The sequence below is a fragment of the Zalophus californianus genome, chromosome 3 (genome assembly GCF_009762305.2).
Source record: "Zalophus californianus isolate mZalCal1 chromosome 3, mZalCal1.pri.v2, whole genome shotgun sequence".
Classification (NCBI taxonomy): Eukaryota; Metazoa; Chordata; class Mammalia; order Carnivora; family Otariidae; genus Zalophus; species Zalophus californianus.
The window spans coordinates 176,443,535-176,506,580 of NC_045597.1; the positions used below are offsets into that span (position 1 = coordinate 176,443,535).

Consider the following 63,046-nt stretch of genomic DNA (forward strand, 5'->3'; position numbering starts at 1 on the left):
AATGTAACAGGCTGGTGTTCTTCCTGGTTCTAATTTTTAATTTGAGTTTCTCTACCATGGAGACGACCTTTCAGAAATATTTTCTCTTGAGGGACAGTGTCTCCTCTTGCCAGGAGATGGCGCTGTGACTCTGTGCTAGGCTCCCTGAGACGGTACCGTCGTGTTAGTGGTGGGCCGTGGGGTGGGCTGTGGGTTTGCACCAAGAGAGGAGATGTTAAGAAATCCTCTGGTCTCCCCTGGGGCCTCAGTTTCCCACCTGAGTTCAGAAAATCTGGTTTTGGTGAGGAGGTGACACCACATGTTGGCGGGGGGCGCAGGATGGGGGGGAGCGGCGGGGAATGGTCTGCCTTGCCCGGCCCTGTTGTGTATCTTTCATGCTTTCAAAGTTCCTAAGAACCCAAGTTTATGAAGTGTCCACTGCAAGCCAGACATAGTTCTTGCCCTGCAAAAAAACCACAAAAACCAAAAACAAACACAAACCAAAAAACTCATAAGCAAGTGGAGGGAAAATATACAGACAAAATCAACTCTAAATGCCGCACTTCCTATAAAAAAAGGTTCAAAGTGCTACAAGTTAATGAGAATTGGAGAGATTGCCTCCCACGATGGGTGTGTGGGATCCTGGAGAAAAGGGCAGAGCTGGGCCTCCTGGGGCCGGGAGGCAGATGAGCAGAGTGTAGCGGGGAGGCCAGGGTTTGGGGCCTGACTGAGCACCACAGTGAGCCACAGTGAGCCTGGAGCTCTCGTGTAGACAGAAAGGAAGGTGAGGTTGGGAGCGGACAAACAGACAAACCATGGTGGGCCCTAATGCCAAGCTAAGGAGTATGCACCTGATTTTGTAAGCAAAGCTGAGCAAGTTTGACAGCAAGAAAACGGTGGGTCATATTTGTAGTTTGGCCAAATCAGCCTGAGGTTTAACTGATTCAGTGGTTTTCCTCCTGTGTTATATAGACACATTTTCCTCCCCATCTGACCGACCTCTCACAAATGGTTGATACGATTGCCTACTTCCCTCATCTCCAAGTGCTCTCTTTGCTTGGCTTCCGTGAAACCACAATGCTTTTTCCTCTTACACTCCTGGAGGCGCTTCTCATTCTCCTCTGCAGCCTCTTCCCCTTCCTCTGGCCATTAAATGCTCATGGAGCCTCCATTCCCTCTGCACTCTCTCCTGAGCAATCCTGGCCCTGAGCTTGGCTTAATTATACCCTACACCACGATGACTCAGCCCTGGCCTCCCCTCTGAGCTCCAGAGCCATATATCCAACTGCTAGTCGACAGTGAATGTTTCGGAAGCATCTTTAATTCATGTCCCAAACGCCCCACCCAGCCCTGCCTAATGCTGGTCTTCCACCGGTGTTCCTTAGCTGCGTGGACACACCACCATTCATCCTGCTAGGCCAGTTAAACATCCCAGAGGTGTCCTTGACAACTCCCTCTTCCTTGCCTCCTTTTCCAGCCACCCCCCAGGTCCACCTGACTCTCCTTCCTCAACAGCGACCAGAACTGTCCACTCTATCCATCATGGCTGCCATTCGCCCAGCTCAAGGCTGCAGTGGCTTTTCACCTGGGCCCCCAGGGAGCCTGAGCTGGCCTTCTGCTTCTGCTCGGGCTCCCCTGCAATCTCCCCTTCACACCGTGGCCAGAGCTATCTTCTCCAAATGTACAGCTGACCATGTCACTCACTCCCCAGGGAAACCGCTACAGTGGCTTCCCGCTCAGGCCCAAAGGGAGTGTTCTTTTCCTTAACCCTTTTATCGTTAGGAAAATGAATACAAAAAAGAGCATAGAACAAATGTACAATTGAACACCCTTGAAGCCAACTGCCATGAAAGGAGAAAGAACCTTGTCAGCCATCCCATTCTGGTTGCTCCTCAAAATAGAACTGCCTCCTTCCCCCACCCCGGAGGAACTACCTATCCTGACTTTCCTGGGAAGCATCTACTTATTTTTGTCATCCAACCACATGTCTCTAACTGTTATGGTTCAACTTGGCCTGTTTTGGGTTTTTTTATATGTCTGTTAGTTCTCCTTTAATCCAGAGGTCCCCCCCACCCCCGCCATCTCCTTTTCTTCCCTCTTGCGGTGTATTTGTCTTGTAGAGTTCCCATTGCTTTTAAAATAAGAAAAACATTCCCTTCCATGCCTGTAAGGCTTGACTTGGTTTGATCCCCCTAAATCTCTCTAGCCTCATCTCCCACCAGGCTGCTTTTCACTCTCTTTCAACCCATGCCAACCTTGATGCAGTGCCCCCCATGCCTTCTCCTTACCCCTGTGGGCCTTTTGCAAAGGCTGTTCCCTCAGCTTGAAATGCTCTTCCTTCTCTTGTGTCTCCCAGTTAACTCCAGCTTATTTTTGTATCTCCGAGGGAGTATGCTCTCCTCAGAGAAGCCTGCTCCTCCTTCCCTGACTGGCCAGTCCCCTGCAGCCAGAGCCTCACGGCCCCTCCCTTCTCCTGGACAACACAGGTCAAGGTTGTGGTTTTCCATTTGTTTGTAAGATGATATGATTAATGACCATGAGTTCCACGAGGGTAGGGATTAGGTCTGCTTTTGCTCACCATTGTTTCCCACTATGTAGCTGGGTGCCTGGCACATAGTAGGTGTTCAAGTAAAAGCGTGCTGCCCTCTGCCCAGGGAGCAGTAGCCCCAGACACCAACACAATTAGGAGACACAAACCGAGACTGAAAGCCCTGATTCCCTCAGAGGTGGGAGCTGAAGCAGTGTGGATGGGGGTGTCTCCTGGAGAAGGATGGAGAAGAGGGTGGAGGCTCCTCCCAGAACACCTGAGGCCATGCCAGCGTCCTTCTGCCCACCCCCAGCCCCTAGTGCAGGAGCCAGGCCTGGAATGGATGGCTGGAGAGGCTCCTGGGGCCAATCGCTCCCACCCGGGCCGGGCCGCTGGGGCTGAGCTAAGTGGAAACAAATGTTCTCTGGCTGTTCCCAGCCCAGTCCTGGTGAGCAGCCCCTCCCTCTCAGCTCTTGCTCCCCTTCCCCTCCTTGGAGCTCCTCCCCAGCCCCCCTCCAGTTCTTTCTCCCTTTGACTTATGGGGTGATTGGAAGTTTGGGGTGTAGGTAGGGTTGAGAGATATGGAAAATGTGGGGCAGGTGGACTCTGTGGGGAACTGGAATATGGGGTGGGGGGCTCCCTTGGACAAAGGCCCAGAGGGGGGTCTCAGAGGAAACTTGGCTTGTAAGGCAGGGATCCAACGGGCTAAAGTGGGAACCAGGCATTTGAGCTCCCACCCCTGGCTGGAAAGGCACACTCTCCTGACTTCAGGTGGGCCGGGGAAACCTGGAGTGGAGCAATGCCGGGTACAGGAGAGGAAAATGACCCTTTTTCTTTCTCCTTCCCTTCATCTCTCTAGAGGACTAGGCTTTCCTCTCCCTGTTCTCCTGGAGAACCTAGACACCCAGGGCCCTTAGCAATTCTCAAGTCCCAGTCACCACCCTGAAAGAATGGCAGTCAGGTCCCCTTGCTGGGGAAGGGGGAGGGAAGGCGGTGCAGAGGGAGGGAGAGGGGGAGGTTACTGGGAGGGGAAGGGTCACAGGCCCAAATTCCTAGGCTCCTGCAGCTTCAGTCGTTCTGAGAAACAAAGAAGCAGAGAAAGTGATTTAGAGACAGACACAAATAGAAACCAAATTCTGGAGATGGAAGAGACGTGAAAAGACACGGAAAGACAGAGAGGATCCAACAGACAGACGGCTCTGCTTTCCCCTGCAGCGACTCCGATGTTATCTCTCTCCAGCTGCCTCCCCCCCCCCCCAGTCCCCACCTCTGCTCCTCCTCCCTCTCCCAACCCACAGCCAGACATCCCTGGGCTCCTTCCCCCTCTTTCTTTTGCACCAGGGCCTAAAAGTGGAGTTAAAATTGTCCTCAGAACTAAAGGCAGAGCAACAGAGGAAGAGGTGGAGGGGGCCCAGTGCCCAGAGGACTGACAGAGGGGGAATCAGAGTGGCAACACTCCACTCCATGCTGCCCCCTTCTGGGCTGCGGTGTTCCAATCTTCCCAGAAAGTTCCTCCACTTGGCATGTCTGTGCAGGGGGGGGGGGGGGGGGGGGGCAGGGGGTGGTGCATGTAATCTCCCAGGAGGCAGGCACTGTCTCAGCCTGAGCCAGCCTGTCTGTGTGTCCATCTGTACCTGTGGGTAAAAGTTACTCAGCATTGTCTAGGGGAGGCAAGGGTGTCCTGGTGTTTCTGTGGGGTTATATCTGGATGCCCGTTGCCCAGGTGTGGGTGTGTCCAAGTGTGCATGGGTGTGCACTCATCTTGATCTTTGTGTACCTCTGTCTGTCCCCCCAGCCGTGCTCCATGAAAAGTCTTCTAGGGTAATAGTGGAGGACCGAAGCCTTGGGAACACCTCAACTCATCTCTCTAAAGGTTTGGAACGCGTAAGGGTATAGAAGTCATTGCTCTGGTTTCTGCCCAGATGCCAGCCAACCCCTAGGTGGGGGTGCAGAGAAGGCAAAAGAGAGTAAGCAGAGGCACAGTTGCCCTCGGAGCCGAAGCCTGCCCATCGCAGACTCCAGTGGACCCTTCCCCTGCCCCCGTGCTTCTGCAGGCACTTCTGGGCCGATGGATTCTGCAATGGGACTCTGGGCGGGGTGGGGGGGGGGGGGGATGAGGGCTTAGGGAATCCAGGGATGGCCAAATATTCTGTAAGATCTGGCCAGAGAGAGTGCTGCAGGAGGGGTGGGGCGATCTGTGTGTGTTTGTAGGAAAGGTGGGGGGTGGGGGCAGAAAGGCCGCCTGCGGGGGAGAAGGCTTCTTGGCAAACGCCCCAGTTTCCTGCGCTTATCCCTGCTCCCTGCCACTGCTCCCAATTCTGTTGTTTCAATAACATCATTTTTATCCACCCCACAGAGAGACTGTGTCTTAGGAGAGGGAGGCGAGGGGCAGGGCCAGGGCATGAGGGGGTGGTAATGGAAAGAGGCTGGGGTCTGGAGACAGCAGGGACTAGATTTGGGGCGCTCCCTCCTCAGGCAGAGGCAGGGCGGTCCCAGAGCCCCGGTCCCCTGATGACAAAGACAAATACATTAAAATTCTTGCCTCAGAGAAGAATGCAGGATAGGGAGAGCATTTCATAATCTGTAATAACAGTAGCAGGGTGGGGGCAGGGGTGCGTAGGGGACTCAGAACCCAGGCAGTTGTTCCCAGGGGTCTGGCCACTGGCCACCTGCAGCCTTTAGGAACCCCTAAAGCTCTCCAGATGCCTGTTTAGTACCATCTGGCTTGAGTGTGTGCCCAACCTGGGTCTGTCTTTGAGTGTGCCGTGTCCAGAGTTGGCATTGCCCTGCAGAAACAGTAACTGTGTACAAAACTAAGAGGTGCAGAAGCCATGGGTGGTAGCTGGCTGCTATGAAAGGCAAAAATGGGAGGGAGCAACACTTGGGCCCCGTGCCCCTTATTAGCTCCCTCAGCCACTAGGCGACCTACCCAGGGTCCCTTCCCCTTCTCGCGAGTGCTTCAGCTCCCTCACCAAAATTCTCTGTCCCCAGTACAGGGCATTAGACTGACACAGCTGGGACACCACTGGCCCTGGGGTTGGGCTCACAGCAAACCTAGGAGCTTCCCCATGTGCCTAGGGCAATGTTTCTCCGTTTCTGTTTTCCACTTGCTCATCCGTCCTTCCCCAGATCTGCCTCGTCCCCTGGGTTAGGCATCAGTGGTCTTCTGTGGCATCCCCTTTGTCCCCCAGCTTCAGAATCTCTATTCACTTGTCCCCACTCTCTGAGGGACTCAATCTTGCCTTCTCTCTGCTCACCGAGGATGTTTATGTTTCTTGGCAGCGGCCTCACTCCCAGAGTTCAGGTGGTATCTCCACCCCAAAAGACCAGGAGCTTTCCTCTGGGTACCCGAAGCTTCTACCACTTGGGAGATGCACTCATCCCCTTAAAGGTTGATGCCACTCTAGATGGCGGTGATAGGGAAACTGGCGCTTGCTGTGGAATGTCCTGCACCACCTGTCTCTCGGCACCCTTGGGGCAAGCAGGCGGAGGGGAGGAGCGGGGACTGCAGCCACTGCCAGTAGCTTGGTGTGATGAATGGAGCTGTCCCCCCTCCCCACGGGGCCTTTGATCTCCCCCCCGTGGGGGGGGGGGAGACAGGGGCATCAAAGACATTTTTGTGGCATTAGAGAATCAGATAAACACCATCTCACCTGCAGCTGGCTCTTCCACCCCTTCTGGCCCCGGCCAAGTTGGGGAAGGAACGTGAGGCAGGCTACACGCGGACACGCGAGGCCCGGCTGCAGAGAGATCTGCCCTCCTAATCTCTTGCGAGTCTGCAACCTCAGCTCTATCGCTCGCTTACACGTGCGAGCGCTTGAGCGCAGGCCATCCAAGAGGTTCCTCTTGCTGTCTAATCTCCCCTTCGCAGACCTCCCCCGAACGCGGGCTTGAAGAGGCGGGGTGGCTGGGGAGCGAGAGAGGAGGCCTAGGGCTTCCTCTTTTCCTTGAGGAAAGGCTGAGAAAGGGGCGTGCAGTGCGGAGGCGGGGCCGGTAAGGGGTGACCCCCTCCTGAGTCCGCCCGTCCGACGGTCGAGTTCGGCACCCCTCCCCGGAGCACCCATCGCCCCAGGCGGACTTCCTCCCCAGCCCCGGCTCCAGCATCTCCCTCCGAACCGCCCCCCCCAACTCCCTCATTCCTGGGAAGTTTTCTCTCTTTACAGTCAACAAACCTGTCAAACGTCTCCCTTCCAGCCCGTCCCCCATTCCCCAGCTCCTCTTCCACCCCCCCTCCCCGCCCTTACTCCTCTCCACCCTGCTCCCCCGCCCCTCCTTGCCCCTGTCTCTGGGCGGCGGCGGGGGGCTCCCAGTCCGCGAGAGGCGAAGGGAAGGGGCGAGGCAGGCGGGTCCCGCAGCCACCGGCGCTCTTGCGCCCCGCCCCGGGACCTCGCACCCGCCCTCCGCTGAGCTCCGCGCCTGCAGCCCCGGGGCGCACGGCTCCCTCCCGAGAGTCCCGCCGCCTGACTGTCGCAACTGCCACCCCACGGCCCCCCTGCCCCCGCCCCCGCCCGGGCCCCGCTCCCCTCCCACCCCCGCCCCCGGCTCTGATTTCTTCTCCCGAGCGAACTCGGCGGGAGACACAGGCGCTGGCTGCCCCGTCCGCTCTCCGCCTCGGGCCGCGCCCTCCTCGCCCGCGATGGGCCCCCCCCGCCGCCGCCGCCGGAGCCCTCGCCTGCCGGCCGCCGCCGCCGCCGCGCTCGCCGCGCTCGCCCTGAAGCCCGCGCTCGCCCTGAAGCCCGCGCCCCGGCGCGCCCCGGCTAGCCCGGCAGCCTCGCCCGGTACCGCACCGGCCGGCGGCAGAGCGCTCGCGATGCTGCCGCCCGCGCCCTCCGTCCTGCTGCTGCTGCTGCTGTGTCCCGCGCACGTCGGTGGGCTGTGGTGGTGAGTGCTGTGCCTGCGCGGCTCGGGCAGCTCAAGGGTGGGGGCTTCGGAACTGACGGCGCCGGGGGCGGGGGTTGCTCCCAAACGCGCTCCCGCTGCCTCCGGGCTCTACCTGCGAGCCGAGCCCAGCCCCCCGGGCCGCTGGAGAGGTGCCGGGGAGGTGCGTGCAGCTCTCCTGCCGGGCCCCGCCTGGGCCACTTCTAAACTGCCACTCAGACGTTCCGAAACCTCCACTCGGCACATTCGGTTGTATTTCCTCCTATCTTGTGCTACACACCCCCCGTCCTCCCCTTTCCCCCTCCGCTTCTGCGCTCAATCCAGGTCCTCAAGGAACTGGCACGTGGGTAAGAAAGAGCCACCGGGTAGACAGCGGGGGTGGGGGCGAAGATCTGTAGTCAGAGATCTGAAGAAAAGAATGTGTGAGGAGGGCCCTGGATTTAGGGGAGGAGGACTGGATTTGTGGAAAAGAGAGGAACAAGGTGGGAAGGCACAAGGCAAGGAGGGTCAAACAGCTGTCTCTTCCCCGCCTTACGCTGCTCAACAACCCACCGGCTTCTCTCCGAGGGCTACTTCAAAGTGGACAGTAGTGGCGGGGGAGAAAACGTAAAGGGAAACTGAGTCAGGACCCCGGCTTTTTCTACATCCTCCTTCTGGAGCAAAGAGGAAGAAAGACAGGAAAGGGACCCAGGGTCCCGGTCCTTCCAGATGTGGGGGTCAGAAATGAAAAAAAACACAGCTTCGGAGGTACTGGGAATCGTGGCGGGTCCCGGTGGAAGGGAGGGAGGCCTGGCCAACCAAGGAGACGTGGCCTCCAGACCTGGCCCTAACCTAGAGCAGACAACTACGGAGCTAAGGTCGCGGGAACTTTGAGTCTTGGGGATGGACAGCAACTAGGAAGGTGGGTGCCAGGTCGGGACCTCTCAGCGATCTCGATCCCGTAGACTTTTTTTTTTTTTTTTTTTTCTTTTTTTCCTTCCCGGTCTCTCCAGAGCTGCAAAGACCCGCCCGGAATAGCTGGGTGTTTAAAGAGGAGGGACTTGGACAATATCACTGATGCATCAGCCAATCCTAAGAAAGCAGGGTCTTGTCTATTTGCATAGCGCCATAGCATTGGCTGGATTCTCTACCCTCCACTCCGCCCCCACCCCCCGGTTTGGAAGGAGGGGTGGGGCCGGCAGATCCCTCTCTTCCAGGGAGATAGGGAGCTGGATGCCCACACAGGGAGCAGCTGGCTGCAAGCCCTCTTTCGTGATGTGGGAGAGATGTCCCTGGGGGTGTCAGCGAGGGAGCAAATCGAGGATGACCCAGGTCCCGGCTAGGGGACTTGCGTCCTTCGATCCTGGCTTAGCATAACTTAGTATAATAATAGTATCAGTTTTGAAATAGACCTGAGATCCAATCTCGGCCATTTGTTAAGTCTGTGACCTTGGATAAGTCACTTTTCCCTGCTCCTCAACGTCTCAACTACAAAATTGGGAAACAGTGCCCCTATCTGGTAGGCCGGACAGGAGGATTACCTACAAAATGATCTGGCGTTGGGAGGTGCTCTGTAAATGTTAAGTCCCCCTCCTCCACGCTGCGGGTTCTCCTGGCCAGATTCTGTAGGCGTGAAAAGGAGGATTAATTTAAATTTAAAATCCAGAGTCCCAAGCAAAACTTTGTAAAGGGATCTCTGTCTTGTTTCCCAGACTCACATTTTCTCATTTTGCCCTTTCTCAAGGCATTGGAGACAGGGGTCTCTCCCTGATGGTGGTTGCCCTCCCTCTACTCCTTTTCCATTTCTCCAAATCATTCTCATCCTTCCAGGTAGAATACCGCATCCTCCATAACATTGTCTCTTTGTCTTCCTTTGCCTTCTGTGTGCTCCCACTGCACCCCACGCATTGGGCAACTATGCCAGTTACGGGGACAGCCATCCCCTCTGTGGTCCTTCTTCCCTGCTCCTGGAAGGCAGAGGCTTTGTCTTTGTGCCCTGGAGGCTAAAGGTGCTGGGGAAGTTTTGTGGAGTGTTGCTGAATTGGTTGATTCGCCTTTCTGAGACTTGTGTCTATGGGAGTTCCTTTGTTCAGGAGGGGCTGCTGGGTGGGTGACAAGCCAGAGGAAGAGAGGCCTGGTCCCTTGGAGACTGACCCTGAAGCTGGGAAGCAGGGAGTGGGGGAGGAGGTGAGGAGAGCAGGTGTAGGAGAACACAGGGGCCTTCATGGCTGCAGCTGCAGGGTGAGCTGGGTGAAGAGTGAGGGGCTGGGGTGATAAGGTGTCCAGCAACTGCCTCTCTCAGCTGCCTCTCAGAGAGAACCTGCCTCTCCCACCTGCACTGGCCCCCTCACTCTCCTCTGTTTCTGACACTTCATTCCTTTGGTCTGATCCCAGATTCCTTTCTCAGGATCTTTGACTCTACTTGCTTACTCTCTTGTCCCCACCCCGCCCCACCATCGATCTCCAAGATCTGGCTTGGGCTGGAGGGCTGGACCCAGCATCCCCAGTAGGCTAAGGCTCCTGCCACTCCTTGCCTGCCCCTCAGTCCCCACACTGCCCCCCTACACCAGCTTTACTTTGGCTAGGAACTTTATCAGGCCCAGAGCGTCCAGGCTGTTCTCTGATGTCTAGGACCTGCTTGCTGGCCCCCTTTTCCCTGCTTCTCAGAGAATGCTAACCAGGCCAGAGCTCTAGCAGTAGACAGGAAGGCAGCAGCCCCTGCAGTCGACTCTGACATTACTAGAATGTAATGTCAGAGTCGACTGCAGCCAGGCTGGGAACAGAGAGGACCCCAGGAACTCTGAGTGACTGGACTGTCTGGATTAGGAAAGGAGGGTCCTGTAGGGGAGTGATCCAGGTCCTGGAATAGGCTCAGGTACCTAGCTCCAGGTTCCAGAAAAGTTTCCCTTCCACCTTTTTTCCCCCCTCCTCCTTCCCCCTCCATGCAATGCATGCTTTCTAAACTCTGCCTCCGGCCTCTCTGTCTGTCTCTCTCCCATCTGTAACCATATCTTTGTAAATCGCAGAATCCCAGATTCCAGGACATTGGCCAGGCTCTCTTGAGGTCATCTTGTCCAGCCCACTGCCTGCAGGCCATCCAGCCTGTGCTCTGGCCCTGACAGAGTGTGAGGAAGAGTGAGAATTTTGAGAGTGAGGAAGAGAGGGAAAGTCTGTGGCTTCCCGGTCACCAGCTCCCAGCCCTTCCAGCCTGCTCTCTGCACCCCTCCCACCGTCCCCCAGGAAGTTCTTCTCACTGTCTGACCCATCTTTATTTATGCTTTCAATCAGTGGATGTGGAAAATAGCTCACTCTCACAGAATGGCCAAATCAATCTCCCTTCTCCCTTCCTCTTTGTTTTATATTTTCTATGAAAGAAACCAACCCCCCCTCCTTGTTCCACAAGCAAAACAGCACCCAGTCTCACTCCCTTCCCCCAGCTCATCTTGCCTTTCTCCCCCCCCCACCCCACACTTACGGAAAGGAAATCGGAACCAGAGGCTTAGGACAGCCTCATCTCTGGCCCCACAGGGAGTCAGGGAAAAGACCCAGGCTTCTTCCTGACACCCAGGTTGTCCAGCTTAGTACGCCCCCCCCCCCCCAGGCTGAGCTTGGCTACCCTCTTCCATTGCATCTTTATCTGACCCTTTGTGGGCAGTCTGGTGGCTGGCCCCCATCAAGCTCAGGGTGGGGTGGAGAATAGGGGTGGGGTGGCCATCCAGTACCCCCCCCTCCAGGCCTCCCAGCTTGGCAGCTTCCACTGGAGGGAGACAATGGGGCTGTGAGCAGAAAAGGGCAGGGGCGAAAGGAGGCTGGCTCGATCCAGCCCAGAGCATGCCCCGAGCCCACCAGAGTCCTGGCACTGTGACATCTCCTGGTGGGGGGGGGCAGCCCCCTCCTGCCCCGTTCTCAACGGAAACCAGGAGTTGGTTGGGGGGGGAGGTCAGTGGGAGGTTTGATCACCAGGGCCCAGTGAGGGGGATTCCAGAATGTGTACTTTGATGGAGAAATGCAGCTGTGGAGGGGATGAGACGAGGGCGGGGCGGGCAGCCAGGCCGCGGTCAGGCTGGTAGCAGGGCGCCCAGCCAGCCAGAGCAGGAGGCGCTGGGGAACACAGCAGCCTGTCCCCGGGGACTGGGCAGAGCGCCCTCTAGCCTGTGTCCTCCTTCCTGCCCCGGGGCAGAGTGGGGTGAGACCTTGAGTGCTTCCCCTAATCCGCCTGAGGAGGAGCTGAGGGAGGGAAAGGTCGCTGGGAGGGATCTTCTGTTTTCCACCTGGCCTCCAAAGCTGGTTCCTCCAGCTCCAAGCCCTTCATCTAAGCCAGAAATTAGATCTAGGAAGGACTTGGAGATCATCTAAGCCAATCTTCTCACTTCTTGGTTAGAAGTCCAGCAGAAGTTAGAAATCCAGGGACAGGAGGGGACTTGCCTAAGGCCTAAGTGGCCTGGTGCCTAAGGCCACCCAGGATACAGGCAGTGAGGACGAGGGCTGGGAGTCCACCTCTTGCTGAGTACCTCATCTTTGTGTGCAGTCAGGAAAGGGGTACAGGGCCTTCCACAGGCCCCTTCTGCTCCCCAGCCCCCCTTCACCTGGGTATTCCCCACCACAGCATGGGGGAGCAGAGGCACAGGACAGATTCTCCTCAGAGAATCCCGTGGAGGGTCAGTGTGTGCACTCCTTTGCCTTCCACAGCCCTGCCTGATAGGAAGCCCTCTCGACTGGTGAAGGCCATCAGGGAAGGGAGAGCCCCTGCCTCTCCCAAGAGCTACGAGAAGGAGAGGGGAAGGGCAGTGTTCAGGACGAGGCAGAGGGAACCCAATTGGGCCAGTGTGGGAGAGGGGGGGAATGGGGTGTCTGGTGGGCGGTGGGGAGGCAGGGGTTAATGGAGCTGGGGCATCACTGGCTTTGATGTGGTGCTTGGGGTGGGGGTAGGGGCTGGGGGAGGGGGAGCAGTAATTACCGAGTTAGACAGAGCAGGACAGGACAGGCGGGCGGGCACAGGCCCGGGCCCAGCCGCCTCAGCAGCCGTCAGGCAACATTTTTCTGCCCCTTCTCCACCACCCACCTCCCCCACCCCCGTGCAGCCCCCACCCACAGCCCCGGGGCTCAGGGCTCCCTCTGCTGGCTCCTAGGAGGTGGGGGTCAGACTAGGGACCCTGGGGGTGAGTGTGAAGAAATAGAGGGGGGCTGGCCATGAGGCCCTTCAGAAGAGGCTGGACATCAAAAGGGTCTGTGATCTCCTCAGTAATCCACCTAGGAGTGCTCTCTGGGGAAGGGGAGGGGTCCTGGAGGGTGCTTCTGGTCCAGGGGCAGGGCCAGGAGGAGGAAACACAGGGATCCTAGCTGAGGAGTAAGGGCAGAGAGTTGGTGAGAAGGGTGTTCTCACAAACCCACAAACGCTGCCTGCCCCGCAGTGGGCAGGCCCAAGAGATGAATCCGGGTGATACCCGGAAGACAAAACCCACTTGCTGGAGCTCACTGTCCAGACAGACCCTTTTCCTGTTACCAGAGAAGCAGTCAGGTATCATTTATTTCCATTTTACAGTTGTGGAAACTGAGGTTCAGAAGGTTAGGTCTCATTCATCCAACAAATATTAAGTGCCAACTTCACGGGCAAGGGACTTGCTAACATCTTAGAATAAGCAAATGGCAGAGCCCAGATCCAAACCCCAGTCACAGTCTCCCCAAACTCTGAAGGTGTGCTATTGATGATGTTATGCTTCCTCGTGAAATCTTTGTCTTTAGTGTGTCTTCAAGCTAAGTGGAAAGATAAGACGAGAAAACAAGACAAAATAGTCATGCGCTAGCAGGATCACAAGCACCCCCATATGAGCGACACCTGAGGTGTTGCGTTGCAGAAGGGGTGGGGTCAGTGAGGGCTGGGGCTCAGGGGTGGCTTCTTGGGGCAAGTGGGATCTGAGGTGAGCTTGGAGACATGCTGGGTATGATTTCAATGACTTAGGGGGTGTGAGGGGGTGGCTTTGAGTCCAGAAAGTTAGAGGTGTAATCTCAGATGAATGCAGAGTTAGCCAGCCCAGCTAAGAGTAAGGAAGGGCTGTGTGGAGGAGGGCGTGTGACTCCATCTGAGGTCTCCTGATACCTTGATACCTCATGCGGTCATTTCCCTCCAGCCCCTTTGGTTTCAAAAATATTCACCTAGGGGCGCCTGGGTGGCTCACTCCGTTTAGCACTTGCCTTCAGCTCAGGTCATGATCCTGGGGTCCTGAGATGGAGCCCCGGCATGTTGGGCTCTCTGCTCAGCATGCTCCTCCCCCTGCTCATGCTTTCTCTCTCTTTCTCTCAACTAACTAACTAAATAAATATTTTTAAAATTTTTAAAAAATATTCACCTAAATTCCTTGCAGTAAGGATCCCTCTGCTGAGTGGCCTGCGTCAGTCACCTCCCTCCTTAGATGTTCATCTGTATAATGGGGGGGGGGGGTGTGTGTGAGGTGGGTGAGATAGGACTGGGTGATTTCTGGCATTCCCTTTGGCCCTCTGAATCTAGGCATGGAAAGGTGGGTTAGGCCAGAACCTGGGGCCCCCAGGGCTTAGATCTACAGATGCTGCTAGTAGCAACTGGCTGGCCCTTAATGCCACCTCACTTGGCTATTGACTCTACCAATCAAGGTCCCTGGGAGGGAGATCTTGGCGCAGGCCAAGCCAGTTAGAATGGCCAACCCTAGGCTTGTCCCTTCTTGTCTGCATACTGATTTCTTTTAGGACTAGCCTCCTTTTTTCTATTCCCCGGGAATGGCTATTTGATTAGGATCTCAGGTCCTACATACTACATATTATATATTTCGTACCACCACTGTGCTCCAGCCCCCACAACATGCAGATGCTCCCAAACGGGCACATCTTCCCTGGGCTGACCCCAGGCCAATGCTGACTCAAGGGCCAAAAAAGAGGAGTTGATTCCCTAAGGAAGCAGAAGGGAAGAAAGGAGGGTAAAGGAAGAGGGGAGATGGGGGTGTTATTTCTTGATGTGGAGTCAAGTTGTAACGTTAGAGGGGATAAGGGAGCTTCTCATGCTAACTCCTCAGGTTTCTGAAGCCCAGAGAGAGAATGACTTGCCCACAGTGGCACAGCTCACCCGGAGTTGACAGAGACCAGGGTACAGAAGTGAGGCTTGATGTTTTGCCCAATGCCCCCCTGCCACTCCTCTTCTGGAGTTTTCTTTCCTGTGACTTGGGGATGGGAGCGAGGACAGCAGGGCAGGGAGCAAGCTGGTCCCTTGGGATTCTAGCTGCTACTACTGCCCATCCCTCCTCCTGACCAGCTCGTAAACAAGCCTCGTTCCCAGGCAGCCAGCCAGGCTGGGGAGCCAGACCCAGACCAGGAACCGACTCTGGGGCAGCCCCTCAACCCTGCAAAGGACTGGCCCCACCTCCTGGAGGGCCCTACCCTTCCTGCTCCTCCCGATTTCTCTCCTATCTCTAGCCCCTGGCAAGCAGACAAGGTCGGGAGGTTTGTAGGTTTTTGCTTTTTTCCCTGCATACCCCCACCCTCTCCTGCTTCCCTAGGGTAGGAGGAGCAAGAGGAGAGGGATGGGGTCAGAGTGACCTTGAGAGGATAAGGCCAGTCAACCTTGGGAAAGTAGGGAGTTAGCAGAGGGCAGCGTTGGGGCGGGAGACTGGGGAGCTTAGTGGCGTGGGGGTGGGGTGGGGAAGATGAATTTTCAGAGCCCGACTCCGAGGTGGCGGGAAAGGAGCTGGACAGCCATGGGGAGGCCTGCTTCCCTGCCTCTGCATCCAGTGTGGGGGGAGGGGATGGAGAGAGAGGAAGCTAGTAAGGAGTCCTGGAATCACGGGTGGACAGGAGCCTGGCCTCAAGGGAGGACGTTCTCCGCAGATGGCTCATTCATTCATTCAGAAACATGTATTAAATGGTGTTCATTGTAGTATTACAGTAATCATAACATGCAAATTTTCATAATAAAAATTGGGGGAAATACAAATGAAGCACCTAGAAATCTGCCATGGGAAACAAAGGAAAATATACTTTTAACTCCCAAGGTGCTCATAGTCTTTATCTACTGACCCTATACAACCGTGCTGGAAGCTGCCTCAAATCCTTGTTGTAATGAGGTGGATAAGTGGGTGGAGGGGGGATAGAGAGAGAGAGAGAGAGAGAGAGAGAGCCAAGAGACTGATGCACACTTGAAGGTCATTGGGCCACAGGGAACCAGCTTGGGTTGCCCCTACCCTACCCGTGGCCCACTCCCCACTGCTCCATCCACCACTTTTCTAGGGTTGGGAAGGGGTTGGAGCTGGACCTTTCCAGGCTGCGGTTGGAATGCAGTGATGAGCAGGTCTTAAGCATGGAGGAAGGAAGGTCTGGACTGTAAGTCTCTTCACCGAGAAAAGAATCTTGGCTCCAGGACTACTTGGGTGGAGAGGCTGACAATGATCTGATAGGGTGGGGTCTGATTGGGGGCAGGGAAGAGTAGGAGACCTTAAAGGACTGAGCTTATACATCTTCCTGCAAGTCTCTCTTCAAGCATCTCACACCCCAGAGTTGAGAAGTTCTACCTTAAGACCTAAATTCTGCTCGCTGCTGTTCAAGCCCATTACATCTCATTGTTGTGGGGCCAGAACATGCCTGGGCAGCCTGCACTTGTGGAACAAATGGGGATGGGACTGGGGTGGGGGCGGCGGATGGGCATGAAAGCTAAACTGAAAAGTAGGCCACCTTGACCTTTGGCACCTAGCTCCCACTCTCCTCTGCATTTTCTATCTCCTGGTGCCACTTCTCCCCACCGGGGAGTCATTTTCTGCCCTCTGCTGAAGGGTTTTTGTGTGATCTCAAATGACTCTCAGGTCCAAGTGCTCCACCCACTCATTCCTACAGCAAGCACAGGGATCCCAGCTAAGGGTTCAAGTCAGAGCAATCTGATTAAAGCAGTTCCACTCAGGTGTGAATAACCTTAACCTTCAGGGGTCTGCTATATGGAAACCAAATAACAGCTCTCTCCTTAGGTGGAATGAAGGCCGGGCATGGAGGGATTTCTGAAAGCATGTAGAACTTCTCGTGAGGTCTTTACCCACCGAGCCAAACAGCAATTCCCTCTCCCCAAACCAGTCACAACCAGTGACAGTCAGGGCTTGGCTTGCTGACCTGCTGCTCTGAAAAGGTCACAGAACCTGGAGCAGAAGGGTCGCATCACTTACTTCACAATCATGCTTCAGAGACTTGGTCCCCAGCTACTTCCTCCTGCTCTCCAGTTCAGGGGAACAGGATATCATGGTTGAGGGTCCACCTTAGAGATCAAAGTCCAACCTTCCCATTTTACAGAAGGACAAACTGAGATAGAGAGGGGGTGTGACTGCCTTCAGAGCTTCCCTTCCCTAGCCATTCTAAAATCCTGTGGCCTTCTATATCCCTGGGATTGCGCCTGCCTTTCTAGCATCAGGGTTATTCAGCTGCCAAAACCAGCTTGTTGTCCACTAAGACCAGATCCTTCTGTGATACTGCCCACTTTTCTTTGTATCGCTTTGTGATTCATACTGTTTTCTACTCTGACAGTTTTCTTGATCTTTCTCCTGTTCATTTCTTCCTTGTCTCCCTTTTGGCTCACCTGGTGCCCCGTGCCTGGACCTTGAGTCACTTTCCTATAAGGACTTATTAATGAAGATGTGCACAGAAGGATAAGAGCGAATCCTTGCCCTATAGCAGTTTCAGTCTAAAATCTAGTTAAGAAGGGACCTGGAATGGTAAGGAGAACCAGACAGGACAATCTCAAACTCAGTTGGGGTGGGGTGAGACAAGAGGCACATGCCAGCTCTTAGCCCTGGGCTGAGCAGGGCTGGTCTCCCTCCCCCTTCCGACCTCCCCACGAAGCCCTGTGAGTCATACCCTGGAACTTGGCTCTTTGCTTTCCAGGGCGGTGGGCAGCCCCCTGGTCATGGACCCCACCAGCATCTGCAGGAAAGCACGGAGGCTGGCAGGGCGGCAGGCTGAGCTGTGTCAGGCCGAGCCAGAAGTGGTGGCGGAGCTGGCCCGGGGCGCCCGGCTTGGGGTGCGAGAGTGCCAGTTCCAGTTCCGTTTCCGCCGCTGGAACTGCTCCAGCCACAGCAAGGCCTTCGGGCGCATCCTGCAGCAGGGTCAGTGAGGGCAGAGCACTCGGGTGGGGGGTGGGGCTGCTTTTTGGTCTCTAGGGGATCAGGGGGGTTGGGGGAGGCTGCTGGAGCCCCGCCTGTCCCATGGGTCTGTGGGCATCCTGCCCTGGCCCTGTCTCCCAGCCACACCTCCTCGCCCCTCCCCTGCCCCGGTGCCCCTGGACCCAGCATCGGTCCTGCCCGCTGACCGCCCATCCCCGCGCCCGCAGACATCCGGGAGACGGCCTTCGTGTTTGCGATTACGGCTGCGGGCGCCAGCCACGCGGTCACGCAGGCCTGCTCCATGGGCGAGCTGCTGCAGTGCGGCTGCCAGGCGCCCCGCGGGCGGGCCCCTCCCCGCCCCCCTGGTCTGCCCGGCACCCCCGGGCCCCCGGGCCCGGCCGGCTCCCCCGACGGCAGCGCTGCCTGGGAGTGGGGAGGCTGCGGCGACGACGTGGACTTTGGGGATGAGAAGTCGAGGCTCTTTATGGATGCGCGGCACAAGCGGGGACGCGGAGACATCCGTGCGTTGGTGCAACTTCACAACAACGAGGCCGGCCGGCTGGTGAGTGGGGGCAGGGGTGTGTAAGAGTGTGTGTGGGTGTGAATGTGCGAGCATGGGTGGGTGTGAGTGGGCGTGGGTGAGGGTGGGGTCTGTGGGCCCGTGTTTGTTTAAGGGTGAGGAAGTGGGGGTGCGTGGGAGGGCCTATGGGTGCAGGAGTATGTTATGTGTGTGGGAGCCACCTGGCAGAGAGGGACCACTTGGAAGATGGGCTGCGGGGAGGGATATGTGGGAGGTAAGGTGGCTAGCCTAGAAGAAGGAGTCCCTTGGGAGGCCTGGGAGGGCCTGGAGCTGGTGGTCTAATGGGGAGGGTGGGGAGGGAACACGCAAAGAGGACTCGGGGCCTTAAGGGACCTCAGGTAGGGCAGAAGAACCTCTGAAACCAGACAGATGGGACAAAGCTTGGGGCAGGTAGAGACCTAGCTGCCAGGGCAGGGGCAGAGGAGGGTGACAAAAGCTGGGGACGAAAGAAAAGACAGAAGTTGGGGCAAAGGTGTGGGGTCTGGAGGTAGGGGAGTCAGGCAAGGCCTGGGAGGGGCTAGAACAGGCCCAAGAGGGATGGGGCTTGGAAAGGTGTGAGAGACAAAGAGTGGATGTTGGTGAAGGTGGGAGGGAGTCAGGCAGAGGCCAGGAAAGCTGTGACCGAATCTGGGGACTTGCCAACTGGCTGCCCACCAACCCCAGAGTGGGGGCCCTGCTCGGGATCCTGGCAGCCTCTCTCTTTCCCTCTGCAAGGAGGGGGGCCCCAGGAGCTCCTGTTTAGGGACGAGAAAGCTGTCTGGGTCAGATGTTTCCAGGAGGGGGTGTGAGGAAGGAGAGAGGCCTGGGAAGAGGGGGGCACACAAGTCCGTAGATCAGGTTGGCCTCTGGATTCTGAGCTTCCAGAGATGATCTTCCCGGGTCCTCTGACATCATAAATTTCTAGTGGGGTTGTGACTCTTAGACCCCAGCTTCAGACACAAAATAGCAAAGAAGGGGCAGGAGTTCTGGATTCCAGTTCTCAGTAATGCATTCACGGTGGGCCCTTCGGCACCCTAGGCCTCAGTTCCAGTGTGCTCTAGGGACGCCCCCACACACACCCTGTGTCCTCCAGGGTTCAGGCCTGAGGCATCAGGCAGGGGCTAAGAGGGGGCCCGGAGAGGAAAGTCCAGACAGGCCCACATACCTGTCAGAGAGGAGTGGGGAGGGGTGGCAGAGACAGACGCCCAGGAGGCCGGCTCTGCGACTCTGCTCAGCCCTGCCTGGGGCCGTGAGGGGCAGCAACGAGAGGGGGCCGGGTTGGTAGGTTGGTAGGAGGAATAGAGCACGACAGCTGCAACCCCTGCCCGTCTCCCTCCAGGGAGAATCTCACCCCTGCCGTCCGTTCTGCTTTCTCTCCCGCTCCCTGACTTTGGACCCTGCGGTCTCTGTGCTACGTACAGTACAGCGCCCCACTCCCCCCACTTCTCTTACTCTTCCATCTTTATCATTTTTCTTTCTCTCGGAGCTCTTGCTCCCTGCATTTCCTCCTCTCCACCTTGGGCTCTCCTTTTTGTTTTTGGTCTGCTCTTTTCTCTTCCGTCCACCCCCCACCCTCCCCATCTTATTCTAGGTCGGTCCTTTGGGCCTTGCCAAACCACGCACCCGCAATCTGTCCCCATCCGCCCGCTCATTCGCTCTCCGCCGCAGGCCGTGCGGAGCCATACGCGCACCGAGTGCAAGTGCCACGGGCTGTCGGGCTCGTGCGCTCTGCGGACCTGCTGGCAGAAGCTGCCCCCGTTCCGCGAGGTGGGCGCGCGGCTGCTCGAGCGCTTCCACGGCGCCTCGCGTGTCATGGGAACCAACGACGGGAAGGCCCTGCTGCCCGCCGTCCGCACTCTCAAGCCGCCCGGCCGCGCCGACCTCCTCTACGCCGCCGACTCGCCCGACTTCTGCGCTCCCAACCGGCGCACCGGCTCGCCCGGCACGCGCGGCCGCGCCTGCAACAGCAGCGCCCCGGACCTCAGCGGCTGCGACCTGCTGTGCTGCGGCCGCGGGCACCGCCAGGAGAGCGTGCAGCTCGAGGAGAACTGCCTGTGTCGCTTCCACTGGTGCTGCGTCGTGCAGTGTCACCGCTGCCGCGTGCGCAAGGAGCTCAGCCTCTGTCTCTGACGCGCCGCCTGGCGGCTGCGGGACCTCTACACCCCAGCGGGGGCGCTGCCCAGCTTCTCCCGGCGACAGCCCATCTCCCAGGCCTCCGGAAACGGAGAGGCGGCGGGGCTGGGGATAGACGCCCGCCCAGGAAGGCCCCAGGGCGCTGGAGAACCGCACCCCCCACCTCAGCCCGCCAGGGAGCGCTTTGGAGGGCTCCTGGGGGGAGGCAATGCAGTCCCTCTCGCTCTTTGGCCCCCATATGGAAACCAAAGAGCCAGTCTCTAGGCCTCTGGATGCAGGTCTCCTTAGAACTGCTGGCTATGGGGTGGGTGGGTGAGTTTAGTATCAATAAAAGTATTTAAACCAATAGGACTGGGCCCACAGTTTGGGAGGGGAGCTGGCCTCCAGGGGGCTGACATGGGGCCAGGCTTCCCAAGGAGTGTGTAAAGGAAGATGGTTTTGACAGAACTAGCATCTCAGGGGTCAGCCTTAGGTCCCTATCTTCTCACCTATTGGATTAAGCTCTCCTGGCAACGTGATGGAGAGTCACCCTTGCCACATTTCTCCGGCCTGCATCTTAGGAAGACCTAAGCCGTCCCTTTTTAAAGGAACAGACTGAACAGGTCTAGGAAAAGAAGACCAGACACCTCTGGTAGTGTACTCAGCTCTCAGATCAGCCCTCATCTTAATTCTAGGGGACTGTGACACCTTCAACTGTCCTTCTGTTTCTGTGACCCCCAGGGGAATTCGAGGGTAGACCTTTAGGGCCACCCAAGCCCATAGGATTAAAGCACTTTATAAACTGTAGAATGTGATGAAACAATGTTATTAGTAACATCCGACTTTGTTACCATCAAAACTAACTTCACCCCCGTTACTGTCCAAAAGACTGCCCAGAACGGCATTTCTAATCACACTCAGAAGGCGATGAAGCTAAGCTGTCCCAAGGTTTCTCTTGGCTCCCAACCACATTTCCTTCCTTCTGGTTCTTTCTCAGGAAGCCCCCAATTTTCCCACAGTCCAAATACTATAGTGGACAATGACTGCCCCACCTAGGTATGTAGGCAAAGCATGAGCTTCGGATTCAGGCACTCTGGGTTGGAACCCGCTGCTGCTGCTTAGAAGGTTGCAATATAAGCATGTTAGCCTCAGTCTCTTTAGCTATACAATGGGAACACCATCGTGTCTCAGTTATCTATTGCTGCATAACAAAGAACCCCAAAATAATTACTTATGATCCTGTAGATTACGAATTTGCCAGAATTCAGCTTGGTGGTTCTGCTCCTTATGGCAGAACTATTGTCTGTGGTCCTTCACTCGGTCCTTCACTCCTGCGATGGCTGGGCTGGGCTGGACAGTTGAAGAGGCTTTCCTCATATGTGTCTAGTGCCCTGAGGCTCCTCCATGCTCCTCTCCGTGTGGCTAGCTTGGGCTTCCTCACAGCATGGTGGCTTTAGTGTCATCAGACTTCAGGCTGGCTTTCAAAATAGATTGCGTTGAATGTCAAGGCAGAAACTCCTGAAGGTCCAGCTTTGAAAGTTACACAGCACTGCTGTCACTCGCTATTGGTTGACACAAGTCACAGAACCAGTCAAAATTCAAGGGAAGGGCAAATAGATTCTGTCTCTCAATGGGAAAGTGGCAACACTTTCATAACCCATTCACATCATCACAGAATCGTGGGGAGGAATTTTTTTGAGATATGAAAAGCACTTAGCACAACACTTGGCACAATAATTATGTCAAGCTTATATGTAATAAATGGCAGTTACTGTGGGAGTGGGGATAGAGAGCTGATACTCTCAGAGCAGACCCTGGTTGCAAATGAAGGTACCCAACTCAAACTAGCTTAGGCCAAAGGAATGAATTATTGGAAAAATAATTAAAAAGAGAATTAATTACCTGGAAAGTCCAGAGGTAAGACTGAATTCAAGCACAACTGAACCCAGTGGCCCAAACAATGTCCTAGGTCTTTCTCCCCTGCCTTCTTCCCTCATCACCATCCTCACATCTATAGTTTCTAGCTTATCTCTGCTCTTCTTTTCATACTGTCCTCATTACCTCCTGCTGCAGGTAGACTTTATATGTCAGCCCGATGCCCACATTCTTAGAGCTGGTCTAAAAAGGAATGGCTTTCCCAGCAAAAGTCTTAAGGAAGACCCTGATTTGGTCAGTGTGGGTCACTTGCCCATCCCCAAACCAATAACCATCCAGGAAGATGTATTACTGTGACTGGGACTGGTGCTCTCCCCACCCACCCACCCAAGACCACAGGTATTGGGGGCACAGGGAGGAGAGGAGAGTTTTTCAAATGAAACAAGGAAGGGGAACTCATCCTGGATGTAACAGACCTTAACCATGCCTTCTAGTGCATCTGTCCTCCCTCCCCACAAAGGCTCCACATCCACCTCTTGACCTAGCCTGGTTCAGCCTTCGAGAATCACGTCGGGACCCCAGAGTGAGGCATGTATGGAGAGGGGGTATCAGGCGGCAGTGGGAAGGAAAGGGCGTCTGACTTTTCCTTCCTGCCTCCTCCTGGCCCTCTTAGATCAAAAATCTGGGCTTCAGGGAAGTGTCATGGAGAATCTGGACTCAGAACCTCTCTACTCAAGGGGGTTTGGATAACTTACCAAGGGGGAGAGTGGAATTGGCATCGTGGCATCACATGGAGGAGAAAGGAAGCTCCCTAAGGGTGGGGTTTATATATATTCACAGCTCAGCCTTCCCCGGAGCTGGGTTCAATACGCTAAATAAATAAATAAATAAATAAATAAATAAATAAATAAATCCTGCACTTCTCTCAGAGGCCACAAGAGGGTGCACAGAGCCCAGCGTCCCTATTAACTGGGCCTAACAGACAGGACCTGCAAGACATCTGGGGAGCTCAGAGAGCCGTGGGCAGGAGAAGGTAGGATGAAAGGAAACAAGGAGACCCATGGACAGCTTGGGTCAAGCTGCTAGGGTTCCAGACTGTCTGGGACCTCTGGGGCTGACCCGGACCTAGGGCTGGGACACTTGCCTCCCGGTCTCTATTGCCAGGTCCTGGTGAGTGGGGTAGAGTGGGTGATGCTGGACTCTTCCATGATGCCACAGAAGGAAACTGAGGCAGTGGCATGAACTGACACCACCCCAGTCAGGTTAAAAGGAATTCAGAGGAAGTAGCATGATACAGTGAAAAAAAAGGCTTACTTTGCTAGCTGGACCTTGATCACGTCAGTTAATCTCTCTGAGCCTCAGTTTCCCATCAAAAATGGCGGTGCCCGATAGCTTTTTATTTCTTTTATTTTTTAAAGATTTTATTTATTTATTTGACAGAGAGAGACATAGTGAGGGCAGGAACACAAGCAGGAGGAGTGGGAGAGGGAGAAGCAGGCTTCCCGCGGAACAGAGAGCCCAATGTGGGACTCGATCCCAGGACCCTGGGATCATGACCTGAGCCAAAGGCAGATGCTTAATGACTGAACCACCCAGGCGCCCCTGATAGCTTTTTAGGACATCGTAAGAGGGCGTTGCGATCTTCAAACTGCTAGTTGTATGCTAGTGGTCCATCTTCTGTGACCAAGCTCAGCAGACGTCTGGGAAATGCCCTCTGTGAAGGGTCAGAGCCTTGTCCTGAGAGGCACCATTTTGACCATTATCTTGGTCATCTCTAAGCTCAGAGATAGCTCTACGCTCTTGCACCATTGCCTTGGGAGAAGGCTAGGCCCAGAGCTCAGAAATGCCCCCTTACCACCACCCCCTTGCTCACCCAGCAGCTCAGCCCAGGGCACAGTCTGAGCCATGAAGGTTCTCTGCTGACTGAGTGGTGGGGGACATGTGGTACCGGGGAGTTGGGGGAAGAGCACAGAGGCGCCCCAGATGTGTGCATGACCACATCAGGAACAGCCAGAATGCAGGCAGATGGTGGGGAAGCTACTGGAAAGCCCATGATCAGCCTAAGGCCAAGGGCTCATTTCCCCCTCCTTCCAATGACCCACAAGGAGTTTGGGTGACTAAAGCAGCAAGTTAATCCCCTTACCTTACAGAGGGGCTCTGGTCCCTGAGGCCTGAGGATAAGACAAAGAGCTCCCTTTTTGGTCTGGGGCTCCTTCCCTCTCCTCTTCACCGAGATAGACTTCTCTTGCAGAACCTCGGGACTGAGCCTGGCCTGGTCTGGGTTGGGGCCGTGAGGGTCCCACCTGTTCTCACCCTGGTGCCTCCCCTCGCCCTCCCTTCCCTGCAACCTCCTCCAGAGTTGCCACAGCTGGAACCATTCTCTGCGCTGCCTTTCATCCTTGGTGCTCCCCCCACCCCCAGTGGCCCCTATAATTGTGGTCTCAGCTGGTGGCTGCGGGGGCTGGGGCTGGGCTGAGGGCCAGGGCCCAGGGCAGGGCCAGGGTGGGGTCTGGGGGCTGCTGATAGGGGCTTGCCCATGGCAGGGGTCATTTGGGACTGGGGTGCCAGTTGCAGACACTCTTTCTGGGCCTCCTCTCCCCACATGCCAAGCTCCTGTGCCTACATATGCCCTCTCCTCCCTGCACTGAGAAGTGCCCCAGGCTTGGGCACTTTTAGACCCTCATGACATCAGGCCAGAACTATGTCCCAGTGCAAACAAGACTTGAAAATCATTATTTGCCTCCTGGGGTTTTCAAAGAAAGGGACTTCTCCTTCTCTTTTACACCTCTATATTTCATGAGCAGTAGAGTGGGGGGGGTGGGGATGAAGAAACCTTCCCTCGGCGGGTGAAAGGAAAAAAAAATTGACCTCTCAAGCAGCTCAGCAGATGTGGTCCTCATGAAAATCACTTGAGATACCAACTAGAAATGCAGACCCCTAGGCCTTGCCCCTGGATGGGCTGATTCAGCTGCATGGGACCCAGAATCGGTATTCCCCACAATGGCCTACCCCAGGGAATACATATGATGCCTCAAGCATGGAAAGGCTAGTGTGAGCTCTACCCAGGGAGTAAGGAAGTCATGAACGAATTCCCTGTCCCACCTTGGGCCTCTTCCTAATCCCTTCTGTGCCTCAGTTTCCCCAACAGCCAATGGGCACCTGACTCCCCAGCCTGGCTTGTCCCTGTGGTGGTGCCCTCTCTCAGCCCAGGCTCATTGCCTCCTTCCCGTGCTAAGTCTGGTCCTGCCCTAGCCTTCACCATACTCTTCCCGAACTCTAATCCCAAGCTGTCCTTGCCCTTGCAGCATGGCAAAGGAGAGTGGGGAGGGCAGGGGGCGGCCAGGGTCAAACAAGGCTCTGGCTGACGCAGACTGCTTCCTGCCCCCGGCTGTTTTCCTGCTGTCCAGCCAGACTGCTCCCCCCATTGCCCCACCCCCACCCCCAGCAGCCTCAAGCCCTTAATTCCTGACAGCTGCAGTGGCTGCCGGCAGAGATGGGGGAAAGGAGGGGGGGAGGATGCCGTCAGCCTGCTGTTGCTCAGGCTGCCCCCACCACCTGACAGTCTGGGGACAGGGAAGGCCCCACCCCTCTCCAATTCCCCAGGGATGGGCAATTCCAGGAATGGGCCCCTTTTGTCTCAGAGCCCAGAGTTTGTCCTTAAACCAGGAGAGGACACTGAGGTTGGGAAGGAGGTGTGTGTATAGAGTGGAAGACTTGCGCCCATTTTACAGAGTAGGATGCTAAGGCCACAGTGGGGGCAGGATTCACTATTAGGGCCCAGGTTGGAACCAGAAACAGAGCCTCTCTCCCCAGCCCTCTGGTTTCTCAGGCCCTTGCCCGGGTCTAGTACACTAACCCCATACTGAGATGAGCTCAGTGTTCAGCGGGGCGGGAGGACAAGAGGAAAATCCCGGAGAGGAGTGGGCCTGAGCTCGGAGCCTGGTTTGGGGTGGCTCCCAGGGGACCAAGTACAGGTAGCAGGACCAGGGCAAGATCTGGAGCATCTGCAGGAAGGCCCAGGCAAGTAACCCTCAGTGTGGGGGCCACTGCTATTATGCTCAGGGTCAAGAGAACTGGGCTCAGTTCTAGCTCTTGGACTAATTTGCTGTGTGACCTTGAGTAAGTCATGGCCCTCTCTGAGCCTCATTATTTTCTTGTGAAATAAAAAGGGACAAAATAAGATGACCCCCAAAGCATACTTTTGGAATTAAAGGACTCACTAATCCCTCTCCCAGGGTGTGTCACCCCAAGGAGCTCTGCTCCCAAACAAGCATTTACTGGAGTCCCAGCGTTTTTACCTTCATTGGCTCACTGACTAGATGAGGTGGGCCTCAGTAACCTCATTTCACAAAGGGGCAGAGGGTGGTTCAGTGTGCATGAGGCACCTGTTTAGGGTCACACCGGGAAGAAGAGCAAAATCCAGAGGCTGCCAAACCCCTTTACAGGACCCCCCAACACCTGCCACACCAGCCAAGCCTGGGAAGTCCCTCCTGAGGTGGGAGAGGCAAGCAGGGGGGGGACAGCCCCTCCCCTCCAGCCCCTGCAGGTGTGTGTATTGGGGAGGACTGCTCCCCGGCAGCTGTGTCCCGGCCAGACACACACACTTCCCAGTAACACACAGCTTCTTACACAAACCAGCGCGCCCTGGCACTGGCACCTCCACGTGCACACGCGTACAGACCCCCCAACACCTCTCCTTCCCCCGCCCTCCCACCGCCGCTCCCACCCGGAGTCCTGAGCGGACGCAGTGGCCTCAGGACCCATACACGCCTCCACCCCCCCGTCGTGACGTCACCTGGGGTAGAGCCCTGAGACACTCGGGCGGGGGCTGGGGGGAGGAAAGGGGAGGCGGCAGAGCTCCCCGAGCCGGGACAGTCACTCACTCTCTGGGCGGTGGGGCCGGGCACAGACAGCGCCGCCCCCCCACAACCCCCCCCCCCGCCCGCCTCGCACGCCCTCGGAAGTGCAGGCTCGCGGCGCTGCTCTGGGGGGCTCCCCGGCACCCCAGCCTCTCGCCCCCAGCCCGCAGCACCTCCGGGCCCCCCCCACCCTCGAGAGGTACCAGGAGTTGTCGCAGGGGGGCCTCGGGAAATTCCCTGGACCCCTGTGCCAGGAGGTGCCCGGTGCGCCCGCCCGCCCCCCCACCCCGAGGGCGGTGCCCGGGGGCGCTGCCCCATGGAGCGGGGAGGCGGGCGCCGTCTGCTCCCGGAGCCGTGACCCGAGTTGGAGCTGTGTGTCGCAGCCGCCCCGACCCCCGCGGATCATGCGCCGTCGCCCCTGGCCCGCCGGTCCCGCCGGGCTGTGAGCCCCCCACTGCTGGCCCGTGACGGCCCGCGCGCCATGGGCAGCACCCACCCTTGCCCCTGGCTGCGGCTCCGACCTCGGCCCCAGCCGCGGCCCGCGCTCTGCGCGCTCCTGTTCTTCCTACTGCTGCTGGCTGCCGCCGTGCCCAGGTGAGCCCTCACCGTATGCCCCGCCCTCCTGGAGACCTGGGACCCCCAGCCACGGGGGGCCTCTGGTGCTCCCGTCGGGGCAGGGGACCCTGGAAGGAGGGAGGGACAGTGTCGTAGGAAAGTGCTGGTACCCAATGAAAGACACTGCCCTCACAGGAGGGGGCTGAACTGGTGACAGAATCTGGGCAGTCTAGGGAGACAAGGCAGTGAGTGCCCAGGAAAGTGAAGGCCTACTAGAAGAGGAGGTGTGTGTATGTGTGTGTGGGGGGGAAACAAGTGCCAACCTGGAGTCCATGCCAGGCTGGGGGCATGCACCCTCACCCCAGGAGAAAGCTCAAACTGCCTTGCTCCATCTTGGAGATCACTCCCAGGCAGGGGCATGGGTGGGGGGCTGGAAGGGAGTAGTTCAGGTGGGGTCACTGAGACACTGAAGCTGGAAGGGTTCTCAGTGTGTGTGTGCGTGTGTGTGTGTGTGTGTGTGTGTGTGTAATTTTGTGAACCCTGGTAGTTATGTTGTAAACAGCAGTCTGTGTGTGCACATGTATGTGACTGAGAGCTTACAGATTGATATATGTTAAGATGCGCACATGTACATGCTTGTGAGTGTCTGTGTGTATACCTCTGTCTGAAGTGTGCATGCGTATAAGTGTTCCTGGGTCTGTGTGGCCCCCTCAATGTGTGCAGAAGTATGTCTGTGTGAATGGGACTGTCTGAAACATGCGTTGGGAGTGGTCTCCTGGGGAACGCTACTTATGTGAGCATCTCTGCCTCAGGATGTACTTATGAAATACTGTGTGCACAGGTATTTTGGATGTGTGTGCATTTACACGTTAACTTGTGTGGGTGTGCAGCTGGGCAGGTGGTGGTGGAGGAAATGATGATGAGAGGACCCAGAACAGGAGAATGCTTTAGGAACCTACCTATAGGCCTAACCTTTAGAAGAAGAGGTTGGAACAGAGGGACTATGGCCTTTGGGACAGAGTGTAAATTGCTAAGTGGGGCCCTCCTAGCTCCCCAAAACACTCACCCACACCCACACCCCACCGCCTGCAGGTCTGCACCCAACGACATTCTGGGCCTCCGCCTCCCCCCGGAGCCCGTGCTCAATGCCAACACAGTGTGCCTGACATTGCCGGGCCTGAGCAGGAGGCAGATGGAAGTGTGTGTGCGCCACCCTGACGTGGCTGCCTCCGCCATCCAGGGCATCCAGATCGCCATCCATGAGTGCCAGCACCAGTTCCGGGACCAGCGCTGGAACTGCTCCAGTCTGGAGACTCGCAACAAGATCCCCTACGAGAGTCCCATCTTCAGCAGAGGTAGCTGCCCCCCTCACCCTTGCCCTTCTGCGCACCCATCCAACACCTCCACCCCAAAAGCCAACCATCCCCAACCCACTCCCTCAAGCTGGCAACCCCCCCCCACACACACACAGGTGCCCATCTACCAGCCATACTGCTCCTTTCTGGTCTTGGGCAGTCCACAAGGGCCAAACAGGGCAGAGGTGTCTCCAGCCTGCGCTGCGTGGGCTGAGGGTAGTAGGTTCCATGCCTGATAATTGACTCCTGGGTTATCCTGCCTGGTCATTGACACTATATATCTCAGGCCCAGGAAACATCCACATCTGTCACCTTCCTCAATATACCCTCTACCTAGTAAACAGCATTTAGGATGGAGAGCCTAGGATAAGGTGCCCAGAGCCAGCGTTAAGGACTTTTGCCAAACGGTGTTGGTGAGGGAAGCCTGGGCAGGTAAAATGTCTGTACTTCTGTAGAAGCTCTTCCCGGCAGGGTACACCACCAGCCTCTGTGTCATTCCCGCCGCCCCCGAGAACCTTCTCTGAATCAGAGGCACTGGGTGTGTGCATGCCTCCTGCCCAGCAGGCCTGACAGCTCTGCCAATCCCTCTTCCCTTCACAGCCCAGAGAAGCCACAGCCCACTCCCTGTCCTCCCTCTGGGTCTTCTGGGTGACCCAGGGCCCACCCTGACGACTCCTAGAGTAGCTTGGGCTGGAGATGGCAGGAGCTTTTGTCACTCCTTTCTGTTCACAACCACTTCGGGCCCTGAGATCTTAGGCCTTGACTTAGGTCTTTTGGGGAAGATGGGGGTTATCTATCTTTCCTCTCAGCTTCTTGAGTGGGACAGTGTGGGGACCTGGCTCCTTGGGACTTGTCCAATTCTCAGTTGACAGTGGAGGAAGAGGGGTACTCCTATACCCTGTGGCCTTGCGGCCTAGAGGCTTCTGGAAGAGTCAGATTCTAAGGTACCCTAATTTCAGAAAGAATTCGGCCAGCCGGGGACTCTCCCTTTTCACCAGGACCCCTCCTTGCATCCCCAGGGGCCCCCAAGTCAGGGGCCATCGCAGCCTCCCGCAGCCCAGCCCCACGCCGCCCGCCCCGCCCCCGCGCGCCCTCCCCCTTCCCTCCCCCGCGCGCCCGGGGCGCTGTTTCTACCCGGCCGAGCCCAGCCCGACGCGTGTGGCGGCATGCAGCCGCGAACTAATCCCCGCGGGCCGCGGCAGACGGCTCCTGGCCCGAGCCGCGCGGCTCTCCAAGGGGCGCCCCCCGCCATCCCGCCCCTGCCCCGCGCTCCCGCCCCGCCCGCCCCGCCGCGCCTGAGCCCCGCCGGCCGGCAGACGGCGGCTGCGGGGGACCCCGGCCGGGCTACCCGCCCCGCCCCGGCCGCCCGCGCTCGCCCACGCCACGGGACGGGCCTGTGCCTCTTTCCAGGCCTGTGCCTCTCCCCGCGCGCCCGCGCCCGCGCCCACTCCGGGTTTCTAGATGACCTGTGCGCTCCCCGACGCCCCGGGTTCCCTCCAGCGCTGGGGAGGGGGCGCGGTGAGGGCGCCGGAGCCCTTGCTTTGGGTTCTGCTAGCGGGGGAGGGGGGGGGCGGGGTTGACAGGCGCTGAGGTTCTCACCCCTGCCGCTTCGGGTGAGGCAAGGCAAGGCAAGCTCTTCATCCCTCTTCCCGGCCACGGTGTCCCCTCTTCCCCTCTGGGCCTCCTGTCCCCTCTAGAGAGAGTGAACCCACGCGTCCTGATTACTTCGCCCGCGTGAGGCCCGTGTGGTCCGGTGGAGGACGTGGGGTCTTTGAAGCTCAGGGGTGAGTTCGGAGAGGTGGAAGCGCGGGGTTGGCGCAGCGCCAGGCGCTCCCGGGTTCACCTGTAGTTTAATAAGCGGGAGGTGAGCTGGGGGGACCCGGTGGGGGGGGAAGGTTAGGGGTGGAGGGGGGAGACTTGCCGGGGCTAGCCAGGGCGGGGCGGTGCCCAGCGCGGGGGGGAAGGGGCGGGACAGCCGCTCCTGGGCTCTGGCAGGGGGGCTGGGCTCCTTCCTTTGGCCTTGGAACACTGTCCTACCTAGGTGGCTTCTGCTCCCGCATTGCGACACCCCATTTTCTACCTCTCCCTCCTCGGAGGGGCCTCTGGGCCTCTGGAAGAAATTGCCACTTTCTCCCTCCACCGGCCACCATTACAACCCTTCCCTCACTCCATATCTGGGTTCACCCTTCACCCACCTATGGGGTTATCTGCCTTGGCCCATCACCTCAAGGACTAGCTAAGTTTGAATTCTACGGGGCCACTCTTGGTGGCAGCTAGTCCCTGGACTAGGTCCATCCCCCCAGTCTCCCTTCTTTTCAAGTTGTGAATTGTCCCATGTGGGGTCAGGTGACCCGTTTCCCCCAAGTGGAATACAGGGTGCTGACTCCTCTTCCAACCCAGTGGGATTCTCTTAAAGGTGCGTTCTGCCATGTCGAAAATTTAAAGACTGCTGGGAGGAGGTGGTCCCTGGGGCCTTCCACCTTAATGCTGTTACTGCCATCTGATTGTCCTGGCATCTCCCCTGAAATGGATTGGGTGAAGGGATGAGGTTCCAGTGTAGGAGGGAAGGGTGCTTGAACACCTGGAGTGGACAAACTTGGGAAGGCAGGACATGTGATAGGGCTTTACCCAGTCCAGGAGACGACATGACAGGGTGCTAGAACCTAGGTGGGTAGGAGACAGGGAGAGAGGCCTCTTGGGGGTGGGGGGGTTAGAATTAAAAAAAAAAAAAGTTGTGGGAAGGTCCCCAACCCAGGGGCTGCTCTGACCTAAGGGCCAGGGCAATGATATCCCCAGCTTTTTGTTCTGAACACCCAGACAATTAGTACCTGCTGGGCAGCCCGTCTAGAGGGGAACCCTTCATTGTGAGAACTAGAGCACCCGTCCTTCTCTCACAGGGAGGAATGCGGATACAGGGGCAATGGAGTGGAAAGGGAGGAGGTAGGAGCGCCCACACAGGTTATTACTGCCCTCTCCCAAGACCCATCTGGAATGGATGGAAAGAGAGGGGGCATGAGGCCCTGCAGCCCAGCCAGGCTCTCAGCCCAATGGAAGCCCACAGTTTGAGAGTCCAGCTTCTGTTCTCTTTTCTTTTCTGGCTCTTTTCTTCTCCCACCTCCCTTTAACGGTCACCCTTGAGGAGCATTGGTTCTATGCCTAGGCCTCCAGGCTTGGGGTGAGTGGTAGCACGCAGATAGGGAGACAGAGCCTCAGGCAATCATATCCCAGGATCTCCTAAAGTTCCATTATTCAAATAGCCCCCGATAAATTAGCTAATACATATTAAGTACTTGCTGTTTGCTTGGCACTGTTCTAAAGCACTTTATCTATACTTTAATATTCTCAAACAATCCCCATGCAATGGCTCCTATTAGTATCCTCATTTTACAAGTGAAGCAATGAGAGGTTGGGTAACTTGCCATTGGTCACGCAGCTTCTAAGGGAGCTATACAGCCAGGACTCAAATGCAGCCTAGCTGACTTTAGAGATCGCTCTCAACCCCCTGCCATACTGCCTCCCTAAGCTACCAAGCCACCAGGGTCTCCCACGGTGTGTCCAGAAGTGAGTGGTACAACGGAGGAGTAGTCCAAGAAATGAAACTGACATGTATACACACACACACAAACACCTACCTCTGTTTGTGCAAACGTGTAGCCACATTCAGTGTTCCCCCTAAGTGTTCCCACATGCACACCACTCTCTCTCTCTCTCTCTCTCTCTCTCTCTCTCTCTCTCTCAGCCCAGGCACAGGAGCGTGCACAGATTATTTGCATGGAGGGGATGGAGACCAGATCTCTCCGCTTGCCTCACTCTTTGACTCAGATAGGCGGGGCTCAAGCTTCTCTGACCCCTCCTGGTTCCCACTGGCTCCTGAATCCCCTCTCCTCCATGCTACCCTGCCCTCCAAATCTCCTCCCCCAGCCCCATCCTGGCCACTGGCCTGGAGCAGCAGCTGACTCCACTTAGATGCTGGCAGTCCCTGTCCCAGATCAAAGGCAGGACGGCTAATTGTGCGTCTTAACAAGCCCCCCCCCCACCATGCTCCAGGCAGCCCAGCTGGCCACGGCCCCACCCCTCTCCCCCTCCAGCTGGTCAGATGGCACAGCGCCGTCTGCCCCAGACAGTCGGGGCCAGGACCGAAACTGGGGCCCTGAGTGGGAGCTGGGGGCAGACCCAGGAGGCTGGACTTCTCTGAATCCTGGATGCTAGGAGCAGAGGTTGGTCACACAAGCCCTGCCTGGCCACCCCTACACGTGGCTGTGACAGTGGCCAGAGGCCCTGGCATGGTGTCTTTAGCTGCCTGTGGTAGGTAGGGGTGTTCTCTGTAGATTGTGAACTACATTTTTCCAGACTCCTCTGGGCCTGCCTCTGAATGTAACAGAGCCTGGAAGATGGTGATTGGCCCAGCACATCCCCCTGGACCAGGCTCTTGCTCTTTCTTGGTGGCATGCGTAGATAGGGCCTTAGGAACTGGGACCTGAATGACCTGGGTTTTTTACTCAGGAACATGTCTTCCCTAGAGCCAAATGTCCTTTAGCAGGAAGTTACCAGGCCTGGGAACTGAGAGAGCTGGGTCTGGGTCTGCTGCATAACCCTGTGACCTTGGGCATCTCCCTTTTCCACTGTGTGTGTGTGTGTGTGTGTGTGTGTGTGTGTGTGTGTGTGTGTGTGTGTGTGTGTGTGTGTGTGTGTGTGTGTGTGGGGGGGGGATGATTTCTGAGGCCTGGGCTGCTTCTGAAGGTCTGAGTATTGCCATTTGTCCTAGCAGTGGGCTGATGAGCCCCCTAGCAATAGGGGAAGTGCTGAGAGTTCCACAGCTAAAAGGCAGGGGATAAACACAGGGTATGTTCCCTAGGGACTTGGGTCTCCCCTCCTTTCCCTTGGGCCCCACTCCCATGTCAGCGTCTACTCCTCTGCAACTCCCACCAATTCCCAACAGCCCCTTAAAAGGCTCCCACCCAATCCTCATCCCCTCCTGTCTGCTAATAGCTGGGCTCCTTACAGAAAAGGTCCTGAGATGCCACAAGCCGAGAGAGAAGATAGAGAGGGATGGCCTGCTTCTCGGGCTTCTGGTGGCCCATGTGATTTATCCTAAAGTGGGTCATGAGCTGCTGGGCTCTGTCCATGATTGGGGGAAACAAGAACCAATGGCCTGAAACTGCAACTCTAGTGAATGGAATGAGAGAACATGAAGAACTTCAAAAAATAGCTAATGTTTGTGCAGTACTTACCATGAGTAAGGCGCTCTTCTAAGTATTTGAAATTTACTAACTAATTCCATTTTTGGGACAACAGTGAAGCAGATAATAACAATCTTGTTTTACAGATGAGAAAACTGAGGCACAGAGGTCAAGTCACTTGGCCAAGGTCATGTCGTTATTAACAGTTAGTAAGTGGAAGAGCTAAGATTTGAACCCAGACAATTTGGCTCCAGAGTTCATGCTTTTAACTACTGCACACTTTCTCTTCTATTTGGGGGGGGGTGGCTAGGTAAGGACCGGAGGACAGGACCCTGTGATGCTGAGGGTGAGCATGGGGGGTGCAGGATTGGGGTCCAGTCCTGGTTGGCTCTCTGAGGTCTGTGGGAACTCCCAGAGCACATCCTCCCAGTCTTTGATGCTAGGATGGAAGGACCCAGAGTTTTTTCCTCTGAATCTCTGGTCTCCTACAAGCCTTCAGTCTCTTGCCAGGGTCTGGGCTTCCCCCAACAGGTGCCTACGGCACAGGTGAGGTCTCCTCTTCATGTGCAGGCTATGATTGCTCCTGGCTTCTTCTCCCACTGCCCACATTCTCTTGGTTTCAGAGGCTGGTCAGAGACTTGTACCAGAAAATGCTGCTGGCTGGTCCCTTGTCAGATGCAGAATAAGCCAGAAGCCACTTGTGGGTCCAGGAGCCAGAGCTTCCTCTGCAAGCAGACCTCCCCCTGCCAGGGAGGCCCAGACCTACCAGGGCCTTCCCAAAGGATGGCTCAGGCTGGGAAACACTGAGGAGAAAAGTAGTGTAGACAAGTCCTGTGCCCCTGAGAGTGGTTCATCAGGGTCTTTGTGCCCCCCGAGCATCTCAAGGAAGGTGTCTGCCTTAGTTCACCTTTCCCTCTCAACTTTCAACACTACTGCAGGGCACTGGGCTGACTTCCAGCATTCCTCCAACAACCCCTTCAGCTGACCTAGACGCACTGCCATGAGAAAGTGTTCTGTAGTGGGCTGAAGGGGGTGGCACCAGGCAGGCAACCTTGGGGCCGGGAGCTTTAGGAGGACCCCATCTCCTCTTACTTACCCTTCTGCCCATTAGCATCTTCTGGGGCCTGGAAGTCCATCACGAATGATTTATTTTTTTAGGTTAAATTTTGCCTTCTTTCTGCAGGCTTATTTTTAAATTGCAAACATCTCATGAGAGGTAATAGCTTAAGTCCCTGATCTTCAAAAGAATGTTTACCAGATACTTTCTGTCCAACAGGAGAGAGGTAGACACGAATTCTGAGCTTGCTAAGGGTGATGTAACCCTCCCTCCCCTCCCCCCTCCACCCTGCACCCCGAACTTCTGGGGGTGATTTCTGCCCCTCTTTGAGTCTGTGTCCTTGTACCAGACCTTCCCCCAACACTGGGCCTCGGTTTCTCCCTCTTGTGGTAAGAAGGGTGGGCAGGGAGGGCAGATGGATGAGATGTTGACGCCCCCCAGAGCCTGTGTCCTGGATCTCCACCCTCAGGTTTTCGAGAGAGCGCTTTCGCCTATGCCATCGCCGCCGCCGGGGTTGTGCACGCGGTGTCCAATGCTTGCGCCCTGGGCAAACTGAGGGCGTGCGGTTGCGACGCCTCCCGGCGCGGGGACGAGGAAGCCTTCCGCAGGAAGCTGCACCGCCTGCAGCTGGACGCGCTGCAGCGCGGTAAGGGCCTGAGCCACGGGGTCCCGGAACACCCAGCCCTGCCCCCTGCCAGCCCGGGCCTGCAGGACTCCTGGGAGTGGGGCGGCTGTAGCCCCGACGTGGGCTTCGGGGAGCGCTTCTCTAAGGACTTTCTGGACTCCCGGGAGCCTCACAGAGACATCCACGCACGCATGAGGCTCCACAACAACCGAGTTGGGAGGCAGGTGAGAGCCCCACCCGCCTGGGCCTGCTCCAAATCCCTCTGCCTAGGGCTCCTCCCCTCCCCCACCAGGCCTACCTCTCCTCTGGGGACCACACCACTAGCCCTAGCTCAGCAGCTTTCTCATTGCCCCTGCCTAATCTAGTCATCAAACATGCATTGGATACCTACTGTGTGCCAGGCACTGGACTAGGCTGGGAATGCAGGGATGAAACCCCGGGGGCCCTGCCCTGGATCAACTCCCCCTCTGCTGAGCAGCCTGCTCCTCTCATTATTTTGTGGTGAGCAGTGGAGGGGGCACTGGGCTGCAGTCAGGGCCTCCTGGGCCTTGGCCCTGCTCTGCCACTCTGTCGCCTCCCCTATAAAGCAAGAAAGTTGAACTGGATCACCCAATCCCCGAGTCCCCCTGCCCCAGCCCAGCTCTAATGTTCCATTATTCTGTGCTGTTCTATGCTGTGATCCTCTACCTCCTCTCCCAGGCTTTTTGTGCAGAATGAGGGGTTCCTGCAAGGGGAGGTTCCTGGGGGGGGCCACCGTGGCCCTGTGTGGCGGTTGCATGGTTGCCTTTCTCCTTTTTCTCCCTACCTTTGAATGTTCATACTACCTCAAAGGTCATTCATAAAAAAAAAAAGAAGAAGAAGAAGAAGAAAAAGAAAGGAAGGAAGGAAAGGAATAATCAATAATCGCCTGCATTTATGGAGTCCTTCCTATGTGTTAGGCACTGCCCAGAGCACCTTAGTGCAGAGTGGCCTATTTAATCCCTACAACTAGCTATGAGGGTCCTAGTATTAGCCTTATGTTCAGATACGGAAACTGAGGTACAGGGAGATGGAGAAGCTTGCCCAAGGTGGTGCAACCGGTGAGGAAGTGGTAGAGTCTTCCTCAGGGTTCGTCACCAGGCAGCTGAGCACTGAGCCTGGGCTCTTTCGCTCTGTGGCCTTGTCTGCACTGTGTGACCGCCACCACTAAGAGGCCTCCTTAGCCCTCGTGGTAGCTCCGCACCCTCCTTTCCTGGCTGTTCAGCCCCCATCCCTTCTCTCGGCTCTGCCTGGCCTGCCCTCGGGCCTTGTTTCTGCCTTCCCCTCGCTCTGGCTGGCACCTGCTCTTCCTCATTCCCCTTGCTCCTGGCCTCTCAACCCAGGCGGTTCACCTTCTCTTTCCAGAGGGACTCGAGCTGATTCAGCTCTTCCCATCCTGACTTAGAGGTGAAGTAAACTGAGGCATATCCACCCTCGGGTCACATCCAGCTTCCACCCAGCCCTGCCCTGTTCGTGCAGCTCTTTTCCCAAGCTTCCATACTATCCCAGCCCATACCAAACAGTGCCTCCTCCTCCTTGTTAAACTGGTTAATTAATGGCTGCTGCCTGTGGGAAGAAAATGTTCTGGAGCTGTTGGCCAGGGGAGGCCTTGGGCTGGTTCCTCTGTGGTGCCAACACCACAGGCTGCACCTACAAGCTGAGGAGCCCTTTAAGACTCAGAGGGCAGGGTCTCTCTCCTGTGGCCCTAACCGCCCAGGCTAGAGGGCCCCAGAGCACTGCTCTCCCAGTCTGCGGTGTGTTCTGGAATGGAGTTGGGGAAAGGAAGATGTGGCCAACTGCTTCTGGTTTCTCTAGTGAGGATAATGTCAAGGGATTCTTTGGGAGGAGATTCTAGAGCAGGGTGAGAGCTGGGCAGGGGGTGGGTAGGTTGTGTTCCTGTAACTACCTCCCTTGCAGGTTTGGGGACTTCTCACTTTCACTGCGCAGGGGGTCTGGTTCTCTGGGACTGTTCCCATTCCGTATTCAGGTAGAGCCTTTGGCCCCTGTTGGTGCTCACTATTCCCTAGGAGGAACCGTGGCATTCAGCATTGGGCAGAATAAGCCCCAGCCAGTATAATGGGGGAAAGAGGAGTCTCCCCAGTTTCTGTCCAGTCCTTAGGCTCCCTGCAGAGGGCTGCAGGGCCCAGAGGAGGAAAGGGGCTTTCTCAGACTCCCCGCAGCCCCCACTCACGCCTGGATTGAGGCCAGAGGCTTTGGGGAGGGGATATAGTGGGGCCAGCACCCCCTGCTCCTGGCCCCCACCTGAGGGATGGAAAGAGAGGGAATTTCCCTGAGGATCTGGGATCCCCCCTCAGGAAGCAAGAGCCTCCAGCCCCAAGGGCCCCCTGCAGCTGCTGGGGAAGGAGAGGAGGGGAGGAAAGGAGGGAATTCCCCCAGGACCTGGCCTGGTGGGAGGTGGATGGGAGAGCAGCAGAAGAGCGGGCGGAGTTCTTCTCCGGACTGCCGCGCTCAGGAGCTGTGCGCCCCCAACCCTACTCTCGGCCCCCACCCCCGTGCTCTTGCCCCCCTCCCCGTGCCCCCCCGCTTCGAGCCTCGGCTTTTGCCTCTGTTCCATGGGAGTCGGTTTCAGAAGTCTCCGAGATTCTCGAAGGCCAGTGTCTGCGCTGGGAGGAGGGCCGTGGGGCTGGCCGCGGGCGTCACCCCTCGCCGTGCCTCCCTCTGCAGGCGGTGATGGAGAACATGCGGCGGAAGTGCAAGTGCCACGGCACGTCAGGCAGCTGCCAGCTCAAGACGTGCTGGCAGGTGACGCCGGAGTTCCGCGCCGTGGGGGCGCTGCTGCGCAGCCGCTTCCACCGCGCCACGCTCATCCGGCCGCACAACCGCAACGGCGGCCAGCTGGAGCCCGGCCCCGCGGGGGCCCCCTCGCCCGCCCCGGGCGTGCCGGGGCCGCGGCGCCGCGCCAGCCCCGCTGACCTGGTCTACTTCGAGAAGTCGCCCGACTTCTGCGAGCGCGAGCCGCGCCTGGACTCGGCGGGCACCGTGGGCCGCCTGTGCAACAAGAGCAGCGCGGGCCCCGATGGCTGCGGCAGCATGTGCTGCGGCCGCGGCCACAACATCCTGCGGCAGACGCGCAGCGAGCGCTGCCACTGCCGCTTCCACTGGTGCTGCTTCGTCGTCTGCGAGGAGTGCCGCATTACCGAGTGGGTCAGCGTCTGCAAGTGAGCCGAAGGCGCCCCTCCCGGAGCCTGTCCCCCCGGCCGCGTCGCCTAGGCTCCTGGGACAGGAGCTCGGACCATCTGATCCGATAGGAACCTCCCGGCTCCGAGGGTCAGATCTGCAATCAGGGGACGGGCCAGTCCTGCCTGGACTACCCACCCCCCCCCACTTCGGTGGGCTCCAAGGACCCATTCGCCTCCCCGCTCCTTGTCCCCGCCTCGGACAGCTCAGCTGGGCTGGGGAGTGCCCCACACCTGAGGGCGAGGGCGGGCAAGTGTCAGCCAGGCAGCCTCTGGGCCTCTCCCCTGTCCTGCCTTCACCTCTGCCCCCGGAGAGAGAATGAATGGAAGCCGAAGGGCAGGGGGGAGGATGATTAGAAAAGAAGAAATGGACGTAACTGAGCTGAAGGGATTCTGCAGAGGCCTCAGCTGCCCTCCCCCAAGGGCCCCTGCCCCTCATCATTCATTTAACAAATATTTATTTTGCACTCTTTGTGGCCTGGCACTCTGCAGGGGATGAGGGGTGCTGGGGATACAGATGTGAATAAGAGAGACACAGCACCTGCCCTCTTGGAGTTTACATTCTGGTTGGGGGAGATGGACAATAAACAAGTAAATACACCAACAAGCTCATCTCAGACAATGCTCTGTGCCATGAAGAAAATAAAGCTCGGTGCTGGATGTAGAGTGATTTGTGGGGAGTGGGGCCCCTTTATGTTTTGTTTGCATTAAAAAAACCCTTTTGAGTACAGTTGACACACAATGTACATTAGTTGCAGGTGTACAACACAGTGATGGGACAAGTCTATACGTTATGCTCTGCTCACAAGTGTAGCTACCATTTGTCACCATAGGATGCTATTACACCACCAGGGATTCTATTCCCTATGCTGTGCCTTGTATTCCTGTGACTAATTCATTCCGTAACTGGAAGCCTGTATCTCCCACTCCCCTTCACCCATTTGTCTATCCCCGTACCCACCTCAGGCAACCATCAGCTTGTTCTCTGTATTTATAGTTCCAATTCTGCTTTTTGTTTGTTTATTCATTTGTTTCATTTTTTTAGATTCCACATATGAGCGAACTCCTCTGGTATTTGTCTTTCCCAGCCTGACTTATTTCACTTCATGTAATCCCCTCGAGGTCCATCCATGTGGTTGCGAATGGCAAGATCTCATCTTTTGTTACGGCTGCATAATATTCCATAGTGTGCATGTATATGTGTATGTGCATATACACACACACAGCCCACAGCTTTTTTTATCCATTCATTTATTGATAGACCTGTAGGTAGGAGTGTGGCCCCTTTAGATAAAGCCATTGGTCTGGGAAGGCCTCTCTGAGTTGTGTTCCTCATGCTGAGACTGGTACAATGGGGACAGCTCTGCACAGATTGAGGGTAAGGGCTTTCCAGGCAGAGATCATGCAAATGCAAAAGCTCAGTGGTGAGAAAGATGTCCTCAGAAGGAGCAGCAAAGAGGCCAGTGTGATTGGAGTGTAGGAATCAAAGAGCAGATTAGCAGGAGAGGAGCTCAGAGGGCAGGCAAGAGTCATACCACATGTCCCTCAGGGCCAATGTAAGGAGTTGGGGTTTTTAAGACGAATGAGAAACTTCAGAGAGTCTTAAGCAGGTGAGTGTCATGGTCTGATTTCCACATGGATTGCTGTACAGGGAACTGAATGAAGAAGAGACAAACTGACAGCAGGGGGCCAGTTAAGAAATTACAGCCAACTTCCGAAACAGAGATGGGGGGTCTGACTGGACGGAGGCCTTGGGGATGTTGACAAGAAGCTGGATCAGGAGCTCTTGATGCCAGAGCTCTCACTGTCCACCTCGTGCCTGAGCCTTCGGCCACAAGCCAGGACGGGTGGCGGTGCCCAGCAGCACCCTTCGGCAGAGACAGGCACTCTGAGAGGAGTAATCCTGGGCAAGACCCAGCTCAACCCAGCCAGCCCAGCGCCCCGGGGAGCAGGTGGGGCTAGGAGGTGCGGCCAAGAGGAGGGTGGTGGGGGAGGGCCAGGAGACTCACTGTCTGGATTCTGGTCTCTCTGAGTCCATGCAGGGGAGGTAGGTATGTAGGTAAGGCCAGAGGTGGAGCGACAACTTTCCTACGCCTCTCCTGTCTCCAGATCCTCAGCTCAGGGTGCCCTTTGGCAGGTCAGCAAGCCTCCTTCTTCCTACCCCCCTAAGAACACTGCTGGCTGGCAGTCTGGGTCCAGTGTTGCACTCTCCTTGGCTTTCAGATTGGATATTTTTCTGGAATAGACCCTCACGGAGGGTGGTGGAGATGGAGGTAGGGTCAGGATCTCAGAGAAAGAACACCTCACCTACTTCCTCCAGACCTCCTGCTGCTCACATTTGAGGATCCTGCTGCCTACCTCAGTTTACCCAGAATGGCATCCTTCTCGATGAACCAGATGTGGATGGAGTCTTGTTCCTTTTCCCAGTTGCCAGCCTACACAAATCCCCATATTTCCCTAGCCCTCTGGGTAGGGGTGAGAAGGAAAGGAGGCTCTCATGATGATGTACCCCTGTAGGCCTACCAGTTGGGAGATTTGCCCCCACTAGCTTGCCTTCAGCTTCCTTCCCTCCAGCTGCCTGCCTCCCAGCAGCTCCTGGACATGCCCAAGACAGCAGGGCCTTCCACATGCTCAGCTCGGCTGCTTCTGTGGAGGACAGGGTTTCTCTCCCCAACCCCCAAAAGACAGCCCCACAGGCAGGCGGGTGAGAGTCCCCCGGGGAGGAGGGGTAAGCAGGAACAGTCAGACACACCTGCCTCATTCCTTTCCTCTTGTTCACCCAGGAGAGGGCTGTGGGGGCTGGGTTCCCCGCCCCCTTGCTCCCTCCCGACCCAGGGAGGAGGAGAGGAGAGGTGTGTGTATGGGGGGGGGGAGATAAATGAAGGCCTTGGCGGGGCACTCCCACCCCAGGAGTGTCCACTACAGCATTAGCTTTGGTGTCACCCTCCTGTGTCTTCCAGGCTGAAGGAGGACAGAGCTGGGGGAGGAGAGGCTGAAGAGGAGAGATATAGGATCAGGGTTGGGATAACGAGGTAGGAGCAGGAATACTGCAGAGCATGCTGCCTTCAGAGGGAAGGGTGGGTGGTGGGGTGGGGCAGGGGCTGGACACCATGTTGTCGGGGAGGGACATGTTCCAGTCATATCCTGGTGAGCTGATATATGCTGGCCTGACCTATAAAGGAAGAGAGGGAAAGTTGGGAAAGGAACAAACAAGGTGTTGCCCGATCCACATCCTTTCTCTGGGCTGGAAGCTGACTAGAGTCTGAGGATCAAACCTGGACCCCACAATTGAAAAGGGGAAAATGTGGGATTTGGCAAGGGCCCTAAAGGGACATGTGGAGGTGACGAAGGGCAGGAAAATAAGGCCAAGGGGCACCGGGCTTAGGCATACTGGCTGAAGGGTGTGGCAGGAATCAATGTGCTGATTGGAAATAGGGGGTGGTGGTGGTAGATGGGAGGAAGAACTTGCCAAGTTGCTTGGGGAGGGCCAGGGTTGCAATTTGGGAATAAGAACATGGTGAGACATAGATCAGAGGGGGAGGGAAGGGTCCTAGTCCTCAACACCTTTCACCTTGATGGACCCTGGGTCACTTCCTTGCAGAAGGAAAAAATAGTATGGTCTCATAGAGCCTGGATGGCCCCGACGGGAGGGAGGGAGAGCACTAACCGAGAATGAGGGTGGTGGACACATCAGCAGGCAGCGGTAGGGCTAAGGGTCAGGGAGAGGCGGCCAGACTGGGGTGGGGATCGGAACCCAGGCATCCTGCTTGTCAGTCACCCAAGGTCGCAAGGCTGAAAAAAGAGGAGAGAGGCAAAGGTAAGGGCCCTGGCAGCTGGAGGAGGACCTCGGTGAGTGAGAAGCCAGGTCAGCGGCATCCAGGCGCTCCTCTTCCCAAATTAACGTGCCCCCAGCTAGCCCCCGGCAGGGGGCCTTCCACGTTGGAGTTTGTCCAGGCCCTAGTCGCGGGCCCCCTCCTCCCCTCCTACCCCCCTTCTCATGTGGTTGCCGGCAGCTGCCTGCGGTCGCCCCAACCCCTGCGCTCAAGGCACGGGGACTTTCCAACAGGGGAAAAAATGACTTAATGAGAGTGGGAGCCGGGGGCGGGAGGGACAGGTCCCTGTAATCACCGCTCCACTGTGGGGCCTGTGCGCCTCCGGGGCCCTTCCCGGCTTCCTGCTGCCAGCGCCCCCCTCAGGCTCTGCTGGGGGAGGAGGGCGGGCTGGGGACAGGGGGATCCCTTTTCAGGTTTCAGACTCTCTGGGTCCTCCGGCCGCCTTTGTCCCCTAGGCTTGCGGTGCGTGGAAGCTGGAACGCCCCATGATCCCTCTCTGGCCTTTGTCCTTGAAGTTGCGCGGGGGGTGGAGGAGGGTGGGCTGCAGTCTGTCCTAGGAGCCGGGGTCCTCTGCTGGTGGATTAGAGGGGTGAAGGATCAAGAGGAGTGCCCGGTGCCACTTTGCGGCTGCGCACTTCGAAACGCCCCCGGTTACTGTGGCAACCAGGGCAGTCGAGGTGCGTCCACCCGGCCGGGAGGCGCCCACTCCCCCTTTTCTCGCCGCCCTGCGGGCCAGGCCCGGCCGCTGCGGTGCGCGGGGGTGGGGGTGTGCCGTTACCATGGCAAGGGTGCGCTAGGAGGGCACATTCTTCCCCAGGGTGGGAGCGCCCTGGGGATACGAGAAGGGGAGTGACGGGGGCGGCAGAAAGGGGAGCGGGGGGTGGTGGTGGAGGGAGGGTCAGAACGAGGGAGGAGTCTCGGACAAGATGAACCGGGGCTCCGTGGAGTTGGGGTGGGGAGTTTGGAATCTGCCCCCCTCCTCCTAGCTCTCCGGAGACGTCCCACGCCTCCCCCTGCACCCTCGCTAGGATTCAAGCCCCTCAATCCCGTTTCCGGGGTAGGAATCCCCGACTACCGACTCGGAGGTCTTTTAGCTTCCTCTGAGGCCGGGCTCTCCGAGCTTAGTGTCTGTCCCTTTCTCACCAAGCGGAGCTGCAGCCCAGACTGCGACCCGAAGCCCTGCAATTAAGCCCCTCGCCCGCCCCTGCGCCGCCCGCCGGCTCTCTGCCAGACAGGGCCTGCACCGTCAATTACAGCCGCGCGCAGCAGCTGATTACTCCGGAGTCAGGGAAGCGGCCGGGGTGGGGACAGAAGGCAGGCCAAGGGGGCGGGGTCCCTGAGGTTGTCCCTAGCCTAGGATCCTTAATTGGAACTTCGGACTGCCGCCCTCTAGCCCAGCTCTTCTCCGCTCCAGACAATATGGGGAGGAGGGGTCTACTCAGTGCTTCGTCCTGCTGTGCCTCAGTTGCTTTCTTCTTGAATGCACACCGCACCCAGGGCAGAAAGAGCGCAGGAAGGTTGTTTGTGGTGTGGTGTGGTGTGGTGTGTGTGTGTGTGTGTGTGTGTGTGTGTGTGTGTGTGTGTTGGAGCGTCTGGACTCGAGGGCTGGATACTCAAGAAGCTCAAAGCCCTCAAGGCCGCTGTCTTTCCCGCCGCAGACAGTCGCGTGGGTCTCCCCTGGCCCGGAGCCCCACCCAGTGGACCTGGCTCTGTCTTGCTGAGCCAGCCCCAGGGTGGCTGCCAGCCCGTACCGCACTTTTCTGGGAATCAGAAAACGGCTCCCTCTCTGGGCGGGAAGCTCCCCCCCACCACTTCTGCCCCACAAGGGAAGGCAATCTGGGACCCTTCCGAGCAGCGATGGGGTATTCTGCCATCACCCTTGCCCCTGCATCCCATCTTCGCTCTCCCCCTGCCTGCGGGCCTGCAGGGGCTGGAGTAGAGCTCGCGTCTCGCGCGGTCCAGCTGCCCACATCTGGCGGGCAGCTGGGACCCGCCCACTGCGAACCGCTGGGGGCCCAGCGCCCTCTGTTGGTGAGGAGCGGCTGTGCACCAGCTTTCGGGCCTGGACAGCCGTCAGCAGCCGCGGCTTACCGCCTCCACCGCCGCCCGCCTGGGGTCTCGCTTCATTTCCGTGGGTTTCGGAGTCCACTCGTTCCGCGCGCCTTGTCCTGGGGCACAACCCGATTCCTTCGGCCCTTTGCTTTCCGCCGGCCGTGGCCTCGATGACCTGTGTACTTAAAACCTTGTTCGGTGACCTAGCTGTCCCCCAACTTGTCATCTTCTCTAGTCGTCCGTGCTTCGTGGGCAAGCTCTGCGGCGCGATCTCTCTGCGCCCAGTGTAAAAGTCCGCAAATAGGCACATGATTATATAAATCATCGTCCATCTGCTCAATGGCATTCTTCGCAGCGTCCTTAAAAATGAGGTGGTTGAAGCATATTTAGTGACTGAGCCAGTGTTTGCTCTATATGGGGTGTGTGTGTGCAAGATACAAAATAGCATAAGGCAGGATCCCTCCTTTAGTGAAACAAAAATTTAGAGATGTGATTGCATTTTAAAAGTCTAAAATAAGCAGCAAATTGCTAACGGAAATTAGTTCAGGATGATGGGATTGTAGGTGGTTTAAAACTTGTTCTCTCTTTTTATCTACATTTTTCATTAGTTTATAATGAACATGTATTACGTGGGCACAATAATAATTCCATATCAGAATACTTTTGGCCCAAAATGTGAGGTTTGAATTATATCATTGGAATATACTAAATTTAAGAAAGAACCCTTCTAAAACTAGGAATTACAGAGACAGGTCCTCCTCACAAGAGCTAATATAATTATGTCATTGGGATTATCTTCTCAAAGTTGTGATGGTTTGTAGTGAAAGCAGGTTTCCAACTTCTGAATCCCAAGGCCCAAGGAAGCCAAGAAATTGTTAGAAATCCATAGGCACATTCAGTATTCTCATGATAAATAACCAATTTATATTCCATTGTACTGCATATTGAAACAGATTTTGCCATGATTGACAACATAGAAAAACATTTGTAAGTTTAATACTTTTATCTCAGTCTTGATCTCTCCCATCTCTTTGCAACACTGCACATCAATTGTCCTCTCCTTAGGAATATTCCATCCACCAGTTCGTGCACTGGCTGATCTTCCTTTCACTCTCCACTGTCTCAGGGACTTCATCCATTCTTTCCTTGTCTTTTTTCTTTTTATTTGATGTAACAGAAAAATTACAATATACAAAGAACTTTCTCCTTCCTTGATACTTGAGAGTAAGTTGCCTACATGATGCCCAATCACCCCTTGTACTTGAGTGTAAATGTCTTACAAAAAAGGACATTCTCCTACATAACAATACAATGCTTGAGATCAGGAAATTAACATCGATACATTCATACCATCTAACTCCCAGACCTTATTGGGCTTTCATCACTTGGCCTAATGATGAAAGGATCCAGTCCAGAATTATTCATTACATTTGGTTATCCTGTCTTTCCAGTGTCCTTCAGTCTGACACAGTGCCAAGGTTTCCTTTGCTTTCTTTTTTTTTGAAGATGGTATTTATTCATTTGAGAGAGAGAGAGAGAGAACACAAGCAGGGGGAGAGGCAGGGAGAGAGGAAGAAGCAGGCAGGCTCCCAGCTGAGCAGAGATCATGACCTGAGCCGAAGGCAGACCCTTAACCATCTGAGCCACCCAGGCACCCTTCCTTTACTTTCATGACCAGGACAATTGAAAAGACTGCAGACTGATTATATTGCGGAATGTCCCTCAATTTGGGTTTATCTGTTGTTTCCTCATGATTCGATTTGGGTGGTGCATCTTTGGCAACATTATTATGGACGTGAGTGTTTTACTTGTTGTATCATTATTGATTTTGATGCTCAAAAATTTCTGAGATTTGGCCAGCTGCCAAGCTGGCTTCTATCACCCTGATTCTTTGAGCACTTCCTTATTTTCTGGCATAAGATGTACCGGGCTCATTTTGTACTTTCTCTGATCCGGCCCTCCAACCAGCCATTTCTCTGAGGCACCTTTGTTCTTTTTAATGGAGAGTGATATTTAGAAATCAAGACCTGGGTGCTAGGTGTGTGCATTGTTCTTGGGGTGTCACTGCTTTTGGGCATCTCAATGGACAGTGCTAGGAAATACATGTATAACTATATACACACATTTCTATCGATTGATCGATCAATCAATCATTCTCTCAATCTCTCTATGTAGAAAACCATGGGTGCACACCATACCTTCAATTCCAGTCCAACACCACAAGATTTATTCTAATTTCCCCCCTTTCTATTCTGTGACTTCCTTCTCTCTTTCTGTTGAAGGGTTATTTAATCCCTCTGTAAATAACCTATTCCCTGGGGCACCTGGGTGGCTCAGTTGGTTAAGCAACTGCCTCCGGCTCAGGTCATGATCCTGGAGTCCCGGGATCAAGTCCTGCATTGGGCTCCCTGCCCAGCAGGGAGTCTGCTTCTCCCTCTCATCTTCCCCCCTCTCATGTGCTCTCTCTCTCTCAAATAAATAAATAAAATCTTTAAAAAAAATAACCTATTCCCTGCCATTGGTACTGCCCCCTCCATTCCCCTCGCAGACTTCACCTTCTCCCATCTTGGCCCTGATAACTTATGCTAGCTGAATGTCCTCCCCCTGTCCCCACATGGGTGCTTTACCTTGGCCCCCTATCATGGCTTTGGAGCCAAATTATTCAGAAAGGCAGGCAGGCAGGAAGGCTGGTGACAATTTTACTCTTTCTTGAAGCTCTAGATATAATTCTCAATCCTCTCTGTTCAGTAAATGGCACTGCTCTTCTAGTGAGTCCTATTAAAAGCTCTGGAGTCACTGGACTCCTTTATTTCTTTGACACCTCACATCCAACCTATCAACAGACCCTATTTGTTCTCCTTCTGTTTATTTCTAGAATCTGATCGCATCATTACCATCCTGCTCCATGCCACCGTGGTCTCTTGCCTTGAATGATTGCAGCTGTCTCCTAGTTGGTCTTCCTGCTTCTGCCCTCACACACCCCCAGTCTATTCTATACACAGAAGCCAGAATAATCTTTTTAAAGTGTTAGTCATATAGTGTGCTTCCTCTGCTCAAAATTCTCCAAAGTCTTTCTGTCTCATTCAGAACAAGAGCCAAAGTACTTGCAATGACTTGCAAGGCCCTACAAGATCTGGCTCCCACCCCCACTCCCACGTTCACCTGTTCTCCTCCTACTCCTGCCCTCATCCATTTAGTCTAGCCACACTGGTCTCCTAGCAGTGCTTGGAAGAAACTGAATTGTCCCGCCTCAGGGCCTTTGCACTTATTATTCCCTCTGCCTGAAATAGGTTTCCCATAGTAACCACATGGATGTCGCTTCTCTTCATTCAGGACTTCACTCAAATATCTCCTTACAAGAGGAGACCTTGCTTAGAACAACCTAGTCTAAAATAGCAAACCTCCTCTTAGTTTTCCCTTGCTTTATTTTTCTTCATCATACACATCACATATCTGACATATCTGTGTATTTGTTTACTGTCTGCCTTGTACTCTATAATGGAAACTCCACGAGAGCTGAGACCCTTTTTTTAATTTTTTTGCTGTATTTCTATGGCAAGAATGGTACTGAGTATATAGTAGGTACTCAGTAAATATTAATGAGTGAATGAATGAATGAATGTCTATGGGAATGATAGCCAATTTGTCTTTAGGCCCAGCAAGGCTGGGCCTAAATCCCTGTAGGATTTTTCCTGAAGTCCTGTTGCCAGTTAGACATGTTTTGCTCTGTGTCTGTGGCACCACAAACTAAAGCTTTATGGGGGCGCCTGGGTGGCTCAGTCGTTTAGCATCTGCCTTCGGCTCAGGTCATGATCCGAGGGTCCTGGGATTGAGTCCCACATCGGGCTCCCTGCGCTGTGGGAAGCCTGCTTCTCCCTCTCCCACTCCCCCGCTTGTGTTCCCTCTCTCGCTGTCTCTCTCTCTCTGTCAAATAAATAAATAAAATCTTAAAAAAAAAAACCCACTAAAGCTTTATTAAAGCAGTGTCATTCTCTCATGTATGTATTTGTTAATTTAGGACTGATACTTTGTTTTCTTCCTTCCTGTCTTCTCGATGCCTAGAACAGTGCCTGGCATAGAGCAGGCAATTAATATTTGTTGAATAAATGAATGAAAGATCTCCCCCTCCAAACTAGTTCTCCCTGACTTTCTTGTTTCCCTTTGTGACATTATTATTTTCCTAGTTGCTAAGACTCAAAACTCTGTCAACTTGGACTTTCCCCTCTCTTCTTTTTTCCGTATTCACTCCGTGGCCAAAAGCTGCTATTTCTCCCACTTCCTTGGCACTGGCAATATTGTAGTTCACCATACACCCCAAATATCACAACAACCTCCCAATTGGCCTCTCTCATTCCTGTTTCTCTCTCTTCAATCCATCTTTATCAGATTTTTCTCTTTTTCTCTTCCATAAAGTGTTTTGATCATGTCATTTCCTCTGGCTGCAGATTTCAATGGGTCTTTGTGCTGATTAGGGTTCTTAATTGCAAACAACAGAAATGGACTCCGGTTCACTTAAGTAGAAGAGGAATTCACTGGAATAATATCAGGAAACTCACAAAATTGACATGAAGCCTCCAGAATCAGTCTCAGGAAGTAGGCAGGAACCAAGAGGAGCCAAGCAGCCGGAACCTCAGTCAGGGCTTGCCTCAGGAGCAGCCTGATTAGGGGACTCCTGCCCCTGGGCTCTGGGGGTCCTCTCTTGCACAGCCACTACCTACACTAAGAGCAACTGGCTACTGCTGTCTCTAGGATGAATTATAAACAGTCCTCTGCTTCCTTGGGTCACTTACTGATCAGAGTCCCAAGTGGGATCATTGATTTGGCACGCTTCTGAGGTCCTTGTGAACCATGACCTTCCTACCAGGGTTCAAAGTTGGAGATCCTGACCTCCCACTAATACCTTCACTGAGGAGGATCCTCCAACAAAGGAAGGAGGCCCAGATGTGTGGGGAGTGGGGCCCCGTGGCTTCCCTTTGCGCCTCCAGGCCACCAAGTCCACAGCTGAAGGTCTGCAGCTAAAGACCCCAGAAGGAACCCACTTACAGGTTCCTGAGCGTGTCACTGAACCCCTCCACAGTATGCCACAAGCCATCACTTCCAGTTTTGCTCCTTTGTACACCATCTTCTGCTGAAACAGGAAAACATGCAGTTCCTGAGTTGATCCTTCCCGCCTTAGCCCTCTGTAGTAGCCGATCTCCAAAGATGGCCCCCATTGAAACATGCACGCTTCTTGAGATCCATACCTACGAATTATGCCCCTCTCTTTGAATCTGGGCAGGCCCTGGGATTCATTCTCACTCATAGCATGCTGTGGAAGTGATGCTGTGTGAATTCCAAAGAGAAGTCCTAAGAAGTCTTGCAGCTGCTGTCTCAGCCTGTTGGAATGTTCATTGTGGGGAAAGTCAGCCACCACGTATGGGGTTTGAATACCTGAGATCACCATCTACAAGGAAACCTAAGTAAGCCACAAGGAAACACTGTCTGGAGAGAGAGAGGAATGCCTGGCCAGTCCCCATCTGGTCCTGCCAGTTCAGATGAAATGCCAGACTGGTGTTTTTAAAAAGCCATCTTGGACATCCAGCCCAGATGAGCCTTCAGATGACTCCAGCCCAGCTTCCCATCTAACTGCAATGGCGTGACAAACCCCCAGTGAGAACCGCCCAGCTGAGTGGAGTCAACCCATAGGACTGTGAAAGATAAAAATAAATTGATATTTTAAGCCACTAACTTGTGTGTGGGGGGGTGGTTTGCCACACACTAACAGAGAAGCAAAACTGTCCCTTTGTGATACATGTTTTGTTCTCTCTGGAATGCTTTCCCACTGTCCTTTTTTTTTTTTTAAGTTTTTATTTAAATTCCAGCTAGTTAACATACAGGATTATGTTAGTTTCAGGTGTAAAATATAGGATTCAACACTTCCATGCAACACCCAGTGCTCATTACAAGTGCACCCCTTAACTCCCATCACCTATTATACCCATCCCCCCCCCGCCCACCTTCCCAACCAGCAGTTTGTTCTCTATAGTTAGAGTCTGTTTCTTGGCTTGCCTCTCTCTCTCTCTCTCTCTCTCTCTCTTTTCCCCCCTTTGCTCATTTGTTTTGTTTCTTAAATTCCATATATGAGTGAAATCATATGGTATTTGTCTTTCTCTGACTGACTTATTTCACTTAGCATGTTACTTTCCAGCTCATCCATGTTGTTGCAGATGGCAAGATTTCCTTCTTTTTTATGGCTGAATAATTTTCCATTCTCTGTGTGTGTGTATATATATGTTATATATGTGTATTCTTTATCCATTCATCAGTTGGTGGACACTGGGCTGTTTCCATAATTTGGCTATTGTAGATAATGCTGCTGTAAACACCAGGGTGCCCTTTGAATTAGTATTTTTGTAGTCTTTGGGTAAATACCTAGTCCCCACTGTCCTATCTTATCATGTACCCACTCATATCTGTACTTGCCAGAATCCCTTTGATGAGTGTGGCAGAGCACAGAAGAAAGAGCCAGGCTTTAGGGTCAGTCTGTGGGATGGGAAGGGCTGAATCCTAGTTTAGTCTCTATCCCTGTGATCTTGGGCAGAATAATTAATTTCTCTGGACCTCAATTTCTGTATCTGCCGTATGGAAATTAAAAAAAACAACAACCTTTCTCCTGGAGTTGTTTTAGGGCTAGATATGAAATATGTAAAATATCCATGTGTCTCATTCTAGTTTCATTGAATGGTGGCCTTTAGCAGATATCAAGCCTTCTAGACCTGCATCAAACGGCACTCCTGAGGTCTACTTGTCATCACTTATGAACTATAGGGTTTTGGACAAATCCCTTAAACTTCTCTGAGCCTTACCCTCCTCATATGTAACATGGGTTTGATAATAATATCTGTGTAATGGGGCTTCTTGACTAGGCTAAGGACTGGGCTGTCTTGTGGTATTAGGCGACACTGCCCCCTCGAGGCAGAATGCCCAGAACCCGTAAGTCACATCCCTTAATCTGCATGGCATCAGGAGTCCTTTGTAAGAGGACAAAAACCATGCCCACAATTGGGGTTTGGGAATGAACAAACATGTCTAGTGGGCCGAGGGAATCTGGCAGATGCTAGACGGCAAGGAGGAACAGCAGAGACCTCAAGAGCTCATCACCCTGAGCGAGAAACAGTTTTTGATGGAGAGGGAAGGAGCACACTGAACCAAGCAGAGGGAGGAGTATTAACTTGGAATGCTGTGAAGCTGGGCATGACCTCCTTGTGGCTCAGCACATCCCCATCCTCCACTCTCCCAGGGCCTTCCCGGTGGAGGAGGAAAGATCTGGGGTATAATGGCAAAAACAGGGGCCACCAGGGACACGCATCTCTACCATCGGAATCCTTATGAAAGAGCTGAGAAGAAGCAGCAGAGGATGCTTTCTTGCCTCAGAAAGGGAGAGTTATGCCAGGAGTCCATGGGCACAGGGATCCATGGGCCAGTGAGCAGGTAGAGAGGCTAGCCATGATGTTGAGATGGGTGGCATTGGGCAGTCGCCCTGATCACATGGAGTCAACCCCATCAGGCTTCTTCCTGGACTCCCACTGGAAGCGAGGAAACATGGAAATCTGGGAGTTACAGATTAGCACATGCTATCTGATTCCATTTGCATCCCATGCAAAAACAAGCAAACCTAATGTCTATTAGTAGAAGGCAAGAAAATGGTTAACCCAGAGGGATATATGCCTAGAAGAAAACATGAAGGGCATTCTGGGGGCTGGTAATGTTTTGCTTCTTCATCAGGGGACTGGTTATACCAGTGTGTTCATTTTATAAGAACTTAAGTGCACTTAAGATTTGTGCATTTTTCTTTTTTAAAAATATTTTATTTATTTCTTTGACACACAGAGAGAGCGAGCATGCACAAGCAGGCAGAGCTGCTGGCAGAAGGAGAGGGAGAAGCGGGCTCCCCGCCAAGAAGAGAGAGAAGCGGGCTCCCCGCCAAGCAGAGAGCCCAATGCCGGGCTCGATCCCAGGATCCCAGGATCATGACCTGAGCCCAAGGCAGACGCTTAACTGACTGAGCCACCCAGGCGCCCTTTGATTCGTGCATTTTTCTGTATGCTACTTTAATAACAAGTGAACACACACACAATTGTTTGGGAAAAGGAGGATGAACCGTCATTTCCCACTTCAAGCCCTTTGAGGTGTAGCCACACCAGGGAAGGGGATGAGATTAGTGGACTGGAGGCAGGGACACCTGGTGTCTGGCCAGACTTATTCATTTCTCCCTCCATTCATTCACCTCATTCACTTATGGCTTATTAAGCATCTCCTACCCATCGAACACTGCACAACATGTAAGGGGATACAAAGATTATTAATAATAATAGCTTCCATTTATTGAGTGCTTATTTTGGAGTAGGCACTGACTATACATCCGATCCTCATAATCCCATGAGGTATTATTATTCCCATCACTTGAGTCTCAGAAAGGTTAAGCGAGTTGTTCGAGGCCACACAGCATAGAACGTGTCTGGATTTTCATATGAACATGAGTCGGTGTGAACCCAAAGGTGGAATAGTTTTCACGGAGCTACGCTGTCCTCTAGGAATCTAGGGGTCAGAGGAATCTGTTGACAAATTGCTTTACCAAGTAAAGAGACCTTACAGTCAGACTGTCCCGTCACATCCTTTCCCATGACCTCGGCATTCCTCCGCTTTTGAGCCTCAGTTTCCCCATCTCTATAACGAGGGTAAAAACCACGCCTTTCTCTCGGGATTATTGTGGGGATTAAATGAGATGACATGCGTAGAGCCCAGTGTCCGGTAGTCATTCATATTTTTGAGTCCTTGGCACCCATACGCGCACAACTAGACCAGGGTCAGGTTGAAGGAGGACCCTCGCCCCTCCGCTCCTGATCTGAACCTTGGGCCTCATGGACTTAAGTGCGCCTTAATAGCCTGGGCCGTGCTGCTAGAAAACGTGCCGGGCGAAGAGCCCTGGTCCCAAACACCAGCCAGCAACGTCACCACCGGGAGACCGGCAGGTGCTGCTCTCTGAGGTTAGCTCGGGGAGGCGAGAAGTCGCGATATCGCGAGACCCGGTGGGACCAAAGCGTTTCCAGGCCGGAAGTGGGGGGCGGGCCCGAGGGAGCGCGCTCCTTTTGAAACCCGACGCGGAGACCTGCGTAGCGGAAAGGTGGGCCGGAGGTAGCTGACCTTTGTGGGCCTAGAGTGGGGCCGCAGGTGTGTGTGTGTGGGGGGGGGCGGGGTCAGCCAGGACCTCCGTGGGAGGTTTGGCTGGCAGTGGCCACAGCTTCATTCACTGGGGCACTACCGTGGGCCGGCCACCAGCTATGAGCCAGGCTTTTGGGGCCGCTGTGCATCCCTCCAAACGTGAGTAACATTCCCTGCCCCTGGCTCAGCCTTTTAAAGAGTATTTGTGGCCACGGAGGTGATTTGCCCCAGCGCTAACGCAACTTCACTTTCTGGACCCTCACTCGCCCCAGGCCCCCTCTATGGCCATGGAAGAGGTCGTGTTTTTATAAAATTAGCAGAACTAGGATATTTTATTTTTTTAAAGACTTATTTAATTAATTTATTTATTTGAAGAGAGAGAGAGAGAACACTACTAACGAGGAGGGGCAGAGGGAGAGGGAGAAGCGGACCCCCCTCTGAACAGGGAGCCCCCCATGCAGGCGGATCCCAGGACCCCGGGATCATGACCTGAGCCAAAGGCAGAGGTTTAACCGACTGAGCCACCCAGGCGCCCCAAAGCTACGATATTTTAGCCCAAACCTGTTAAGATCACCAGTGGTCTCTTTTCACTACAACTTCCCTATGTGGGGCTACTGAAGTAGCCATGAGCATTTGTAGACATTTTGGAGCAGGAAATACTCTTAATTTGAGTTAAGTTGGGATACATATATTTGGTTCGTGTATATAGTTAAATTATTGCTGCCTCCCATGTGTAGGAATGGCTTCTAGAATACTCCTAACTCCTTTTGTTGAATTACAAGCATGGTGATCTGAAGGTACCAGAGGTCCTTTGGTCCCGGTGTGTCCAGCACCAGAAGAATGAGGAGATATAAAAGATTAATCACTGCACAAGAAAATGTGAAAATCCTTGAAATCTTATAGCTTAGAAAGAAAAGAAGTTTGATAGAGATTTCCCCAAATTTGAGAACCATTGTAAAATAATGAGCTGGGACACTGAAAGTATCTTTTTTGAACTGGCAGTAATAACAAATTTTGATCAACCATGAGAGAGAAAGACTAAATTATCTTCCTGTTCTCTCCATAGAAAACATTACAAAATTGTTGTCTTTGAGGAAACCATTCAAGAATATGTAGCCAAAAAATGTGGTGGGGAAAAAATGGATAGTAGTATTCCAGGCAATTAATTTAACAAATAGGTGATTTAAAAAAATATATTTTATTTATTTGAGAGGGAGAGAGAGAGAACTCTTACAAGAGCTCATACCCTGAGAGGGGCAGAGGGGGAAGGAGAGGGAAAGGGAGAGAACCTCCAACAGACTGTGGTGAAAGTGAGCCCGACACAGACTCGACCCTATGACCCTGATATGACCTGAGCCAAAACCAAGAGTTGGGCACTCAACCCACTGAGCCACCGAGGCACCCCAACAAATATGTGATTTTAAAAAATGTTTTGACTTTTTTTAAGATTTTATTTATTTATTTATTTATTTATTTATTTATTTGGCAGAGAGAGACACACAGTGAGAGAGGGAACACAAGCAGGGGGAGTGGGAGAGGGAGAAGCAGACTTCCCGTGGAACAGGGAGCCCGATGTGGGGCTCAATCCCAGGACCCCGGGACCATGACCTGAGCCGAACGCAGATGCTTAACGACTGAGCCACCCAGATGCCCCAAAAAATGTTTTGATTTTTTTATTACCTTCTTAAAATTTATTGTTTGATATAATTCTCATTATAAACATATTCACATCCGTACCTAATTTTGTTCTTATAATTTTATATACTTTCTCTTAAAGGGGTTCCATGAAATGATATAAACTTCAGGACCCATAAAATCTAGATATGCCCTTGCATGGTTGTCATCTCCTCCTAACCACTCTGATCAGGTCAGGGCATGTGTTTATTCTCTTCATTTTTAAGCTGAGCGGATGGAAGCCCAGAGAGTTTAAGTTGCTTGCCCAAGGCTTTGCTACGGTGACTGACAGAACGAGAACTAGAACCCAGCCTTTTTGGTTCTGAGTTCAGATATCTGGTCACACTATGGACAAGTGCCCTATTCCAAAAGCTTTCACCTTTAGTCTCCAGTGAATAGGCCTTGAGTGTGTCCACTTGGCTTGCCCTTGGGTTCTGGGGTTGTACGTAGTCCAGGTAAGAGGCCCAGTGAAGCTAAAAGGGCACAAGTTATGTTTCTGAAGTGTCCCCAATTCTCAGACGATGGCAGCCTTCTCTGTGGCCTTCCATCCACCACTCCCAGCAATGAAAGGCCGCATCTGGTGGGAGGGAATGAAGAACTGTGCCATGGGTCCTCCCTCTGTGTCAGGGTGAGAAGTGTGGAACCCTTGAACAGAAACAGAATCAGCTGGTGAACCGGCTGTGTGTGAATATTCATATGAACATGTCTTTTGTTATTTCCCAAGCCAAGTGTATTTTTGGTCGGTTTCCTTGGAGACTTGTGAATATGGAGAGGTCTTACCAAGTGTAGTATAATTTTGCCAGCTCTACTTCCTTTCCAGTTCCCAAAATTAGTCACCCCGTCTCTCTACCTGGACTGATATTGTCCAAGGTCACCAACAACTTCTTCGTTGCTAAATCCAACTTTTCAGTCCTTACCTGAATCGACCCTCCCCTGCTACTGGTGCGGTCTTTTAAAATATAAATCTTTTCCACCTCCACTTAAAATCCTTCAGTGGCTCCCCATTGCTTTTAGGATTCAGATCCAAATCTCTGACCTTCACAGTCCACTGGTCCTCTTCAGCATCATCCGGGTCACACACACACCGATCTTTTTCTCCAGAGGCCAGTGCTCTTTTCTGGATACAGGGCTTTTTATTTTTTTAATGTAAACTCTACCCCCAACATGGGGCTTGAACTCATGACCCCAGGATCAAGAGTTGCATGCTCTACCGACTGAGCCAGCCACGAGACTTTTGCACATGTCACTATATTATACGTTATACTGTACACTATAAATATGTGTGTGTACACACACTATACCTACTATTTACCAGACATTGTTTTGGTACTGGGAGTGCAGTAGTGAACAAAACTGGCAAAAATTGCTGCCTTTCTGGAACTCACCTTCTGGTGATTATTTTTTGCTGGAATGTTCTTCCCCTTTCTTCCTCTTCTTTCATGGTAAGGAGTTTATTTATTTATTCCTATTTGTTTGTTGTTATTTTTTAATAACAGTTTTATTAAGATACGATTCACATACTATAAAATCCACCCATTGAAAGTATACAGCTAAACTTTGTGTATTCATAGTTGTGCAACCATTACCACACTCAATTTCAGAACATTTTCATTACCCCAGAAAGAAACCTTGTACCCATAGATAGTCACTTCCCCATACCTTCCACAAATTCCCCAGCCCTGGGCCACCAATCTCCTTTCTGCCTCTGCAAATTTGCCAACTCTGAACATTTCTTATAAATGGAATCATACATTATGTGGTCTTGTATGACTGGCGTCTTTCACTTAGCATAACATTTTCAAGGTGCATCCATGCTGTCATGCTGACTCATGTGTCAGTACCTCATTTTTTATTGAGATATAATTGACATATAATACCGTGTAAGTTTAAGTACTTCATTTATTTTATTGCCAAATAATATTCTGTGGTGTGGTAATACTACATTTTGTTTATCCAGTCATCAGTTGAAGGACATTTGGACTGTTTCCCCTTTTTGGCTTTCATGAGTTATGCTGCTATGAATATTTGTATATAATTTTTTGTATGGACATATGTTTTCATTTTCTTGGTTATGTACCTAGGAGTGGAATTGCTAGATCATATGGTAATTCTATGTTTAACATGTTGAGAAACTGCCAGACTGTGTTTCAAAGTGGCTGCACCATTTTACATTCCCAAAAGCACTGTATGAGGGTTCCAGTTTCTCCATATCCTTGCTGCTATGGGTTGAATTATGTCCGTTCAAAATTCATATGTTGAAGTCCTAATCCCGGAGTCCCTCATAATGTGAACTTCTTTGGAAATAGGGTTATTGCGTGTGTAATTAGTTACGATGAGGGCAAACTGGACTCTTAATCCAATATGACAGGGGTCTTTTGTTAAAAGGAGAAATCTGGACACAGAGACTCGCACACAAGGAGAATGCTGTGTGAAGATTGGCATCAGGCTGCCACAAACCAAGCAACTACCAGAAACTGGGAGAGAGGCCTGGGACAGATCCTTCCCTAGCCCCTTTGGAGGGAGCATGGCCCTGCTGACCCCTTGATCTTGGACTTCTAGCCTCTGTTAAAAACAAGATAACAGACCCACAATGGAGTCACTTATACTGAGCCCCACATCACCAGACTGAGGCTTAACTTAATTACAGTTTCAGCTCCCCCAGAAATGGAATCTTAAACCAGTCAATCAGGAATCACCTGATCAGCACTAGCTAGACCTCTGCCATCCCCTAAAGGAAAGTAACCTTGCAAGAACGAATCTGCTTTTTGCTGCTGTAACTTCCTTATTCCCACTGCCTTCTGTCTATGAAAGTCTTTCATTTTGTACAGCTCCTCAGAGGTCCCTTCTATCTGCTAGATTGGATGCTGCCTGATTCAAATCAATTTTTGCTCAAATAAACTCTTGAAATTTTTAATGTGCCTCAGTTTATCTTTTAACACATCTAAAACTGTGAGTTAATAAATTTTTGTTTAACACTCAGTTTATGGTACTCTGTTATGGCAGCATTAGCAAACTAGTACATTCACCAACACTTGTTATTTTCCACTTTAAAGGTTATCATTATGACCATCCTTTTGGGTGTGAGGCTGTATCTCATTATGGTTTTGATTTGCATTTCCTTAGTGCAAATGTTTTGGAGCATACTTTCACATGCTTACTAGCCATTTGTATAACTTTGGATAAATGTCCATTCACATCCTCTGCTCACTTTTAAATTGGGTTGTTTGTCCTTTTATTATTGAGTATTAGGAGTTCTTAATATATTCTAGGGGTGCCTGGGTGGCTCAGTCGGTTAAGCATCCGACTCTTGATTTTGGCTCACGTCATGATCTCAGGGTCGTGGGATCAGAGCCCTGTGTCGGACTCTGGCTCAGCACGGAGTTGGCTTGAGATTTTCTCCCTCTTCCTCTGCTTCTCCCCCCGACTCATGCGCGTACATACACACACTCTCTTTGTCAAATAAATAAAGTCTTAAAAAATTTTTAAATTAATATATTCTAGATAGAAATACCTTTTCAGATACATGTTTTACAAACATTTTCTCCTGTGCTCAGGGTATGTTTTCACTTTCTTGATGGTGTCCTTTGAAGCACAAAAATTTTTAATTTTGATGAAGTCCAGCTTACCTATTTTTCCTTTGGTTGCTTGTGCTTTTGATGTTTTATCTAGAGTCCGCCTGTCTTGATCTTGCTCAAATGTTACTTCCTCAGGAAGATTGAATTCCTTTGATATATCCTCTCACAAAACCATCTTGGTAATTACAAATTTGTTGGTGGATTTATTTGATTGACTTCCCCACTAGACTGTGAACACCAGGACAGTAGGGTCTAAGTCTGCTTTTTCTCTTCCAGTGTGTCCCTAGCACAGTGCCTGCTATGAGGCAGGTGCTCAGAATTGTTGAATGAATAAATGCAGACTTGACTCTATGGGCCAGTCCCTGCATGAAACACTCTTCAGTGGTCTTGATTACACCCACTCTCCTGCTTCTACATCTTGGCTGCTCCTCAGGTTGCTCTGCTGGTTCCTCTTCCTTCACTCATCCTCTCTTCTCACCCTCTACACTCTTTGTCTCCACTCTCAAGGCTTTGATTGCCATCTTAAAGCTAATGACTCTCAAGTCTCTTTCCTACCCAGGTGGCTCTTCTAAGCTGCAGACCTGCATATCTGACTGAAAAGAATGTTGCTGTTGTTGAGAGGACTGTTCTATAAATGTCACTTAGGTTAAGGTGGTTGATAGTGGTTGTTTATACCTTCTCTATCCTTATGAATTTCTACTTGTTTATCCGTTATTGACAGAGGGATATTGAAATCTCTGAATAGAATCCTGGATTACTCCAGGCAGTCCTATTAGTTTTTGCATTCTGAATCTTGGAGCTCTGCTTTCAGGTGCATAAACACTCAGGCTTCTCATGTTCTTTTGATGAATTGACCCTTTGTCATTATATAATGACTTTCTTTATTCCTGGTTATATTTTTTCTCTGAAATCTACTTTGTCCAGTATTAACATAGTCATCTTGGCTTTCTTTTACTGATAGCATGATATGTCTTTTTCTGTCCTTTTACTTTTTAAAAATGTCTTTGTCTTTATATTTGAAGTGTGTTTCTTTTAGGAGACACATAGTTGGGTCTTTTTTTAAAAATCCAAACTGACAATCTCTGCCATTTAATTAATTCAGCTACATTTAATGTGATTTTTAAAATATGGTTAGGTTGATTATTACCTTGTTTGTTTTCTATTTGTCCTATCTGTTCTTTGCTCCCCTTTCCTCCTTTTCTCCCTTCTTTTGGACTGAGTACCTTTTATTATTCTACTCTTTGCTTCATTGGATTTTTAGCTATATAACTCTGTGTTCGTTATTTTGGTGGCTCCTGTAGGGTTTATAGCATACATCTTAAACTTACCACAGTCTGTGTCTTCAGGTTCACTAGTCTTTTCTTTCTGCAGTGTCTAAGCTGTTGCTAATCCCTTTCAGTCTCACACATTGTAGTTTCATCTGTAGATGGTTGATTTAGTTCTTTTAAAAACTTTCTTCTGAGTGTTCACTTAACCATTGAACATATGTAATACAGTTACAATAACTGTTTTAATGCCCTTGGCTGCTGATCCTAAAATCTGTATCAGTTCTGGGTTGGTTTTGATTAATTTTTTTCTTCCTTTTAGGTGATATTTTTCTGCTTCTTTGTAAGCCAAGTAATCTTTGATTGGGTGCCAATCATTGTGAATTTTACTTTATTGGGTGTTGGGTTATTTTCTATTCCTTTAGAATATTCCTGTATTTGAGCTCTGTTCTGGGATGCAGTTAAGTTACCTGGCAACAGTTTGATCCTTTTGAGTCTTGTTTTAAGCTGGGCCATAACAGACATCTCTACAAATTTTATGGGATTAAAATCTGACACATAAGCTGGAAATCAGTAATAATAAGATATAAGACTTCCAGTTTCTGGGCTTAGAAGTCACCACTCTGCCCTAACAACAAATAAAAAACTAAACAAACTGAAAAATCAACAACTCTTCTTCGATTTGTAAGAGAAGTGAAGTCATTAGGGCAAGGTGTTGCCCTCTGCATTGAAGAGACCAATAGGTAAATGGAGAGAATCAGAGCTGACAGTAGCAGGAACCCAATGAGCTGAAACCTCTGTAGGAACCAGTGCTAGGGTATGGAAACATGAACTGTAATTTATGAATTGCTGGGAGCTCAGTATGGAAAATTCTGAGAATTAAAAACTCCAGGGGAACCCAGTCATCCAGAGGTCCTCACACTTTTGTGAGTTTTACCTTCTGTAGTTCTACCTGGATCTCACAGTGAATAAATGGAAAAATTTCCACATGCTTCTGGAAGGGAGAGGAGGAAAAGGAACCATTTTGAAATACACCAGAGCATTTGTCTTAGCAAGGTCTGCTTCCAGAGAAGCTATTTAACTGGAGTCTGATTTGCTGGGGTTTATCAGAGCCTAACTCACCTGGGGGAAGGGAAATACCCACCAGCTCCCTCTGGCCATCCTGTCCCACCTAAGTGGGGTAGGAGGGACCGAGAAGTACATGTGAAGTTCTCAGTCTAGAGGCACAGGCTCAGAGACCTAATCATAGGACTGTAGAATGCTTCCTCTCCCCCTACAACTTAACATTACTAAAGACTGTAATAGTTCCTGTTACCCAGTACATCATGCCTATCAAAAAAAAAAAAAAAAATCATGAGACATATTAAAAAGAAAACACAATTGGAAATCAGAACCAGACTCAGATATGGCATGCTGGAATTATCAGATTGGGAATTAAAAACAATTATGATTAATATGCTAAGACCTCTAACAAACAAAACAGCATGAAAGAACAGAGGGACAATGTAAACAGAGATGGGAATTCATAGAAAGAACCAAAAAGATATACTAGAGATTAAAAAAAAATCATTGTAATAGGAATGAAGAATGACATGTTAGTTATACTTAAATAAATTATAAAAAAGAATTTTAAAAAAGAAAGAAATGAAGAATGCCTTTGACAAACTTATAGGTAGAATGGACATGGCTGAGGAAAGAATCTCTGAGCTAGAGGATATTTCAATGGCAACCTCCAAAACTGAAAAGCAAACAGAGAAAGACTGAAAAGACCAGAACAGATTATCCAAAACTGTAGGACAACTACAAGAGGTATAATATATACATAATCAGAAAACCAGAAGAAAAAAGAAAGGAACAGAAGAGATATTTGAAAAAATAATAACTGGGAATTTTCCCTAAAATAGTGTCAAACACCAAACCATAGATCCAGGAAGCTCGAAGAATACCAAGCAGGATAAATACCAAAGAAAACTACACTTAAGCATATTATAACTACAGAAAATCAAAGATAAAGAAAAAAATCCTGAAAAACCAGGACAAACACCTTACCTATAGAGAAGCAAAGATAAGAATTGCATCCAGCAGGGCGGCTGGGTGGCTCAGTCGTTAAGCGTCTGCCTTCAGCTCAGGTCATGATCCAGGGTCCTGGGATAGAGCCCCGCATCGGGCTCCCTGCTCGGCAGGAAGCCTGCTTCTCCCTCTCCCACTCCCCCTGCTTGTATTCCCTCTCTCGCTGTGTCTCTCTCTGTCAAATAAATAAAATCTTTAAAAAAAAAAAAAAAAGAATTGCATCCAGCTTTTCCATGCAAGCATGGAAACCATACAAGCAAGAAGAGAGTAGACCGAAATATTTAAAGTGTTAAGAGAGAGAGAAAAAGTCCCTACCAACCTACCATTCTGTACCTTGTGAAATTATCCTTCAAAAGTTCAGGGGAAACAAAGACTTTCTCAGACAAAGTTAAGGAATTTGTTGCCAAAAGACCTATTTTGCAAGAAATGTTAAAAGAAGTTCTTTAGAGAGAAGGAAAATGATAATGGATAAGAAATTTGGATCTACATGAAGAAAGGAAGAGCATTGGAGAAAGAATAAG

The 63,046-nt window shown here is 53.1% G+C and overlaps 2 protein-coding genes and 1 long non-coding RNA gene across 3 annotated transcripts; 2 read left to right on the forward strand and 1 right to left on the reverse strand.

Moving 5' to 3' along the window:
• The first annotated feature begins 7,260 nt into the window (after window positions 1-7,260).
• On the forward strand, window positions 7,261-20,320 carry WNT6 (Wnt family member 6). The gene is made up of 4 exons (XM_027590893.1): window positions 7,261-7,387; window positions 17,246-17,466; window positions 17,691-18,025; window positions 19,691-20,320. Exons 1-4 carry the CDS (start codon window positions 7,317-7,319, stop codon window positions 20,150-20,152), a joined length of 1,089 nt encoding a protein of 362 aa, XP_027446694.1. The 5' UTR covers window positions 7,261-7,316; the 3' UTR covers window positions 20,153-20,320.
• Window positions 20,321-27,349: 7,029 nt separating this feature from the next.
• On the forward strand, window positions 27,350-38,975 carry WNT10A (Wnt family member 10A). Its single transcript, XM_027590531.2, has 4 exons — window positions 27,350-27,462; window positions 28,516-28,778; window positions 35,485-35,864; window positions 38,344-38,975. Exons 1-4 carry the CDS (start codon window positions 27,350-27,352, stop codon window positions 38,839-38,841), a joined length of 1,254 nt encoding a protein of 417 aa, XP_027446332.1. The 3' UTR covers window positions 38,842-38,975.
• A 2,893-nt stretch (window positions 38,976-41,868) lies between these two features.
• LOC113919382 lies at window positions 41,869-44,901 on the reverse strand. Its single transcript, XR_003518976.1, has 3 exons — window positions 44,780-44,901; window positions 42,523-42,647; window positions 41,869-42,027 (listed from the first exon to the last, which is right to left on the reverse strand). It is a non-coding gene; the product is annotated as an uncharacterized LOC113919382 (long non-coding RNA).
• Window positions 44,902-63,046: the final 18,145 nt, after the last annotated feature.

Coding starts and splice junctions, on each gene's coding strand:
- WNT6 (XM_027590893.1), top strand. CDS start 7,317: ATGCTGCCGCCCGCGCCCTCCGTCCTGCTGCTGCTGCTGCTGTGTCCC. Junction 7,388..17,245: donor CACGTCGGTGGGCTGTGGTG/GTGAGTGCTGTG, acceptor TTTGCTTTCCAG/GGCGGTGGGCAGCCCCCTGG. Junction 18,026..19,690: donor ACAACGAGGCCGGCCGGCTG/GTGAGTGGGGGC, acceptor TCTCCGCCGCAG/GCCGTGCGGAGCCATACGCG.
- WNT10A (XM_027590531.2), top strand. CDS start 27,350: ATGGGCAGCACCCACCCTTGCCCCTGGCTGCGGCTCCGACCTCGGCCC. Junction 27,463..28,515: donor CTGGCTGCCGCCGTGCCCAG/GTGAGCCCTCAC, acceptor CACCGCCTGCAG/GTCTGCACCCAACGACATTC. Junction 28,779..35,484: donor GAGTCCCATCTTCAGCAGAG/GTAGCTGCCCCC, acceptor CTCCACCCTCAG/GTTTTCGAGAGAGCGCTTTC.